The sequence below is a fragment of the Monodelphis domestica genome, chromosome 5 (genome assembly GCF_027887165.1).
Source record: "Monodelphis domestica isolate mMonDom1 chromosome 5, mMonDom1.pri, whole genome shotgun sequence".
In the NCBI taxonomy this organism is placed as follows: Eukaryota; Metazoa; Chordata; class Mammalia; order Didelphimorphia; family Didelphidae; genus Monodelphis; species Monodelphis domestica.
The window spans coordinates 326957293-327024569 of NC_077231.1; the positions used below are offsets into that span (position 1 = coordinate 326957293).

Here is a 67277-nt window from a genome sequence, read left to right on the forward strand (position 1 = left end):
CACGTGCACCGACTCACCTGCATGAAGTTGCTGAGCTTTGGTCCATCCCATTTCTGCTCCACTTCTTCTCCATCATCCCCGCCTGGCTCCGGCTTTCATCAGCATCTTCTCAGGGACTTTCAGAAAAAAATCTTGGAGCATTCTCTGTCTCTGCATCTCTTCCTCTTTCCCTCTCCTTGTCTCTGTCTCTGTCTCTGTCTCTGTCTCTGTCTCTGCATCTCTTCCTCTTTCCCTCTCCTTGTCTCTGTCTCTGTCTCTGTCTCTGCATCTCTTCCTCTTTCCCTCTCCTTGTCTCTGTCTCTGTCTCTGTCTCTGTCTCTGCATCTCTTCCTCTTTCCCTCTCCTTGTCTCTGTCTCTGTCTCTGTCTCTGTCTCTGCATCTCTTCCTCTTTCCCTCTCCTTGTCTCTGTCTCTGTCTCTGTCTCTGCATCTCTTCCTCTTTCCCTCTCCTTGTCTCTGTCTCTGTCTCTGTCTCTGCATCTCTTCCTCTTTCCCTCTCCTTGTCTCTGTCTCTGTCTCTGTCTCTGCATCTCTTCCTCTTTCCCTCTCCTTGTCTCTGTCTCTGTCTCTGTCTCTGCATCTCTTCCTCTTTCCCTCTCCTTGTCTCTGTCTCTGTCTCTGTCTCTGTCTCTGTCTCTGCATCTCTTCCTCTTTCCCTCTCCTTGTCTCTGTCTCTGTCTCTGTCTCTGCATCTCTTCCTCTTTCCCTCTCCTTGTCTCTGTCTCTGTCTCTGTCTCTGCATCTCTTCCTCTTTCCCTCTCCTTGTCTCTGTCTCTGTCTCTGCATCTCTTCCTCTTTCCCTCTCCTTGTCTCTGTCTCTGTCTCTGTCTCTGCATCTCTTCCTCTTTCCCTCTCCTTGTCTCTGTCTCTGTCTCTGTCTCTGCATCTCTTCCTCTTTCCCTCTCCTTGTCTCTGTCTCTGTCTCTGTCTCTGTCTCTGCATCTCTTCCTCTTTCCCTCTCCTTGTCTCTGTCTCTGTCTCTGTCTCTGTCTCTGTCTCTGTCTCTGTCTCTGCATCTCTTCCTCTTTCCCTCTCCTTGTCTCTGTCTCTGTCTCTGTCTCTGTCTCTGTCTCTGTCTCTGTCTCTGCATCTCTTCCTCTTTCCCTCTCCTTGTCTCTGTCTCTGTCTCTGTCTCTGCATCTCTTCCTCTTTCCCTCTCCTTGTCTCTGTCTCTGTCTCTGTCTCTGCATCTCTTCCTCTTTCCCTCTCCTTGTCTCTGTCTCTGTCTCTGCATCTCTTCCTCTTTCCCTCTCCTTGTCTCTGTCTCTGTCTCTGTCTCTGCATCTCTTCCTCTTTCCCTCTCCTTGTCTCTGTCTCTGTCTCTGTCTCTGCATCTCTTCCTCTTTCCCTCTCCTTGTCTCTGTCTCTGTCTCTGTCTCTGTCTCTGCATCTCTTCCTCTTTCCCTCTCCCTGTCTCTGTCTCTGTCTCTGTCTCTGCATCTCTTCCTCTTTCCCTCTCCTTGTCTCTGTCTCTGTCTCTGCATCTCTTCCTCTTTCTCCTTGTCTCTGTCTCTGCATCTCTTCCTCTTTCCCTCTCCCTGTCTCTGTCTCTGTCTCTGTCTCTGCATCTCTTCCTCTTTCCCTCTCCTTGTCTCTGTCTCTGTCTCTGCATCTCTTCCTCTTTCTCCTTGTCTCTGTCTCTGCATCTCTTCCTCTTTCCCTCTCCTTGTCTCTGTCTCTGTCTCTGTCTCTGCATCTCTTCCTCTTTCTCTCTCCTTGTCTCTGTCCCTCCCTATCTCTCTCCAGTTACCTCGTTGTCCCTTTCCGTGGCTGCTGTCGTCTTCACCTTCTTGGATTTCTGTTCTCTGAAGACGTGAAGCAGCAGTTCGCCTGCTCAGGGCTGCTTATCTGCCCAGAGGGCCTCTACCAGCTTTCCCATTGCACAGCCATCTTTCTTCCCTCCTGGCAAGCTCAGGGCAGTGCAGGGTTCGCCTGTTGGCTGCATCGTGGCATTCGTGTCTGGGGGTGGGGTGGAGGCTGCGTTTACTGGGAGGGCTCTGTCCCTCGTGCTGGCCTCGCGCCACGTCTCCAGGACCCGAGGGAGACGGTGCCCTCTGAGAAGGTGGCTGCTTCTCGTTCTTTTCTTTCCCATTCACTGGCGCTCCGTGGCATCTCCATTCCCAACTCGTTGGTCTCCCTCTTGTTTCTTTGCTGAGATCCGTCTTTCCCCAGAAGCAGGGAAGCTGTTCCGTCGCCGGTGCGGGCTGCCCGTGGTCGGGTCTCGGCCCCTGCAAAAGGAAGGGACTGGAATCGACCCAACAGAAGGGTGGCCTTGCCTCGATTTCTCTACAAGTTCGGTAACGTATGACCAAAGCCGTGGCTGGCCGTCATCACAAAAGGGAGGCCGGAATCACTGAGAGCCGGGACGACGTCGGTGAGAGCAGGCCAGGCCGGGGTGGCCGTTTCCTTTCTCTGACAGGATAAAGGAAATGCCAGCGCACAGAAGGGCTGAGCTGAGGGGGCAGCTGGCCCAGGGCTGCCCCGAGGACTTGGCGAAGCGTGGCACACTATTCTTTTTTTTCCCTTCCTGGGGTTTATTTGAATGTTCACGCCCTCGGTTCAAACAGAGCCCAGCAAGGAAGGCCGGAGGGTCAGGGCGCTCAGGACGGCAAACGCTTTTTGTCTGCCTCCCGGACGTCAACCCCCTCAGGAGTTCTGGGTGAATGTGGTGAGGTGGTGCCCGCTCAGGGTCTTTGGCCCATCTTCGTTGGGGCTCCATCGAGCTCCTCGTGTGTGGATCTGTTGGATGAGGAAGTCTCGTGGCAGCGGCCGCCTTGGTATGTGCAATAGGGGTCACGTCTTTGTCGATGCAGAAGTGCGCCTCGGAGGCTGGCAGGAGCTCTCTGTCCAGGGCAGAGATGCCACTCGTCCACCGTGGCTGGACACAGAACTCCTGTTCAGTGAGGGCCAAGGAGCCAGGCAGCGGGGCCGCGGGCATGGCGGTACAGAGCGCGGGGCAGCGGGGCCGCGGGCATGGCGGTACAGAGCGGGGGGCAGCGGGGCCGCAGGCATGGCGGTACAGAGCGGGGGGCAGCGGGGCCATGGGCATGGCGGTACAGAGCGGGGGGCAGCGGGGCCGCGGGCATGGCGGTAGAGAGCGGGGGGCAGCGGGGCCGCGGGCATAGCGGTACAGAGTGGGGGGCAGCGGGGCCACGGGCATGGCGGTAGAGAGTGGGGGGCAGCGGGGCCTGCTGCTGGGCCTTGTCTGCAAACGCCTGCTCGTGGCAGCTGGGGTGCACGGTGTCGTAGTTGGGCACGACGGGCACAGGAACTTGGGGCGGGAGTAGCTGACGAGCTCCTCACATGCCTGGGCCCTTCTGCATGCGCAGCATCTTGTCCCCGCACTCCTCTCGGAGCTGCAGGTGGAGGCTCTCGTGGATGCGCGTGGCCACGTGGTCGGGGCAGTGGCCAGCAGGGCGAGCGCTTGCTCATTCTGCTTGTTGATCAGCCCATGTTTGCACGTTGTTCTCCGAGTGCAGAGCAGGATGTTGGCAAAGGCACGAATGGCGCCCTCGGGCAGGCAAACCCGGCACAGTAATGGGTGGTGACGCGGATACACACTCTTCTTGCTCAACTCCATGTTCTCCAGCACCGTGACAGCCTGCTGGTTAGGGAGCGGCGCCGGGCGGCCACGTCGGGGAGGGAGTGCCCGCCGTGCCCCCCAGCCACGCTCAGGGTCGCCTCCACCCATGGAGACCTCCAGCTGCCGGCTGATGGTGGATTTGCCCACAGGGGCATGAAGCACACTGAGGACGCCGCGGACACTCCAGACCTTGGGGATCTCCTCATCCGACTGTGGCCATATTGGCTGAATGACTGAAACTGGTGGATGCGTTCATCCATGATGTCCCGCAGCCACTGGGTGGCAGCTCCGGGGGCAGGTCCGTCAGCCTTGAGGATGTTCTGCAAAGGCTGCAGTGGTGCTAATAGCCCTGGAGCCTCTGTTCCAAGGACGGCCCGCGCTGACTCCGGCAGAGACGTGGCTGATAAAGCCCCTCACACGGGATCACGCAGGCAGCGTCGGGGCCAGCTCGCGGGGCATTCTTGAGGAACCCTCTGGCCGGCTCGGGCCGGCTCTTCTCAGAGTCCTGCATCTCCCACACCTTCCAGTCTCTAACGTCGCTGGACGCCCGGCTTGCCTGGAGCTCATTCGCTTTCTGGTCGATGAGGTCGGAGACGGTTTTATGGAAATATTGGATGAAATCCTCAATGACTTCTGGAATTCCTTGATAGGTCTGCTGCTCCTGCTGTCGTTCATAGGCTGGGTCCTGCTTCGGGTCTCCTGTGTGCCTGTCATAGTCGCCAGGGTACGCACAGGGATCGTATGCAGCCTCGTTGTCGTGATCCTCAGATGGGTAGGACATGGTGGCGGGTTGGAGTCACGGCTCAAGAGAGCGAGTGAGCGAGCGAGCGAGCAATCAGGCAGCAAGCACCGTCCGGCTGACCAGCCATCCCCAAAAGGCAGTTCTTGATGGTTCAAGGGGCTCTTGGAGGGTGTCGAATGAAGCACCTCGGGGCTCCCTGGCAGGCCCCGTACTGTTCCATCTTTTCACCAGTGACTTGGCCAAGACATAGGGGCCGTGTGGATCAAATCCCCAGCCAGGCGAGACAGCTGAGCCAGAGGATGGACCGGGATAGAGAAGGATTTGGATCTCCCACCACCTTGACTGGATTCAAAGAAGGTGAACTGAAGAGGGCAAAGTGTAATGAAGGGTTCCGCTCTCGAAATATGGGACATCCCCTGTGCCAAGTTGGTGGGAGGTAACCAGGCAGGAGTTTGTTGGCGAGCCAGCAGCCCCTTATGAGTCATGGGCAATCCAGCCACAGGGTCAGCAGGATTGAAGGACGCCCCAACCCGGAGGGAAGAAGTGAGTCCCTCTGCCTTCTCACCTGGTCAGAGCACATTCCAAACATGGTGCTGAGGTCTGGACTCTGGAGCGGCAGAAGGACATGACTGAGTTAGAGGGGGCCCAAAGAAGGTAGCCTAGAGGGCGCAGGACACAAGGAGCTGCCCACGGGCACCTCGGAGAAGAGACGTGAAGGCTGCCTGAGGGCTGCCATGGGCAGGGCGGGCTACACTTGACCCCAGCAGACAGAACAGGGTTAGGCCCAGCAGGGTCAGACTTAGGCTGGACGTCAGGGGAAACTTCGTGACCAAGAGAGCTGCCCCGACATGAGAGGCTGCCCAGCCAGGTTGCAGGTTGTAAATGTTAAAAATGAATATTCAATACTCCGAGCATTAGATTTAATAGTATTTGTTAATATTTAACTTGAAGCAAAGGGAAAGTAAAAGGCTAGAGAAAACCGAGAGAGCTCGCCAGCCTCCCACGTGGAAAAGAGAACGAGGGATGAGTTAGCCACAGATTAAAACCATGCGGGAAACAGAAAGGAAAAGGGGGATTTGGGGACGAGGAAAGAATGCTGGGAGCTGAAGTCCAAAGGACACAATTTCCACTTATGCAGGCTTCTGCCTCCACATAAGGGTGGGTGGCTACTTGCCTCCTAGAGGAAGATGGCTTTGGGGGTGGGGCTAGACAGTCCCCTCCAACCCTTAAGCAGGTGGCTCCGTGACCTGCCCTTGGCCACAGCGCGCTGGCTGTTCTGCCTACATCCCTTTCTGGATGGTCGCTTGTCACTCCTTTGGTTCCACTCTTCTCCGAGGTGCCCAGACAATCATCTGGGGCCTTTGTGTGCCTTTATCCCTTTGCAGCACCCAGTCTGTCCATTGGCCTGTCCTTCACTCTTGCCATGCAATGGTCAGCCTTTAAGGGAATGGGAGAAGGACTCGCAGGCAGGCTAATCTATTCCAATCTAGCCAAGGCGGCAGCGAGGCGGCAGCGACTCAGTGGATTGGAATGGCGAGCCTGGAGTCAGGAAGGCCTGCCTACAAATTCACTCTCAGACATCGATTATTAGCTTTGTGACCCTGGGCAAGTCATTTAGCTTCTTCACCTGCAAATGGAGATGATGATAGCATTTTCCAACTAGAGCTGCTGAGAGTCTTGTCTTGTCTGGAAAGTACTTGGCACAGAGAAGGCCCAGAATAAATGTGACTTCTTTTCCCTGTTCTGCAGGGATTTATGTGGGAAGAAATGGGAAGAGTTGGAGCCAGACTGGGGCAGTCCTTGAATGCCAAGCCAAGGGATCCGGCTCTACCTCGTGGCAGGGGGGAGCTGGGGTTCTCATCAGGACATCAGCCCTAAAATGGAGGAGGGGCCGGCGCAGTGAGCCTGCCTCCGCCTGGGGAATCCTTGGCTTCACCCAGCAGAGAAGACAGCTGAAAAGCCAGTGATGGCAACATCAGGAGTCAGGAGGAGTCCAGGGACCCAGAGACCAGACAGCCGCCAGGTGGCGCCTCGAGCCTTGTTTGATTTGTGGGATGAGGGAGCCTCCCTGAGGTCATGTCTTAGAACTGCAGCAAATCCCCAATTCCAAAGAGCCTTAAGTAATGCAGCAAAGACATCCTGAAGGATGCCTGAGACTAGGAAGCAGGGAGGGAGGGAGGGAGGGCAGGGAGGGAGGGAGGGAGGGAGGGAGGGAGGGAGGGAGGGACGGAGGAAGGAAGGAAGGAAGGAAGGAAGGAAGGAAGGAAGGAAGGAAGGAAGGAAGGAAGGAAGGAAGGAAGGAAGGAAGGAAGGAAGGAAGGAAGGAAGGAAGGAAGGAAGGAAGGAGGGAGGGAGGGAGGGAGGGAGGAAGGGAGGAAGGGAGGAAGGGAGGAAGGGAGGAAGGGAGGAAGGGAGGAAGGAAGGGAGGAAGGAAGGGAGGGAGGGAGAGAGGGAGGGAGGGAGGGAGGAAGGGAGGAAGGAAGGAAGGGAGGAAGGAAGGAAGGGAGGGAGGGAGGCCGGCCCAGAGCCAGGAGGAGAGCCAGGCAATGCGGGGTCAGCATGGCGGAGGACGAGAGGCCCAGCTTTCCTCTTTCAGAAGAACAAACGAGCTCACGATCCACGGCCCGAGCGAGCGTTTGTGGGAGGGAGCTCTCACGTGGCCTCCGTCTGACGGATCTGAGTCGAGATCCAGTGACAGAAGCCGACGGGTCCGGGATGAAGAAGTCGGGGCTCGGCATGGCCACTGCTTAGGGGAGGCCCCTCCAAAGAGCCTTGTGATTCCATCCCCCGGACGGCCCTGGCTAAATCCTAGAAGGGAAGAAGGCGAACGAGGACACGCACGCTGGCGGTGGCGCCGTGGCCGGGGTCCACACTCGTGCCGGCAGTCGTAAAGCCGCGTGGAGCCAGCAATCCAAGCCTGTGGACTCAGGCTGCCGGGAAGAGGGAAAAGACACCCCTCCCCCGCCCCCACCACCCAGGAGTCTTTCTCGCAGCACCCTATGGTGGCGAGCAAGCTGGGAAGGGAGGGGACGCCCGGCAGGGGGAGGGGGGCCTGGACAGGAGCTGGGGAGAAGTTCTGGAAGGAAGCCTGGGGGCCGCGTGAGATCCTGGACAGGGAGACTTCCTGGCCGACTGGGAAAGCCGCACGCCTGCACGTCCCTCTTCGGCCTCCCAGGGCCCGCACACATCCGGAGTCCTGCAGTCCCATCCCTCTGCCCTCCTTCCCTTGGCTCTGAGCATTCCCTCGGGCAAAGCTCAGCCTGTCTGCTGCCTTCCCTGCCTCCCTGAGGGCTCCGCTGACGCCCCTCCCGAGGCCCCACTCCTGGGTGTTTCTCCGTGGCCGTCACTGCACTCGCGCCGGCCGCTTCCCTCCTTTGCGGAGGAGCTCCTTGTGAGCAGGGACTGTCCCTCTGAGACGCTCTTAGCGCAGTGCCTGGCACGTAGGGCCTGTTTCAGAGCACCTCTTGACCGGCGTTATCGTGGCAGAGAAGTCATCGAGGCCACAGGGAGCGTCCCACGGAGAAGATGCCACGTTCCTTTGTGGCAGGTCTCACTAACGTGGTCACAAGCATATTGTCCCCATTTCACAGATGAGGGAATGGAGACGTGCTCAAGGTCCCATGCCTGGGAATCATGTGAAGCAGGATTCGAACATAGGTCTTCAGGGCCAGACTTCTGTAGCCTCTGTGTCTGAGAAGCAGAAGGAACCTCCCTGACCACTCCTTCGGTGCCCACCACACAAAAGGCCCCCCCAAGTGAAAGACTGGCTGGCGTCCTCCTCTGCTCGTGGTGAGCACGGCCTCCATCAGTCTCTGCAGTGACCTGCACCTCCTATTCGATTTGGGATTTCCTGTTTCTCCCCCCAGGGTGCCAAGAGAAGTGCTGGTGCTTAATGGGGAGCTTTTATTTCAGAGGAGCAAAGGCCAGCTGTGTCCTTGCTGCTGTAGCGGCACCCACAGGAGATGCATGTTCAGGCTTCCGAGCTCCAAGAGCTCAGGAAGGAGATGGCCAAAGGCCCCGCGCACCCCCCGGGGGGTGCCTGCCCTCTCCGCCCTCCTGCTGCAGAGGAAGGACCTGGGAGGCGCCTCCTACGGAAGACGCTCCAACTCCCTCCTCCGAGCCTCTGCCCCCAGCCACCATATTGGCAAAGAGGAAAGGACGCCCCCCTTCGGAGACTGTCTGCCTTAGTTTCCCCATTTTACAAGTGGGGGCAAAAATGGCCCCATCTGGGGTTGTTGTCGAGGTCCCAGGGAATCCCGCATGGAGCCTTCCGCACGCCTACAGCCGAACTCGCCGACACCAGCCATCGCCGTCCTCGGCACTGTGTCGTCCGTACTGCCATCTTCTCGAGCCTCGTGTGGCCGGCCTCACGCGTGGGGAAGCTGCACCTCACTGGCCCCTTTGGCCTTTCCTGCTGACAAGACGCTTTCGTGAGAACTCTTGGCCTCTGGAGAAAGCTGGAGCCCCTTTGAGCCTCTCGTGAACCTGCCACGGAGGTGCTGGTTTCATCCTCCTGCTACAGGTGAGGAAAATGAGGCGCCCCAGCTGGTAAATGTCTGAGGCTGGATTTGAACCCTGGGCTTCTGACTCCGAGCCTGGCATTCTACCTGCTATTTCTCTTTGCATTTTCCCCAGCAAGCAGAACACTCCCAGTGCCTCCAGCCAGCCAGTCAGGCCCTCTCCCTGCCTGCCAAGCGCCTCGGTGGCAGAGAGATGCTGCAGCCCCCAAACACGGAGACGGAATCCATCCTGATCCCCCAGAGTGGTGATGGCCGGGGGGCACCCAGGACTTGAACAGCCATCACATGAGTTGCTCTTTGGTCTTGGTGGTGCCACCTTTGTCTCCTCTGCAGTGCCTCATGCTTCCCCTCGCGCTCCCCAGGCAGTGACAGAGGCTCTCGTTGGAGCCTCATTTAGGCTGACTGGTTAACCGATCGTCATCTGCTGCTCAGAAAACACAGAGCGAGCTCGACCGGCCCAGCCGAGGCCCCTCAGAAGATCCCCAGCATGGCTTTGGTGGGAAGGGCAGGGAGCCTGGGTGCTTGTTCCCCTCTGCCAGCCTGGGATGAGTGCGGGCTGAAGAGCTGGCCTTGGGCTCAGCTCTCAGTCTTCCCAAAGTATTCTAGTGAGACCATTCCTGGGGCCTCCTGCTCAGAGTTGTGCCCAGCAGCTGAGTTCTGGCCCCAAGGGGCTCTGTGGTGTTAAGGTAAAATTAGGGTTGTTGACTGAATCAGTGGTCACCAGGGATCTAAATTCAATCCCAATAAAACACTCAAGTCAGTTTGGGATTTTTATGGTGGTTTAATTACAAGAGAAGGAAGAAATTAAGAAGAGAAAGAGAGAGAGAAAAGGGTATAAGATCTCTCCAGCCCAGCCTAAGCCAAGGGAAGTTCAGAGGCTTCAGCCAGGGGGCCTTCCCAGAAGATTAAATCTAGCTCAGCTTCCAGCCACAAGGCCTCCTCCAAGATGAGGGGCTTCCTCGGAGCATAGTGCTATAGAAGGTCGGGGAAAGGGGGAGTCAGCCCTAACCACTCACCAAGGCCGCTCAGAGAAGACGCCTCACCTAAGCCACGCTGCAGAGCCAAACACTGCCCAGAGCTCTCAACACAGCAGAGAGAGAGCGCGTGCGAGCTCACAGGAAGTGGCACGAAATATATAGCCGGTTTTACATCACTTCCCTGCGTCTCACATGTACCAATGGTGGCTTAAGCTTGGCTTAGGACAGCCCAGGGGTGAGTCAGTTGTTTCTGATGTGTCACTTGCTAGCACATGCTCGTCATGGGCCACCCTCCTCACACTTAATCCTTAGGTGGGGGTGTAGACATTCCTGGTTGCTAGAATTCTCAAGACCAAACAGGGAGAGTCCATCTAAAATTCACAGCGGAGAGCCCAGGGGCTGTACCCAAAGGGCCACGGGTCACCCACGCTGCTGGGCCCCATCGGTTTGGGCTGTGATTGGGCAGGAATGGGCTCAGAATGCTGCTGGTGGAGCGGCAAGAAGCCTGGAGCAGCAGGTGGCGGGTCCTCACTGGTCCTGGCCTCACTCCCTGACACAATCCTGGCTGCCATCAGCCTGATGCTTTCAGAGAAACGGAAGCACCTTTGTGGGGGGACAACTGGGCCCAGATTCAGAGAGCTGCTCTCGCCCTCGGGTCCCCCCCTCCATCTCAGACTGCACTCGTCTCCTCTTCCACTGACGCCCAATTGTCTTTGGGCTCATGGGCCGAGAACCTCCCTGGGCCACCCCTTCATCTGACGATGGGGAAGCTGAGTCGGAGGAGGTGAAAGAACCGGCCTGGGCTGCTTTGGTAAGGCCATCAGAGGTGGGATTCGAATGCAGGCCTTGAACTCTAGAGCCAGTGTTTTTCCTACTGCCCTAGGCTATGCCCCTTCCTAGAAGCAGATCAGCGTCTTCCTCTCAGAACTCACGTCTCCCGGAGCACCCTGGCCTCTGCTAACCGTATCACCGCCCCGTCCGGGTACCCTGGACTCCCCTCTCTCCCTCAGCCTTCTGGGAAGTACCCAAGGCACGACTTGAACTCAGCCCTGTTCCTCCTTTCTGTCTTGCACACCTCACTGTCTATAACGAATGAGGGGGCAGCTCTAGAACGGGAGCTCTTGACAGTCTGAGATGGTTTTTGTTTGTCTGACCCCCGAGGACCGGCCTCAGGGTGCTTGGTTTCCTTTGCCCTCCAACATACCCCTTTTGCCCATTAGACCCCCATCCCCAGGCTTCACCAGGGCCCCTCCGGCTCCGGGACCCCTGTGGCTCCCTCTCGCGCTCTGGTCACGGCAGGCTTCGGGGAGGGGCGGACTGGACAAGCCGCCCCCCACCCCGTCCCTCTGGCCCTCCGGCTCAGGCCCGATTCCATCCCCCTGCATCCAGGGAAAAGAAGGGTCCCGGAGCGGAGTCGCCCAGGCAGAAGCTCTGAAGCCCTTTTAGGGTGATGCCTCTGCCCGGGAGGCCCAGCGCCAGGCCCTGCTTGGCTGAGCCGGCCTCGTGGGCTTCTGGAAGCTGGCCTGGAGGGAGAGGGAGGAGGTTACCGAGGAAACGGGCCCAGGGAAGCGGGAGGTGGGGGCCGCCTCTGGCCAGAAGCCCTCCCAGCCATCTGTTGGCAGATGTTCTGGGCTCGTTCAGGGCTCAGTGGCGGCCGGCAGTCACTTTGCTGCTCCGCTGCAGCGGCTGCCACTTCGGCCTCTGCCCGGAGCTTCGGGGGCTCCCTGGCCACCCTGGTACCTGTCTGCCGTGGGCCGGCTCAGCCCATCGCACTCCTCAGACAGGGGGGCTCTCACCATGGTGGGGCCTCTGGCGTCTGGAAGCCTGTGCGGAGCGTGCCCGCCCTCTGGGGGCTCAGCCAGCCAGCCAGGAATGGAGGCAGACAGGGGGAGCCCGGCTGCGGCTGAGCTCGAGAGCCTCCAACGCTGCCGCTGGGCGAGGCCCTGGCCATTCTCACTGCCACACCGAGGCTTCGCCATGGCTGCTGCTGGCCGAGCGCCTTCCTCTTCCCCCTCCCAAGGGTGCTGAGGGCTCAGGGTGGGGGCCCAGGGAGCCAGACAGAGCAGGAGGAGGGCTCAGGGAGCGGCCCACAGATGGATCCTGGGGTGTCTGTGCAGCATGGCTGAAGTCGGTCAGCGCTCCATCAGGAATGACTGAGCCGGACGGAGACGCATCTGACCGGGGGTCTCAGCCTCTTTCCTTGGCGCCCTGGAGTGAGGGGGGCTGCATTCTGCCCCTGCCCAGCCACCACGCCTCCGGGAGCCCAGGGCGTCTCTGTCTGTCTGTCTGTTCTTTCCTGGTGCTCCGCAAGGAGGGCATGTCGAAGCATGAACCCGAGAGAAGGATCCAGGGGTTCCCATGGCAACTGGGGGCAGGAGCAGAGCTCCTGGGCTGGAAGGAAACCAAGCAGCAATGACCTTGCTTTGAGCTCATTTGGGCAGCCACCGGGCCTGGCCCCAGAGTGGGAACGGGTGCTTACGATCTGGCAGATTCCCCTCACTGGCTTCTAGACCGAAGGAGGCTACAGCGCACTGGCATTAGGAAAGTAGACCAGCACAAGGGTGACCCTCCTGAGCTGCCCCCCCTTCGTTTGTAATGAATTCCACCCAAAGGGAATGTCATGAGGGCTCATGACCAAAGAAGACTACTTCTCGGCCCAGGACCAGGAGAGCCCTTCTGACCCCCTCCAAGCCTCCGACATAGGATTGCTTCTCGAACTGCCTAACTGAGCGCTGAGCCCAACAGAATCCCTGGGCGTGCAAAAGGAGAGGCGCTCTTGTTCTAACCTCAGCCACGGGTTCACTGATAATAGGGAACACCGCCTGGGAGGGCCAGTAGGGTCCCCAGTAGTCGGGTGCATAAGCCTTCAGGTATCCCTAGAAGCTTGAGGGGCAGCAGTCAGGGCCCTCTGGAGGTCTGGGCGCTCGGAGGACTGTCGAAGAGGGAGCGCTGCGTTCCTGTTCTATTTCTGAGATCCTACCTGGCTTACTTGAACACAATTCATCAACGGGAAATTGGGAGAAAAGCCCTCTGCTTCCTAGATCCCGGGGAAGGGCTCAGGAGCACAGGCAGAAATCACTGACTTAGCCTGCCCCTTCCCACCCCAGGAATGTTCTCCCCTGCCTCCTGGCGCTCTGCCCATTGGGAAACCCAGTCATTTTCATGATTCTGCTCTATTGCTGGGGGAGGGGGCTCTTCTTCTCTCCTCTTTGCAGGTACAGCCCATCCTCCAGGCTTGATACAACCTGGGCTCCATCCTGAGCCCTCTCGTCTCTTCCTGCATTCACTCGGCGGTCCCTTCAGTGTCAATAGGCTCAGCAGCTCCTCACACGGCTGCCCCATCAGCCTTCATTCCTCCTGCGTGTTGAACCTGCCCCTGTCACTGCTCCACATCTCCATGTGGACATCCCATTGCAACAAACAGAACACGTTCCCCCCATGAAGCCCCCCTCCTATTTCTACTGAGAATCCTGCCAATTCTCACTCTCGCCCCGATTCCGTCATCAGCCACCAGGATGGGACGCCTGGGAGTCATCACGAACTTCCCACCTGCCTTCCTCCATGTCCAACTGGTGGCCAAGCCCAAGAGATCCCACCTGGCCCACATCAAGTCCACTCACACCCCCATCTCCGTCTCCTCACCTCTTGCCTCGATGCTCCTCTCCATCCATCCTCTACCCGGTGGCCAAATGAATGTCCCACAGCTTGTCAGGTCTGACCATGTTGGAGCTTCTCTCTCCATCTCTCCCTCTCTGTCTCTGTATCTCTCCTGTCTCTCTCCATCCCTGTCTCTGTCTCTCTGTCTCTCTGTGTGTCTCTCTCTGTCTCTTCTCTCTCTGTCTCCGTCTCTCTCTGTCTCTCTGTCTCTGTCTCTCTCTGTCTCTCTCTCTCCCTCACTCTCTGTCTCTCCCTCTGCCTCTGCCTCTCTCTCTTTCTGTCTCTCTCTCTGTCTCTCTGTCTCTGTCTCTGTCTCTGTCTCTCCCTCTCTCTCCCTCCCTCTCTCTCTGTCTCTCTACTCTGTCTTTGTGTCTCTCCTCTATCTCTCTCCTCTGTCTCCTTTTCTGTCTCTCTCATCAATTAACCCTGGAGGTCCCCAGGGGCTATATTGCCCTCCCCCCCAGGGTGCTCCTTTGCTCTTAGATTCTCTGCAGAGGCTCCTCTAGTGCAGCTAGAATGGTGGTCTGGTTGATCTGTTGAGTCAGAGGCCTCAGTTCGAATCCTGCCTCTGCTGCTCCCTGTGTGGCCCTGGGATGGTGACTTTCCCTGCTGAGCCTCCTTCTTCTCTGCAGGCTCCCCTTCAGGCCCAGCTATAGGCCGGGGCTTGGCTGGTTCTTGTGCTCATCTCCTCCTCAGGGCCTTCTTTGCCTCCTGGGCCGCTGGCCGCCCCAAGCACCCGCCCAGGGTCTTCCTCCCAGCTGGCTGAGGTGGAGCTGCCCGTCCTTGATCCCGAGGATGCTGCTGCCAGTTCGGAGCTTGGAGGAGGCTCCCTGCGGAAGGCCGAAGGCTCCGAGGCCGGAGCAGGGGCTGGCCTCGGGAGGGGCAACCTTTCTGGGCAGGGAGACCCCCCTCTGCACCCTTGGACAGCCCTGGGTCTGAGAGACATTTAAGGAGCCACTGAGGAGCGAGTGCCCTCTGTGCCCCTCTGGAGGCCCACTGGGGCTCCTTCCCAGCCTCACGGGACTACAGAGAGGCCACTAGAGGCTGCACAGGTGGCAGTCAGTCCTGGGGAGGTGGCCGGAGGCTGGGCAGGGGAAAGGCCTGAAGGAAGCCCTCCAGTCCCAGCCCTCTGCCAATGGCACACTGCCCTGGCCCAGCAGCCTCCCCGTGGCCCGTATCCACGCTGCCCTGGCCCAGTGGTCTCTGCCACGGCTTGGGGCATCAGCGGCCTCCCCGTGGCCCGTATCCACACTGCCCTGGCCCAGCGGCCTCCCCGTGGCCCGTATCCACACTGCCCTGGCCCAGTGGACTCTGCCATGGCTTGGGGCATCAGCGGCCTCCCCGTGGCCCGTATCCACGCTGCCCTGGCCCAGTGGACTCTGCCATGGCTTGGGGCATCAGTGGCCTCCCCGTGGCCCGTATCCACACTGCCCTGGCCCAGTGGCCTCCCTGTGGCCCATATCCATGCTGCCCTGGCCCAGTGGTCTCTGCCATGGCTTGGGGCATCAGTGGCCTCCCCGTGGCCCGTATCCACGCTGCCTTTGCAGCTCTCGTCTGGGCAGCGGGAGGCCGCTCCGGCGCCGTCTGTCGGGGGGCATCTGGGCCCTCAGTGGGGCCCACTGACGGACGGACTGGCCGAGTCACTCGTCTCTGCTCCAGGGCTTCTGGCTCTTCTGGGGCCTGCAAAAGGCCATCCTGGCCCTTCCTCGGCGTCCAGGGAAGGTGCAGCTGCCTCCTCTCGGCTCAGAGGCCAGCCGCCTGCCCCTCCCACCACATCTAGGCCCCTCCTCCTGGCCCCCTCCCCATTCGCCCCGGCCTGGAGCCACCTTCCTTGGCTTTGCTCTCCCCACCTGAGGCTGCTCTATCCTGTCTCCCAGCCCTGAAAGAAGGCTCAGAGATCCGGGCTGTGCAGGCGGGGCATCCGGAGGTTCCTCTGAGGCCAGCTGGTCAGAGCCTCTCATTGGACAGAGGAGGCAACCGAGGCCCAAGAGTAAAGTGACTTACCCAGGGCCACACAACTAGGAAAGAGCAGAGGCAGGACTTGAACTCGGGTCCTCAGACCCCAAGTCCAGTCCTTTCCTCACTGAATCTCCCTGTCCCCCAGAAAGTCCTGGCCTTGAAGCCCCCTTATTGCCAGTGTGACCAGAGAGAGTTCCTTCCTCTTGATGAGCCTTAGTTTACTCCTCTGGCAAATGGGGATGAGCGTTCTTGCAGATCCAGGGCATTGTAAGCCCCCCCAAGGGTGTGTATGGTCCTGGGGGTCTAAGGCAAGCTCCCTATTTCCTTCCCCTCCTAGACCCCAGGGCCACAGAAGAACCACGAAAGGCGCTGCCCCAACAGGGCCTCGGGTGCCCCCGAACAGAGGAGGTTCCTGGGCTCTGGGCTCTGGCCTCCCTCTCCTGCCTGGCCTGGGCATGACCCACCCCCAGCTCTGCTCTGGGGCCTCAGGAAATCCCCCAAAGAAAAGGAAGTCGCTGACTCACAGGGCACCCAAGGGAGACAGACCCCTGCCCGGCGACCGTGGCCTGACTGCTCTCCCTCTGGCCTGGCAGCTACCAGGAGCCCAGGAGAACCACGTACGAGGACTCCCAAAATAGCCCACAAACTATCTCATGACTCCGTGTGCTGCCAAGGCCCAGCCTGAGCCCAGGGACCAAGGAAAGGAGGCCAAATGGACTCGCTGCCCTTGTGTGGTCAAGCCCCGGAGCATCCTGCATTCAGGGCCCAAAGCAGTCCGTTCAGGGCCAGGAAGAACCGGGTTCAGGTCCTCCCTTTGACACCACGTAGCCGAGCAGCTGTGGACCCGCCACGTCACCTCTCAGAGTGACAGCATCGTTCTCTGGGAAATGGGGGCAGGGTCTTGCCTCAGGGACCCCCCCATCCAGCCCCCCATGAAACAAGCCCCCCCGATGAATCTCCGTCCAGCCCCCGGAAAGGAGGGAACGTAATGCCCTGAGCGTTTGCCTAGACCTCTGGGAGGCTGCCTCCTGGTGCCTGCTGGGAAGGCTTTGGGGGTGCCGGCTGGTGGCAGTGCTCTGTTGGTGAAGGGAGGGCACGTGTGCCCCAAACTCGGACCCCTGAAGGCCGGGGGGCCCAGAGGGTGCAGCCTCTGCCCTCAGACAGTGTCCCAAAGCCACAGTGCAGGGGTGCAAAGGCCCCTCCGAACCCCTCACTGGGCTCCTCTGCAGCAGCGCACATCTATGTAGCCCAGGCACCCCGGGCAGCAGGGGGAGAGCCCGGGAACCCTGGGCAGCCAGGGGGAGAGCCCAGGTGCCCCAGGCAGCCGGGGGAGAGCCCAGGCTCTGGGATCCCGAGGGGCCTCCGGGGGCTGCTCCCCACACAGCCGGGGGCCTGGGCAGATCCGCTGCCAGCCCTGCCCTGGGCTCCTGGGCTCAAGGAGGGGCGCACACTGGTTGACTGTACGTTGTGTCCTGGCCCTCTGGCTGCGGCCTGTGCCGAGTCTCCAGTTGAGCCTTTGGGCCTTATCTCCTCCCAGGGCCCAGGCCCGGCCCGGCCCCCTTGAGGCCCGCTGCCTGGTGCCAGGCGGCGGAGGGAAAGCCCCAGGCCAAGAGCTCCTGGGCCGGCTGGGCGCATCTGGCCCCTCCGAGTCGAACCCTGGGCTCTCTGGCAGGCCCAATGCCCGGGAACCCAGGGAGCCAAGCCCTTGGGCCCTGAGAGCTCTTTGTGTACACTCCAAGAGGAGGCTCCGGCCCCGCCGGCCTCCCTCCCGGGTCTCCCTGAAGAGAGGGGCCACGCGAAGCCGCTCCGGGCCACCGTATCCGGGCAGGAACATGGCCTCATCTTCCCAAATGGCCTTCGGGGAGCGCTTCCAGGGTGCCCGCTGGTGGGGGCATCTGGTCTGCCCAGGGCAGCCCCGGATCCTGGACACAGAGGATGGATTCGGAGGCCGAGCTGGGCCGACACTGGCCCCAATGAGGCCCTTTGGGAGTCAGGGGCGGGGGGTGATGGTGGTGGAACAGGAAACCCTGAGCAGGCCCTGATGGAGACGGCCAGAGCAGCGACTTCCCAGGACATTCTGCCCACCAGAGCCGGGTGGGGGCAGCCACCGCATACGGAGAGGAGACGCCGCCGGGAGCCGGGGCACCTATATGGGGAGAGAGAAGACCCCCAAGTGCAGGAGCTGGAGAAGGAGGAGAGTGTCGAGAATTGAGTGAAGGAGAGCAAAGGGACTGCCTGGACCCGTGGGCACCCAGGGGAGAAGAGAGGAGCTGGGCTTCCAGAGGCGCAGCAGGGGGCGGGGGCGGGGCCCATGAAAGGGGGAGCACAGAGGGGCGGCCCTTGGACTGTTTGGTTTGGAAGTGAGAGGCCCCCCCCCCCGGGGCCCTTGGCCAGCACTTGCTCATCTCTAGGCCAGGCTTCCATCTGTCCCCTCTCCCACCCTCCCTCTCTCCCAAGGGCCCAGTTCTTCCCAGGGCCAGCCCAGACCCAAGCAGGTCTAGGCCTTTAGAGGGAAGGGGGCCTCACCACTGAAGGGTGCTGCCTTCTTCTGGCCAAACCTGGACCAGGGGCCTCCCTGGGGTGCTGCAGGGAGCTGTAGCCATACGGGGCCCCTTTGACGAGCCAGCCTAACCTGGACAGGTAAGCAGGGTGAGCCTCCCCTGGCCCAGGGGAGAGTCTGTAGAGACTGGGGTGGCCACCTGAAGAAGCTCCCCATCCGTGAGATGGAGAGTCAGGGGACGCCCTCAGAGAAGCCTGGGGGAGGGGGGTGCCCTGGGTGTTGGGGGGGCAGAGGGTTTGCCCTCTAGGAAGAGTGCCAGGCTGAAGTGCTGCTGAATCTGCTCACCTTGAGGGGGAAGAGCCCAGGGGGGCTGGATGGTGAGAAGCCAGAAGGGTTGGCCTGGGGGTCAGTTAGCTCTCTCTGCCTTGAGAGGCCTGGGAGGGAGGTCCTGGGGAGAGACCCACCTTTCCCTCTCCTGGTCACAGGCCATCCCCCCCCCCCATTCCCAACTGGAGGGCCAGCTGAAGCGGATGGCTGACTCCCAGGGGGCCCAGGCTGCCAAGCCCCCCCCGCCTTTGTTTATAGTAAGTGTTGTCTTTCCCAGAGTGACCCAGGGGGAGAGGAAGCCCAGGAGGCTCTAGGAGTGCAGAAAGTCTAAGCCACACTGACTGAGGAGTGAAGGCCCCTCTCCTGGGCCCTGCTTTGAGGGGGAGCGCTCCATCCCTGCCTGCTCCATCCCTGCCTGCTCCATCCCTGCCTGCTCCATCCCTGCCTGCTCCATCCCTGCCTGCTCCATCCCTGCCTGCTCCATCCCTGCCTGCTCCATCCCTGCCTGCTCCATCCCTGCCTGCCCCATCCCTGCTCCATCCCTCCTCCATCCCTGCCTGCTCCATCCCTCCTCCATCCCTGCCTGCTCCATCCCTCCTCCATCCCTCCTCCATCCCTGCCTGCTCCACCCTCCTCCATCCCTCCTCCATCCCTTTGCCACCCACTGAGTCCTCCATTCCAGCTCCTGTTCTTGGCCCAGTGTCTGTAGAGGCCAGCTACCCTCTCGGTAAACTGAGGCCCGCCGCTGGGGCCCAAGACCCAGAGACCCTGAAACGGGGCTGAAATCCCAGGGGACGCGGGGGGGGGGGGGGGGGGGGGAGGGGGGAGGGGCACCCCCCCACCCCCAGACTGCGGCTGAGTCAGCGGCCCATCGCCGGGGCGGGCCACAGAGCGCCGGAGCTCCCCCTCCCAGCCGGCCCATCAGCCTTTTTTCCACTGGCGCGGCCAAGCCGGGCGGGGCGGGGCGGAGCGTGCCGGAGTGTGCCCTTTCCCCTACTGAGCGCCGTGCCCAGCCGGAGCGGCCTCCAGGAAAGTCCTTAAGGAGCGGCCGTGCCCCTTCCCCCACTGCCCTCTCACCCACTTCCCCGCACGGGCCGCCTGCCCAGAACCTTCCTTCCGTGCCGGCTCCCGAGGCCCATCCCGAGGCCCATCCCGAGGCCCATCCCGGTCCCCGCTGCAGGACTTCGCTCTGCCTCAGTTTCCTCCTCAGGAAGAAGGGCGGGGCCTCGGAGAGGGGCGGGGCCAACGCTGTTCCCTCCTTAGAGCGGACTGCGAGGAGCCTGAGCGAGACAGCAGTGGCTCCCCCTCCCCCCCCAGCCAAAGCACCCCGCTCCTGCACTGGGGGACGGGGCCAAGGAGACCTTTGGGTGCCCAGGGGACGCTGGCCGGGGGAGCTGTCCTCGCGCCTGACAGACCCAGAAGTGCGGGAGCACCGCGGGCTCGCCCTATAGGTCTCGCTCCCCTCCCAGGCGCTCTCAGGCTGGCCCAGGGAGACCCGCGGCGGTGCGAGGCAGACACCGCCGGGGGATCCATGGGCCAGGCTGTATCGCCGCCAGCTGAGGGGCAGTAGGACCCTGGCCAAGTCACTTCCCCGTTTGCCTCAGTTCCCAGCTGCCTAGTGAGTCCGAGAAGGGAATGGGTGAGAGGAACCCCAGCGGGCAGCCTGCGCCCGGCCCTGGGGGTGCTCTCTGACCTGCGGAGAGTCCTGGGGGAGCCCAGCCAGAAGGCCAGGCTGCGGTTAGCAGGCACCCCAGGAGCCCTTGTGGCCCCTCCGCCCCTCCCAGACCGTCTACACAGTAACACTGGGGTGTCTCGTGCCCACCGTCGGTGGAACTGGCTGTTCTCTGTGCTTGGCGCATCCATCAGGCTTCCCTACTGCTTCCTTTGCAAGCCACTCCACTGGCTGGCCCCGTCTGGGATTTCCGGTAAAGATACTGGAGTGCTCGGCCATTTTCTTTTCCAGTTGGGGACAGATGGGGAAACTGAGTCAAGCAGGGTTAAGTGACTCGCCCTGGCTCCCACTGCAGGTGTCTGAGCTGGGATTTGAATTCGGGAAAATGAATCTTCTGGACTCCAGAACTCCGCCAAATGGGGGAGAGGCTGGCAGGGCCCCTGATCTCATCCAGGGGAGGGGAACAAGTCACCTGGGGGTGGGGGTGATGCTGGGAGAGCGGGTGGCCGAGCTGGCCACTGTGGAGCATTAGAGCAGCCCTGCGCAATCCCGTGGGCTTGGAGCCTGCCAGCCTCGTCGGGCACTTCTCTGAGCGCCATCTGTGCTCTCTGATCGGTTTCCTTCCCTCCATTTCTGACTCTTGGGAGGCCTCTCAGCCCCGGCATCATCCATCCTCCTGGGGAACAAGTGGCAAATGAGTGGGTGCTCCCAGCTAATTCCTGAGCCTCTGACTCACTATCCCTGCGTGGCAGTCCCAAGCCAGGCTGGGCCACCTTTGCCTCGTTATCCTGTCACTCACTGACCGTGGCACACAGCAGGCACGTAAGAAAGGAACTCTCTGACTGCCCACAGGAGTCAAATTGCTCGCGGTGTTAGGAGAGGATTTGGGGTACGGGGAGCCCAAGAGGGGAAACAAATCTGCTGCGAAAGGAGTGAGGGCTCCGGACTCACTTACCCTCATTTTTATTTAAAAGGGACTAACTAACTATGCTAAGTAGACTACTAAACTAGAAGAGCTTAACCAAATGCCCAGATATCACAGCAGGGGCCCAACCCAGTCAGAGCCAGGATCTGTTGTTGTTAGATGTCCAAGCAAGTCCCGATGCTGCCAGCAGCCAGATACAGGAACATTCCTCACGTCAACACAGGGAAATCCTCTTCAGACCTTCCGCTTGGCTTCCTGGGGAGGCCAGAAGAAAAGTCCGTTGGGGCAAGATGGAGTCTTCCCCATCCACCCCTCAGGCTCCCATGTGACCTTTGGTCACATGACCCTGTCCATCATCCCTAGGTTGGCACTTTTCAGGTTTTGCAGTTTTGCAAATTGCAAACTTTTCCATCCTTTATCACAATGGATAGTGTGGAAGAGGCAGGCATGCAAAGGACAGAAGCTGGAGATGGGTCAGCTGTCAGTCAAATGAAGATTCTGTTTGGAATGTTACCAGGAAAAGCAGTTTGGAGCCAAGCCAATGGTGACTGATTTCCTGGGACTTTGGGCTGAGGGCTTTGGGCTTTCTGGCTGACTGAAGGAAGAAGCTGGGTTTATCTCTGGGACTTGGATAGTCAAGCTGGAGGTGGCCTGGCTGATCTGAAGGCAGAAGAAGGACAAGAGTCCACACATCTCTCTGACTGGCAGTTTCATGCTAGTGACTGAATTGCCACTTCTCTCCATCTCCTCCAACCTAACACTCACTGTAGAGAATAGGGAAACCCCATCCCTCTTACCTTATCCTCCATCTTTCCTGTTTTCCCCAATAAACCCTGACTTGAGATAAAGAAGAGAAAAGAGTATTTCCTCTGACACATCACAGCTCACCCTGAGTGACTTAGAAGGGGCTGAAGAAGAAGGGGGAGGGGAAACTGAAGGGAAGAAGAGACAGGAGGGGAGATTGGAAGAGGGAGGAGGGGAGGCAAAAGAAAGCTAGCTGCCTGGTTCATTAGTTATCTAGTATCCATCACATATACCCTCCAATATCATCTATTACAATAGGCAGAGCCAATATAATGAAGATGAAGCTCTTCTGAAGTGGATCCATTTCCTGAGCTCTGATCAAACCGCCAAACGTATTTCATGAAGCTCGAAAAACACTCACAACGTGTCAGGACTATTGAGGGAACTCATGGAGGGGTGTGGAAGAAGGCGGCTTGCCAATGCCAGGCCTCAAATTGTGGACAAAGCAGCAGGCGTCCAAAAGACCTGGTGCTGCTTCAGCAATGGAGCGGGGCTCAGGGGAAGGGACCCGAGGCACAGCAATCCGTTACTTTAGGGGCTTAGTGTTCCACCAACCAGAGCCAGCCTTGGGCACAAGAAAAAAGGTTGGGGAAACCGGAACGTGGCATGGGAGAGGCTGGGCGGAGATGGACGGGGCATGCTACCTGCCAAGATACGGCTAAAAGGGGAGCCGGATTGGGACATAAAGGGCGATAGCATGAGCATGAGAGGGGAGCAGGGAATGCTTCACCTGTCCGATCTGTGGAGAAGGGCAGACTTTAGGAGCAAACAACAGGGGGAGAGGGCGGAGGGAGAGAGGGAGAAAATAAGAGACAGAAAGAGAAAGAGAGGGAAGAGAGAGAGGAAGGGGGAGAGACAGGGAGAGAGGGAGAGACAGAGACAGAGAGAGACAGAGAGAGAGAGAGAGAGAGAGACAGAGAGAGACACAGAGAGAGACACAGAGAGAGAGAGAGAGAGAGAGAGAGAGAGAGAGAGAGAGAGAGAGAGGGAGGGAGAGAGAGAGAGGGAGAGAGGGAGGGAGAGAGAGAGAGGGAGAGAGAGGGAGAGAGAGAGAGAGAGAGAGAGAGAGAGAGAGACAGAGACAGAGACAGAGAGAGAGACAGAGAGACAGAGAGAGACACACACAGAGAGAGAGAGAGAGAGAGAGAGAGAGAGAGAGAGAGAGAGAGAGAGAGAGATGGAGGGAGAGACAGAGACACAGAGAGAGAGAGAGAGAGAGAGAGAGAGAGAGAGAGAGAGAGACAGAGAGACACAGAGAGAGACAGAGACACAGAGAGACAGAGAGAGAGAGAGAGAGAGAGGGAGCCGAGTCAAATCGAGAGGAATCCAAGCCATTCCCCAACCACCAAATGGTCAAAGGATATGAACAGGCAGTTTGCAGATGAAGAAATCAAAGCTCCAAATGATCCATCATATGAAGAAAGGCTCTAAATCCCTCCTGACTAGAGAAACTAACCTGCCTGAGGTGTCACCTCACTCCTAGGGGGCAGGAAATGCGCATTACAGATGCTGGGGGCAGCCTGACACCCTGTTGCTGGAGTTGGGAACTGACCCGTCATTGTGGAGGGCCCTGAAACTCGGCCCACCCTGGCATGGAGCAGTCCGAACCCTCCACCCAAACCAAAGACTGACTTGTACAAAAATCTGCTGAGCTGCTTTTGTGAGGTGGCAAAGCACTGGGAACGGAGGGTGTCCCTCAGCTGGGGGTGGCGGGACGTGATGGGGATGGAGCAGCTTCACTCTATGCAAGATGGCAGACAGGGTGAATAACAGCTATTCTCAGCACTACAACAATCCCAGACAATCCTAAAGGCCTGTAAAGAAAAACACCACCTGCCTTAGGAGAAAGAACTGGTGGAATCTGAATACAGAACAGCGCATTCTATTTTTGTCTGTCTGTCTCTCTCTTTCCTTTTTTCTTCAACTTTTCTTCCACAAAATTACTAATATGGAAATGTCTTACACGATTGCACACATATAATCTATCTCACATTGTTTGCCATCTCAGGGGAGGTGAGGAGGGGATTTGGAACTCAACTTTTTTTTTTAACAATATTTTATTTGGTCATTTCCAAACATTATTCATTGGAAACAATGATCATTTTCTATTCTTCCCTCCCCTCCCTCCCACCACCTCTCCCATAGCCGACACACAATTCCACTGGGTATCACATGTGTTCTTGATCCGAACCCATTTCCATGTTGTTAGTATTTGCATTAGAGTGTTCATTTAGAGTCTCTCCTCAGTCGTATCCCCTCCACCCCTGTAGTCAAGCAGTTGCTTTTCCTCGGTGTTTTTACTCCCACAGTTTATCCTCTGCTTGTGGGTAGTATATTTTTTTTTTAGATCCCTGCAGATTGTTCAGGGAAATTGCATTGATACTAATGGAGAAGTCCATCACCTTCGATTGTACCACAGTGTATCAGTCTCTGTGTACAGTGTTTTCCTGGTTCTGCTCCTCTCGCTCTGCATCACTTCCTGGAGGTTGTTCCAGTCTCCATGGAATTCCTCCACTTTATTATTTCTTTTAGCACAATAGTATTCCATCACCAACATATACCACAATGTGTTCAGTCATTCCCCAATTGAAGGGCATCCCCTCATTTTCCAGTTTTTGGCCACCACAAAGCACACAGCTATGAATGTTCTTGTACAAGTCTTTTTCCTTATGATCTCTTTTGGGGTACAAACCCAGCAGTGCTATGGCTGGATCAAAGGGCAGACAGTGTTTTAGTGCCCTTTGGGCATAGGAACTCAACTTTTTAAAAACCAAATATTAAGTTGCTTTTACATGTAATGGAGATGGGGTGGGAATGAAACATTTTAAAAAAGAAATGCTCCTTTAACAAAAGGATGTACTCAGTCCCATTGTTGGGATGACTTTGAGAGCAGGCAAACAAACACCTCAGAGAAATGGTGGTATGTAGAGTCCATGTCTTAGTTTTTATCCATTTCCCCTCAAATAGAATGATTGGAAATGGTTGCAATTCAACATTCTCCTTCTTTAACAGGAGCCCAGCTTTACTCTCCCAGCACACATGCACACAAACAGGATGGATCCCTGGAGCATGGCTGGCCACATCATTCCCCTCTGGGCTCCAGGGTTCCTCCAGGGCAGCAGGGTTCTTCTGCTGTCATGGGCTGAAGCCCCTACTCACACTCCCCCAATATCACTGCCAGCAATTCTTTTGGTCCTCAGTGTCTCCTCCATATCTTCGGTAACCAATTAATTCGCTTTTTACCAAAGGCTGTTAACTGAGGAGGCCAGTCTAGCCGCTGGGGCTCTGTCTCCAGCTCTCCTTTCCTCTCTTCCCAGGGAGTGGACTATGGGCAAATCCCTTCTCTGTTTGCTGGCCAGAGCTCCTGCTCCTTCGGGCACTGACCCCTTCTTGAGTTGGGCCACAGCAGTTCTGGCTCTCGGGGGCTCTTTTGGCTCTTGGGAAGCCCCCCAAGGGTGCAGCCAGCTCCATTCTGTCTCAGATATGCATTTGTCTAATGAACGGCCACCTGGTGTCATTGAGCCATGTGGAAAAGGCTTTGGGCTCCTTCAGAGGCACCTTTTCTCAGCCACTTTCTTGGTCATCAAGTAAGCCTGGGGAAATGGCTGGAGTCCCTCTATTTGGTGCCCCCATTTGCTTCCGGGGCCCCTTGATGGGCTGGAAGCTCCAGGCAGTGGCTTCAGCCATCCACAAGGGAGGAACCAGTCACTTCCTGCACCACTCCACACCTCCCCTTCTCAGCACCCTTGCTTTGCTCCAGCCCCTCCCTTTAGAGCGGGCCCCTTTGAAACCTTCTAAGGTGGTGTTCCGAGTTCGAGTTCCATGCTGGCTCCGCCCCTCCATCTTCTGTGGGGAGTCACTGAAGGAGCTGTCCAGGCTGGCTGCTCCAGGCCAAACTGTGGGTGGTGCATGCAGATGAGTCCAGTTTGGGGTCTCTGCCTGCCAGGTGTGGCTGAGCTCTTCCTGGCCCTGAGGTCTCTGTGCCTCCCACGCTGCCGGAGCACAGCCCATCTCTGCTGTGGGCACACCAGGCTGGCAGGGCTCGTGGGGGTCTCTGGTGCCTCACAAGCAATGGCAGAGCTCGTCAGAGAGACCCTGAGAGGGTCTTTGTGCCTCCTCCTGACCTCTGTGGCAGGGTGTGCCCGCTTCCAGGGAGTTTTCTAGAAAGTCACTTGGCCTGGCAGCTGCATTGTCCTGCCTAGAGCCTGCTGGTTGGGCAGCTCAGCCTCAGGCTCCTGGGCCTCATCTTGCCTGGAGGTCTTCCTAATGACAATGACATCAGCCCCACAGCTCGGGGCCCTTCGTTGGGCACCTTCTCTTCTCTCCCCCCTTCCTTCAGAGCCTCCCAAACAGAGAGGGAGCCTGGCAGTGCCTGCGCCAGCTTTGCTCTCTGTGTGGCAGGGCAGTGACTTGATCCCAAACCTTCCAAACTTCTACCAAGGGGCCCACATATGGAGGGGGGAGACCTCGCTTTTCTGGGTGCTGTCAGGCCCACGTTAGCATGGCTGGGGGACAGTGGGTGGTCTCAGGGGCGGCACCGAGTGCAAATCACATGATCTTGGAAAAAGCCATAACAAAGTTCATTTGGAAGAGCAAAGTCACACAATCAAAGTCCAGCAGTGCTGCCCCTCCACTTGAGTTGTGGCCCCTATCAAAGGCCTTGGCCAGATCGCTGGGCGTCGCCCACACCTCCATTCTGCTTCTGCCATTTGTCCAGACCGTGTGGGCTGTTCCTTGGCCAGTTCTGAAGCCACCCTGGATCTTGGCGAGGTGAAGAAGCAGCCGATTAAGGAGGACTCAGGCAAGAATCTTGCTTCCACTGACAAAGAGAGGGACCCTCTGAGACCCTCCCAGGACAACCTCTTTCTTTATCCTTTACAGAGGTGAACAGTGCAGGCATCCTTGATCTCCGGGGGGGGGGGGGGGGGGCGGATAACTGCTCTTGCCTTATTATGGAAGAACCTAGGACAACTTAGACCCACTGAGGAAAGCAGCTGTAAAAGACATGCTTGTACGTCTGCCTGGGATTTCTGGCAAAGTCCAGATTTCCCATCTGCAAACTGTTGTTTGGCAGAGCTCTCTCGAAGGCTTCCTCCCCAAATGGTCATAATAAAACCTTGAGCGAGTCCTTATTTTGAGGAGCAAAGAAGCCTTTGTAATGCCATGATCCGATGGCCCAGACTTTCCTCTCCCCGAGTTACTCCAAAGAGATTATGTGTCACTTTCTCAGTCTGCTCAGGTTGGCAGAGGAACCCTAGAAATGCTTTGGGTAAAGCTATTTCACGGGGGAGCAAAACCTCTTAAAATGATGGACTGCTCAGCACTGTCCTTTCTACACACCGCTTTGTTGTAATGAACAGAGGCCCGCATCACTTCGTCTGGCCCGCTCTGGATCTTTCCCCCTCTCCCTGTCTCTCTCCATCTCTCCTTTGTTTCTCAATGATGGAACCCTGATTCAACATACCCTGGAAGGCTTTTAGGAGCTTCCGAAGGGCAGTCTCTGCTGGGATGTGTGAATTTTAGATTTACTCCACCCTGCTTAGTCTATAGAATTCTAGCAACCAGGAATGTCTACACCCCCACTTAAGGATTAAGTGTGGGGAGGATGGTCTGTGACCTTCCTGTGTAGCAAGTGACACATCAGAAACAACTGACTCACCCCTGGGCTGTCCTGAGCCAAGCTTAAGCCACCATTGGTACATGTGAGACACAGGAAGTTATGTAAAGAACTGCCTTTCTATTTTCTGTCACGTCTTGTGAGGGGCTTTGGTGGCTTGTGGGTTTGGCAGACTTTGGTGGTGGAATTTGACTTGGAGGAGCTCTGAAGCATTGTCTAGGTGAGACGGCTTCCTTGAAAGGCCACGTGGGGAGTGATAAAGCTGACTCCCCTTTCGTTTGACCTTTCTGAAGGCACCAGCCTCCAAGGATGCCCCTCATCTTGGAGAAGTAGCTAGAAGCCAAGATAGATTTAATCTTCTGGGAAGTCCTCTTAGCTGAGGCCTCTGAACTCCCCCTGGCTCAGGCCAGGCCAGAGCAGATCTACCCCTTCCCTCTTTCTCCATCATTCTTAATTTTCTTCCTTCTATTGTAAATAAACCACCATAAAATTCTATTCTGACTTGAGTATTTCATTGGGATTTAGAATTTAAATCCCTAGCAACCACTAATATATTTAGTCTCAACCCTAAAATTTACCCTTAACAGATGGGACTGGGGTGCTTCGCCCATGAGAGGAGCTGAATGTGCTCCCAAAGCTCTTCTTCAATTGGAAGTTCAGCCCTGGAGGGATTGGCTGGGCCTGTGGCTTCAGCACTGCTTGATGGTGGTCTGTTGAGAACCAACACTGTGGAAGGGTTTTGCTAGCTCGCCAGCACTGTGCTCTAATCCCTGAGCAGGAGGCTCCGTCAGCACCAGGTGGCTGAGCTCTGTCATAGGTCTCTGACACATTGAAGGCTTTCAGAACATCAAAGAGGCATTTTGATTTGTTACTTTCAGTATCAAACTTCATTCCTTGTACAACCTCTCACAGGGCCAGGAATCCTGCATCTCTCCAAGTTTGGCGCTTTGCTTCTTGCTTGATCTTTCCTTTGCCCCAGTTATATGTCAAAACCAATCGAGTTCCAAATCCCCCCCCCTTCTCTCCCCCAGTACCTCGGCCCCTCCCAACCCCCCTCACCCCCCCAGCTGGTGGCAATCTGAAATGGCCAGAGACCACCAGGCACCCGTTGACCAGTCCCTGGAACTCTGCTCTCTTGTCCATGGCTTTCATTGACTCCATGGGATGTTTGGGGCATTCGGTCCCAGAGGTGAACATTCGGGGCTGTGAACAAACCCCAGGCTCCGCTTCCCTGCATGTGGGAAATAAGTGGTTCTCAGGTGGGCCAGCCACACTCTGCAATGCGGATAGCGTCTCCTCGAAGTTGTCTGGCCTTGCTTTGGCCCAGGGAGAGGAGGAGCCCTGCCTGGATTTCCCCATTCTCGCACCCCCCAGCCTGCCTTTGTTTCCAGGCCATGTGGGCCCATGGAAGCTGATGTGAGGGCCGGGATGCCCCCCTATCCCGTCTCCTCTGCCCTCCTGGCTCGCTGGCGAGGTCCCTTGGGGGCAGCACCCAGGCCTCTAGCAGCCTCCCAGAGCTGCCCCCACAGTAGCCACTCTAAGGCGAGCCTCGCTCTCTTGGAGCTGCTGTTTGGGCCAGTGCCAAAGTCTGGGTGCCTTTTGGGTCATCGGGCCAGGGGGAGGGGGGGACGTGACTCAGAGGCCCAGAGTCCGCATTGGGAGGACTCTGCAGGCCCCACTCAGCCTGGGCCTCCCGGGGTTCCAGCTCCAGTTCTCTGCTACCCATCTAGAACTTGGGAGCCTCCGAAAGGTGCCTGGAGGATCCCACGGGGTCTTGGGGCCTCAAGCCCAGACCGGGCTGCAGGACATCCCGAAGGCTGGCCAGCTAGTTCGGGGCAGCCCCAGCTCCCAGCGCCGCTGCCACGCCCTTCCTGTCCCCGCTGGTCGGTAAACAGCCCTCCTTCCCCTCTGCCCCACTTGGGCAGAGTCCAGGCCACAGCGTGCCTCCCTCCTCCTGCTCTGGCCCTTTCCCAGCAAGTGCCTGCGCAGTGACCGGGAGCCCCCAGCGGCCGCCGCAGACGTGGATCCAGGGGGGGCCCCCCAACTTCCTGGGGGCAGAAACTTTCGGACAAAGCCAGGGGGCGGGGTCTTCCCAGGGCAAGGCTAGACGCTGCCCTCCTGCCCCTGGGAAGGCTCCGCAGCAGGACACCCGGGCCTCAGTCTCCCCCCTTTGTCAAGAGGCTGGGCAGCTGGGCTGGGGGCCTACTGCTGGCCTGTCCCTCCCTCCAGCACAGGTTTGCCCTAAATGCGCGGTTTGCTGCAGAGGCCGTTTTCTGAATGAAGAAGCGGAGACCGAGGCAGGTTCTCTCAGTCACCGGCTTCTGAGACGGAACTTGAACCCAGACCTTTGGGATTCCTGCTCCCCGCCCATCATCTGGGGGGCTTCAGCCGAAACAAAGGGAGGAAGGGGGAGACAGAGGGTGCTGCGCACCAGAGGAGCTTCCCAGACTTGGGTCGGGCTCAGGCTGGCAAAGGGAAAGGGCGGGGGGCCCTCCAAGGCCTCGCGTCCCGGCCGGGGAGCGCGGCAGCAGCAATCGGCAGCCACGCAAGGGCTGCGGGCGAACCGAACACGATCGGCCCCCCGTGGCCAAAGCGGCCGGCCTCCGGAGGGGGAGACTGGGCGGCCCGACCCCACGTGCGATTTCTGGCCAGCCACCGGGCTTCTCGGGTGGGGCTGTTTACCCCCACCAGGAATCTCCTCCAATTGGCCGCTGTCAAAGGCCGCCCCTGCACAGACCAATGAGCGCGCGCGATCCTCTCGGCCCGGTTCCCTCGGGGCGCCCCTCCCGCCCCGGAAAGGAGCTTCTGGAGCTGATTGGTGAGGGGGCGTTGCAGGCCCTCCTCTCGGTGGGCCGGCCCGAGGCTCCGGCACCGCACAAAAGCTCCGGACCCTCCGGGACTGCCAGAGGCAGGCGGAGCACCCCTGGGCTCTGGCTGGCGACAACTTGAACTCAGCGCCCCTCCGAGCGGAGCTTAAACTGCAGCAGCTGCGGGAAGCGGGAGCCTGACCCGCCACCTTCCCCCTCTCAGGTCTACCGAGGCGGCCCCGTCCGCGCGGGTCGGAGCCAGCTGCCCACGACCCCGGAGTCCCGCCCTGACAATGCGCGCCGCGCGCATCGTGCTCCGAGGAGCCTCCGGCTCCTCAGCCGCCGCGGCTCCGGCCCCGCGCGCCGTGGAGCGCTTCTCGCGCTACAGCCCGTCCCCTCTGTCCATGAAGCAGCTGCTGGATTTCGGTGAGCGGGGACCGAGGGTGGGCTGCAGCCCCGGCCCGGCGCAGCCTCTCCTAGAGAGCCCGGGGCCCTCCGTTCGGAGCCGCGGGTCTGCTGGAGGCGAAGGGGCGGGGAGGGGCCGAGAGCGAGCTCCCTCCCTGGCTGCGTGAAGGGCCGCGGCCAGAGGAAGGAGCAAAGTCCCGCCGCCCTGGCTCCGAGCCCCAGCCCGTGCGGCCCGGGAGTAACCGGGCGCTCCCTCTCCAGGCTCCGAGAACGCTTGCGAGCGGACCTCCTTCGCCTTCCTGCGACAGGAGCTGCCGGTGCGGCTGGCCAACATCCTGAAGGAAATCGACATCCTCCCGGATCGGCTGGTGAAGACGGCCTCGGTGCAGCTCGTGAAGAGCTGGTGAGCGGCCGGGAGGGGAGGGAGGGCGCCCGCCTGCCCCGCCGTCCTGCCTCCAGGGGAAACGGAGTCTGGAAGAGCCCCGCCAGGCGGCCGGCCCGGGTTGGCACCAGTGACGGGCTTGAGGAGCTGTTGTCTGAGCAGTCGCCCCCCAGAGGAGGGTGCGGGGAGCTGAGAAGCCCCCCCCCTTCCCGGGGGCTCTCGGGTTCCCCCTAAACAATCCCCGGTGTGGAGCCGCTCCGGAGCGCGGACGGAGAAAGTATCTCCAAGGCGGCTGCCATTGCCCCTCCCCGCGTGTGCAGGGGCCTCTTGGGGCTCCTGCTGGCACTTGGCGGGCTCAGTGGGCGGCGCTTCCTCCCCAGGTACATCCAGAGCCTCATGGATTTGGTGGAATTCCACGAGAAGAGCCCCGACGACCACAAGGCTCTGTCCGAGTAAGGGAGCAGCCCGTGTGCGGAGGCAGGGAGGGACGGGCTCGCGGGGCGAGAGGGCGCATGCGAAGCTTCTCAGCGGGAGGGGTGGACTGCCGGGTCCCCCGGAGCTCGGCGGTCACTACAGCCCGCCGTGCCGTCCTCAGCTTCGTAGACGCGCTGATCAAGGTCCGGAACCGCCACCACGACGTGGTCCCCACCATGGCCCAGGGCATCCTGGAGTACAAGGACTCGGGCGCGGCGGACGCCGGGAGCAGCCAGAACCTCCAGTACTTCCTGGACAGGTTCTACATGAACCGCATCTCCACGCGGATGCTCATGAACCAGCACAGTGAGCCGCGGGCCGGCCCGGCGGGGGGGGGGGGGGGGGGGGGCGGGGCCGGGGCGGCTCCGAGGTTCACGGCGCGCCGCTGCTTTCTCCGCAGTTCTCATCTTCGGGGAGTCCAAGAGCGGCAACCCGAGCCACATCGGCAGCATCGATCCCCACTGCGATGTGGTCGCCGTGGTCCAAGGTAGCCTGCGGCCCCCGGGCCAGTCCTCCCCCCTGCCCCGCCCCGCCCGCCCGCCCTCCCCTCATTGAAAGTAACGCGGCCGAACTGCGCCTTGCAGATGCCTACGAGAGCGCCCGCCTGCTGTGCGACCAGTATTACCTGGTGTCCCCCGAGCTGAAGCTGGCCCAGGTGAACGGTAAGCGCCCGCCCCCTCCGGAAGGCTGAGCCGGAGCCTCTGGGACGTTCCGAAGCCCGGAGGGCTGGCCCTTAGCTGGCCGGGATAGTGGCGCCTGGCTGGGTGGCCTCCGCCGGCCGGGCTGCATGTCCCCGTCTCTCTCCTTGCCAGGGAAGCTCCCCGGGCAGCCCATCCACATCGTCTACGTGCCCTCGCACCTTCACCACATGCTGTTCGAGCTCTTTAAGGTAAGGCTCCGCCGGGGGCTCCCCAGGGCCTTCAGCCGCCCTCCCATCATTCCCGGGTGGGCCCAGGCACGCCAGCCCCCGGCCTCCGCGCGCCGCTTTGGGGGCTCCCTTAGCTGGGGAAGGGCTGGGCAGTCCCGGAGGAAACAGGCCCGCCAGCCAGCGGGGTTCTGGAGGAAGAATGGTCCGCCGCAGCCCCGGCCTCCCACGTGCCCCGAGGCTGAAAAGTGAAGCGCGGCCCGCAGGGAGGGCCTGGGGCGGGGATCTCCTCCCCCTCCCCGCCAGGGGCCATAGGCGAACCCCTTGTTGTCCCCTAGAATGCCATGAGGGCCACAGTGGAGCACCAGGAGAGCCAGCCGGCCCTCACGCCCATTGACGTGACGGTCGTCCTGGGGAACGAAGACCTGACGATCAAGGCAAGCACCTTCTCCGGCGTGGGGGGAGGGGGCGGGGCTCTGGGCGGGGCCACTGACGCCCCGCCTCTTCTGCGAAGATTTCAGACCGAGGGGGCGGGGTTCCGCTGCGAATCATCGACCGCCTCTTCAGCTACACCTACAGCACGGCGCCGACGCCGGTGATGGACAATTCCAGGAACGCTCCCCTGGTAAGAAGCATCTCCCTGGGTTGGCCTCGGGGCACGTGCAGGCCGGGGAGAAGGGCTGCAAAAAGAACCAGGCCGCCCCGCCCTGGCGCACACGCAGCCCCTCTTTCCCGCTGCAGGCCGGATTCGGGTACGGCTTGCCAATTTCCCGGCTCTACGCCAAATACTTCCAAGGGGACCTGAATCTCTACTCGCTGTCCGGATACGGGACGGACGCCATCATCTACCTGAAGGTACGGGGCTTCCGGAGCTTGGCTGCCTGGCCAGGGACGCCGAATGCGGCTCTCCTTGGAGGCCCCTCCGGGGGGGCTCGGCCGTGCCTGGGGGCGGGGTGGGGGCTCCTCAGCGCGCAGTCGGAGCGCCTGCGGCATCGGGGGATGGGCCCGCGGGTGTAGACCGCCAGTGACAGGGAGGGCCTGCTCAGCGCCCTTGTGTCCCCGCTGCAGGCGCTGTCCTCCGAGTCGGTGGAGAAGCTCCCGGTGTTCAACAAGTCGGCCTTCAAACACTACCAAACGAGCCTGGCAGCGGACGACTGGTGTGCCCCGAGCAAAGAGCCCAGGAACCTCTCCAAGGAGAAGGCGGAGGCGGCGCCCTGAGGGGGCGGGGTGACAAGAACCGACCCCAAGGCAGAGGGGAGGGGGGTTTGTGTGTGTGCGCCTGCGCTCTCCAGCGAGTCTCCGGAGGAGGCCCTGCCAGCCCCTGCCAGCCCCAAGGAGAAGGGGGCCAGCCAAGGCCGGCCGGCCCGAGTACCCGTGTGGCCGAGGAGGCTCGGGCGGAGACTCCTCGTGGGCTTTGGAAAGAGACCGGAAGTGGGGGGCACGCGCGGACTGTTGTTGGGGCGTCGCGGTTGTCCGGTCCTGGAAGCTGGCTAGAAGGAGGAGTGGCCAGAGTTCTCGATGAGGGAGGCCCCTGCGGCCCGGGACAGACAGCGGGCCTAGCGGTGGCCTGAGGGCAGCAGTTTGGTGCCGAGTCTTTATGGCTGCAGAAGGGCCCGAAACCTGTTTCCCATCGAGCTGGCTTGTAGAGGCTCCCCTCAGGAAGGGTGCTAAGCTGGGGGGTCACTCAGGAGCTCCCCAGAGCAGGGGCTGAGGGTGGAGGCCCAGGCTGTGGTTGTGACCCCGCGGGAGCTCCGGAGGACAATATGGCGCCGGGGTAAAGCTGCTGCTGTGTGAAGCGACACTTTTGATAATAAAGGTTTTTACTGTGAGATGGCTCCTGCCTGGGCCACAGGGAAGCCCACGTCCCCACATCCTGCCTGCCCAGCCCTGCTGCCAAACCTCCCAACTCCCAGCATCATCCCAGAGAACCTCCTGGCCCCTTTGGGATCCCCAAATGGAGCTCCTGCTCCTCCCCAAACCCATCTTGGCTCTCCCTTCCCTCCCCACATCCAATTCGGTGCCCATCTTGTCTGCTCTGGCCCAGCTGTCCTCTGGAGCACAGGGAGCTCCAGGAGGCCAGAACCCTGGGCTGAACCTATTCAGCTGGAATTACCTAAGAATGAGCGCAAGCATGCAGACCAGCATCAGCACTTGTAGACATTTCCAACAGGACTCAGCAGCAGTTAGAAAGAGAAAGCCCATTCACCATAGCCTGCCTGCCAGGCAAACACAGGAACTACCTGAGCACAACTACAAAACTCTGCACAATGAAATCCAGATCCAAAGAACTGGGGAAACATTGATTGCTCCTGGGTGGGCCGAGTCAACATCACAAAAATGGCCACCCTGCCCAAATTAACCTAGGCCATACCCACGGAATGACCAAGAAACTGCTTCATAGGACTGGAAAACCTATAACAGTGGTCATCTGGAAGAACAAAAGAGCAAGAATATCAGGGGAAGAATGAAAGCCGTGAAGGGTGGAGGCCTGGCAGTACCAGATCTTACACGGTCCATAAAGCCACGACCAGCAAAACAATCTGGCACTGGCTAAGACAAAGAAGGGTACGATCAGTGGCCAGTGTTCGGTAAACCCAAAGAGCCCAGCTTTGGGGACAAGAACCCACTATGTAACAAAAGCTGCTGGGAAAATTGGAAGACAGTATGGGAGAGACTAAGCTTGGATCAACATCTCACGCCCTACACCAAGATAAACTCAGAGTGGGTGAATGACCTGAATATAAAGGAAACTATAAGTAAATCAGAAGGAACAAGGTATAGTACCTGTCAGATCTGTAGGAAAGGAAAGATTTTAACACCAAGCAAGAGTTAGGAAAAAAATCACAAAATCTAAAATAAATAGTTTTGACTATATTAAATTAAGAAGGTTTTGTACAAACAAAAATAATGCAACCAAAATTAGAATGGAAGCAACAAATTGGGGGGAAAATTTATAACAAAAATCTCCAACAAAGGTTTAATTTCAGAAATTTAAGAGGAACTAAGTCAAATGTACAAGAAATGAATTTCCTAGTTGACAAGTGGTCAAGGGATATGAACAGGCAGTTTTCTGATAAAGAAATCAAACAATCACATGGGAAAGTGTTTCAAATTCCTTCTGATTAAAGATGCAAATCAAAACAACTCTGATGTACCACCTCACACCCAGCAGATTGGCCAATATGATAGGAAAGAAAAATAATAAATGTGGGAGGGGATGTGGCAAAGTTGGAACACTAATACACTGCTGGTAGAGTTGTGAATTGATCCAACCATTCTGGAGGAACTATGCCCAAAGGGCACTAAAAGACTGCCATTGATCCAGCCAGAGCACTGCTGGGTTTGTACCCCAAAGAGATAATGAAAAAATATTTGTACAAAAATATTCATAGTCACACTCTGTGGTGGCAAAAAAACTGGAAAATGAGGGGGTGTCCCTCCATTGGGGAGTGGCTGGACACATTGTGGTATCTGCTGGTGATGGAATACTGTTGTGCTGAAAGGAATGATGAACTGGAGGGATTCCATGTGAACTGGGACGACCTCCAGGAACTGATGCAGTGAGAGAAGCAGAACCAGGAGAACACTGTACACAGGAAGTGAAACACTGTGGCCTGATCAAATGTGATAGACTTTGTTACTAGTAGCAATGCAATGATCCAGGGGGACTTAGGAGAAAGAATTGTGGGAGTTGTTATGAGTGGAGGAGGGAGAAGGGAATAAAGGGATTGGTGTGTGAGAGAGATGACCCATGATGAGTTCATCTCCATTTAGCTCTCCTCTCCCTAAGTGGGGTATCCCTGTGAAGTTTGAGCAGGGATGGGCAGAGACAAGAGGCTTCTGGGGGTTGAGGAATAGACTTTTTCCCAGGGCTCTGCTAGAGCCTGGGCCCCAAGCAAACCTCTGAACACTTTGGTCCTGCTGGGAAAGGCTGAATGGCTGTCAGCTCTGGATTTTGCCTTGACCAAAGCTTGGCAGACAGCCTCTCCCAATTCCCTCTTGGTTTCCTTGATCTGACTGCGATTTCCTCAGAAGGGGTGGCCCATTGATCAGGAAACGGGAGGGATTAGGAAACCCCAAAAGACACCCAGGCAGTTTGTGTCTGCTCTGCTCAGCTGAGCCCAACGGCTGTGGCTTCTGTGGCTTTTCTTCCTTCTCCTAGACTACACTAACGCAGGCCACTAGTGTCTGTCTTGGGAGGGCACAGATCGGGACAGCTCTTCGGGCAGCAGATGACGGCATTGCTGCTCCTTAGGTAGATGCTCGAATGGTTTCAGGAATCTTTCTGTTCTTTCAGAGCAAGGGGAAGTTGAGGCAAATCTCAGGTATCTCAGCTTGGGTCGCCGTCTCCCGCAAAGTCCAGAGAGCAAAGACGCCCTCCTTTGTTCTATTTCCCACAAGCCTCTTTGCTCCTTCCAACTGCCACTCCCGTCCCTGCTTCCAACATTCCAAAGGGTCCTTCTCTGTGCCAAGCTCATTCCTACAGAGTAGAAACAGAAGAAAAACAGAGCATCTGTCGCTCGTGTATCTGGGCAGAGGATGGGGGTTTGGGCACGGGAAGGCGGCCGCTGGCAATTGGGACCAGAAGCCCACAGGAAGAGGACGAAAGCCACTCAAGCGGAGCCAGCAGAAGGCGATGCCTCTCCCCTGGTCCCTCTGGAGCAGCCCAAGTTAGCTTCCCCACGGGGCGGGTGGGGTGGGCAGTGGGCACCTCAACAAGCCCCCCATCCGCAGCAGGGGGGTCTCCAGCCTCTGCTTGGAGCCCTCCAGGGAGGCAGAACCCGCTACTCCTCCCATCGCCTCGGATTCTCCGTCCCTGCCTGTCCTCCCAGTTCAACCTCGGAGCCCGTGTTCCCTCGACTTGGCACGCCACCAGGACCCCTGGACCAAGTCGGCCCCCCATTCTCCCCCTGCTCTTCCAGGGCTTCTCCTCCTTCCCCCAGCCTCACTCTCCCATTCAGGAGAAGGCAGAGTCCAACGACGGAGAACAGACTCCCTCCTCTGCCACAGAGGGGACCCTCCTCCCTGCCAAGGCCAGCGCCACCACGCCTGCTCCGGACCCCTCCAAGGGCTCTCCTCAGCCACATTCCCAGCCCCATCAGCGTGGCCAGGGCTCCCTTCTGCTTCCGCAGCCTTCCCTCGCACCTGCTCCCCTCCCCCCTCCAAGCCTTCGGCCCGGATCTCTTCTGTTCTGCGGCAAACCGCCCGGATGGGCCCCCGCCTCAAGCCTCCGCTTCGGACCCGACACTGCCCTGCCCGGGGATCTGGGAGCGTCTGGAGACGGTCCACGGAACCACTTCACGGAACTCCCAGACCGCCACGGTTTCTGCGGACTCAGGCCATGAGGAGGTCCCGACACGGCGCCATGCACGACCTGGCAGCCCTCGTGTGAGGTGGCAGCCGGGGTTGGGGCCGCCCCCTTCCCCCTCTGATGAACTCCAGAGCCGCTGACCGTTGGAATGGGAGGTGGGGTCACTCTGGGATCGGGCCTGGCACCTCTGAGGGGGCCCCTGAGCAGGCAGCCAGGCCTGAAGAGGAGCTTCCCCTAAAGTGCCAGCTGGCCCTGGCTCAGGCCGTTGGGGGCTCCTCCTGCGCCCCGGCAGTGCCTGGCACCCAGCAGCGGGCATGAACCAGGATGTTCTTGGAAGTGGCGCCAGCCGAGCAAGGGGCACAGGGCCCTCTCCTCTGCCGCTCTGGCCTCCCGTGGCCCTGGAGCAAGGGCTGCTGCCTCTGAGAGACGGGGGAGGGACGACGGGCGCCCCGGCCTTTGGCCTTGTGCCACGGGAGCCCTGTTGGTGCCCGGAGCCTCGGGCACTTGTCATCACAAGGCCAGGGCGGGGGGAGGCCAGAGCCCGATCACCTGAGCTCCCTGGAAGCCGTCTTGGGGCGCAAAGGCCCCCCTCTCCCTCCCTCCCCGTCCGGGCGGCCCCATCCGCTGCCGGGCAGAGAGGGAAGGCCAGGGCTGGCCCCTCCCATCTTGGAACTGCTCTCTCTGGCAGCCTCCCAGAAAGGACGGCCTGTTCCCTGCCCAGTGGATCCGGGGCCGGCCGGCCTGCCTGGTAAACATGTTTATGAGCTCCGCCAGCCCAGCTGAGTCACCCGAGGACGTCACACGCTCCCCCGCTGCCCGGGCCCAGCTGCTGCCTCGGGCCGCCCTGGGCCCCAGGTTCGAATGGAGGCGCTTCCGAGCCGTGACCCCTCCCTAGAGAACAACCAGGCCAGGGAGGCCTCGGGGCCACGCGAGTGCCTCCGGCCGAGGCTTGCCCTCCTCGCAGGGCGGCCCTCGTGGCGCCGAGGGGCCCGGAGCCGGCCCTGGCACCGTCGCGAAGCCCAAAGAGCCACGCGGAGCGGGGCTGCCCTGTTCGGAGGGGGCTTCCTCCCAGCTCGGGCAGCCCCGGCCCTCCTGAACGTGGCAAAGTGGGCCGCTGCGACCCGGGGGCACAGCCCGGGCAGGGAGCGGGGAGCCCAGCCCCCGTGTCGGCAAAGCTTGCTCCAACCCCACGGCCCCTCCTCTCCCGGCCAAATGTTCTGGTTCTGCCCCTTCTCAAGGCTGGAGGCCTCGAGGCCTCCCGTGGTCCCGCGGGCCTCCCTGCTCTGGGTCCTCAAGCCGGCCTCTCTGCTCTCTTCCTGAGGCCCCGGGCCGTCCCGTCTGCCCCCTGACTCACCGGGGGGTCTCCACATCGCCAGGGACAAAGGCTGGACCCGGGGCCGCTGCGTCCTGCCCCGAAGAACCCTCAGCAGAGGGGAACACACCATCTTCCCACCCCCTCGATCTCACTGAGGGGAGCCAGGGGGAGCCAGGGGGAGCTGGGGGTGCCAGGGGGAGCTGGGGGTGCCAGAGGGGAGCCAGGGGGTGCTGGGGGTGCCAGGGGGTGCTGGGGGTGCCAGGGGGAGCTGGGGGTGCCAGAGGGTGCTGGGGGTGCCAGGGGGGAGCCAGGGGGAGCTGGGGAAGCCAGGGACCCTCACACCATGCTCTGTTCCCAAATCCCCCAAGTTAAGTTTTGAACTCCCGAGTTCAGGTTATTTATTCAAGCACAGCTGCCCAGAGCCAGAGCCCCGAATCCAGACAGGCACCCCAAGGCCAAGAACCAGGAGAAAGGGGAGCCTGCCGTGCCAGGCGTGGCCCCGGCCGGGCTCAATAGACGAGCCCCTCGGGCTCCAGAAGCAGGTAGCTCTTCAGGGGCGCGGGCACGGGCAGCAGCGGGACGGCCCTGTGGCAGCTGCCCAGCAGGCTCCTCCGGACGGCACATCGGGCCAGGTGCATGAGGGAGCGCGGCGTGTTGGTGCAGACGGAGAACAGGGAGCGGTAGAAGGCGCCGTGCCTCTGGGGGAGAAGCGGCTGCTCAGAGAAGGCCTGCCGCGGGCACCGCCCTGGCAGGGAGCCCAGGGAGGATGCCCGCCGGGCACGGCTCTAACCCGCCACGATTCTTCTGGGCTGCCCCTGTGGCACGACTGGCCTCTCTGGCCAGGCTGGAAAGGCTTCACCTGGGGGCTCTGTGGCACCGCCTGAGGCCCAGCCAGGGGCATGGAGGGTTTCTAGGGAGGGGGGAGGCCCTGGGAGGGGAGAGTCAGAGCCCCTGGCAAGGGGGACGCTGGGGGAGGCCAGGAGGACTCCCCGAGGCTGCCCACACCTCCCCTGTCCTCGCAGGCTCTCCAAGGGTCCTGCCCTGCCCTGCAGCAGCCCCTCACCTCCAGGCTGTCCTCTGGGATCGCCTTCTTCCACTTGGGGGTCCACACGATGTGCTCATAGGCATTGACGACCACCTCGACCGCTAGGGGGCAGGCGTGGCAAGACTCCAGCACCTGTTTGAGGCAGCCCTCAAGCATTTAGGAAGTCTGGCTATGCAGGGTGATTCCTCCTCCCTGGGGGGTCCAGGTCGGCCCAGCCCCCCCCCCCCCCCGCGCACTCCCTGGGGGTGGGGGTGGGGGGGCAGAGCCTGAGTTCTGGCAAGGTGCAGCTCCGCTTCCCGCCCGCCTCCAGGACTGGCCTCCAGGCCTCCCCCACAATCCTCGCCCAAGGGAGAGACCCCAGAAGCAGCTTGGCGGCTCCCCCCACAGCCCCGACCCTTCCCCGGCCGCAGCTGCTAGACCCCAGGATCAGGGAGCCGGGCACCCAAAGGCCCAGGTGCGGGCTGTCCATGGGGAGGAGCCAAGAGGATCCCTGCTGCCTGCCCAGGCTCCAGGCCCACCGTGGGGGCTCATCTCCCATTAGAGCTCGAGCTCCCTGCTGCCCAGCTTCTATCCAGCTCTGCACAACTTAGTGCGCCTAGATGTCCACCTTTCACTCCCTCCCTCCTTCCCTCCCTCCCTCCACCCCTCCCTTCCCCTCTTGATTCTGTCCCCTCCCCCTCTTCGTCCCCTCCCCTTCCCTCCCTCCCCCTCTTGATCCTGTCCCCTCCCCCTCTTCGTCCCCTCCCCTTCCCTCCCTTCCCCTCTTCTCCCCATCCCCTCCTTCCCTCCCCCTCCCTTCCTCACCTCCCTCCCCCTCTTCTCCCCATCCCCTCCCCCCCATCCATCCCAGCCTAGCCCAGGAGATGCCAGCAGCTGCCCCGGCATTCAGGAAGTGCCCGTTCCTAAGCGGCAGGTGTGTCTGAGCCCCCTTGCCAGCTCTCTCCGGGCACCCATGTGCTTGTTCACCCCTACTGGCTGCCCAAGGTTTGGGGGCCGTGGGGGGGCCGCCCTCACCTGGGCTCCCCAAATGGAAGCTGTCCCACGGGGCCTTCTTTGGGGGGGGCGCCCCACACAAACGGCAGCAGCAGGGATCTGGTCGGGGATCCCCTGGCTGGAAGCTCCCCGACCTCAGGCTTCTGGCTCTGGCTGCCCGGCTGGATGCTCCCACCCGACCCTCGGTGTGTCCCCGGCACGTCACTGACGCTCGAGGCCGGGATTCCACGGAAAGCCACAGATTCAAACTCCACCTGGGGCCCTTGGGGGGTGCCTCTTCTCAGCTCTTAAATGGGGGGCGGCTGGGCAGAGCCGGCCAGGGAGATCACCCAGGAGGGGCAGGCACCGGGGCTCGGGAAGGGGAGGTCCCGGGCCCTCCTGGAAGTCCCTCCAAGGGGCGGCTGGGCAGGACCCTGGGGGGGGGCAGACAGACCGGTGACGGGCACCCCTGGGAGGGCGGCCCTGCCTGCCCCAACTCTCCACTCCTCTGGGCTGGGCCCGAAGCAATAACGCGGGGACCCTCCAGAGAACCCTCTCAAGCCCCCCAGGCTGGAAGTTTGAGCTGGGGAGGGGAAATGACACGCACAGGCGGAAGAGGAAAAGGAGCGCCGGACGACGCCCAACAAGCGGCCACCCAACCTGAGCAAACAAGGCCATCCAGGAGTTCAGGGACAGCCCAGGGTGACCCGCACGTTTGGGAGGCTGGATTTGAACTCGGATCAAGGGCCCTGTCTGCCACACCCTGGTGCCCTCATAGTACAGAAGAACCTCAGACCTAGAGGGGAAGTGACCTATCCAAGGACACACCGCCAGGACCTGGCACTCGGGACTGGTGCTTTGGGGCTCCATGTCCAGAAGCAGCCACTGCAGACCATTAGGAGGCCTAAGCAGTGAGAGCCCGGCTCCTGATTGGCCACCGTCGGGGGCGGGGCCAGGGCTGCGACGCCCCGCCCCTCCACCACGCCCCGCCCCCTCACCTTGTGGAACTGCGGCGGGTAGATGCGCGCTGCGCCGTGGTTGAGCAGCAGCTGGTAGCAGCGGTGCGGGCAGGCGGCGGGCCGCACCGGCGTCACCTTGAGCACGTACTGGATGGCGGCGCAGCCGTTGACGTCGAGCAGGTTGGCCTCGGCGCCCGCCTCGAGCAGCAGCCGCATGGCCGCCTGGTCGCAGTTCCAGGCGGCCTTGTGCAGCGGCGCCTTGAAGTCGTCGTCGCGGGCGTTGACCTGCGCCTTGGCGGCCAGCAGCAGGCGGCACAGGCGGTGGTGCGGCGCGCTGTACTCCTGCTCCCGGAAGCGCAGCGCCCAGTAGGCGGCCAGCGCCAGCGGCGTCTCCAGGTGCGCGTTGACGCTGTCCACCAGGGCGCCGTGCTCCACGTAGAAGGCGGCCAGCTCGGGCAGGCCGCCGCGCGCCGCCGCGTGCAGGGGCGTCTCCTCGGCCGCGTTGTTGCTCTTCGCGTTCACGTTGGCGCCTGGGAAGAGGCCCGGCGAGTGGGGGAGGGGCGGGGCTGCCCGAGCGCGCCCCTCCCCCTCGCCTTTCCCACCGGTAATGAGGCCGTCGGGAAGCGCCCCTGAAATCCTTCGCTTGAGGCGAGGGGCCTCCCAAACCCCGCCCGACCCGCGGCCATCTCCCTCTGGCTGGCCTCCCCCAACAGGCCAAAGGTACAGACCACGGATAGGCGGGGCTCTCCAAGGGGTCACCCTCCCAGCGGCACCCACGGGCGCAGAGCCTGCTTTAGAACTGAAGGGGGGGCTCATCCCTAGCCCGACCACTAGGTGTTTGGACACCCCCTTGCCAAGGAGCTCCAGGGCGCACAGTAGGGGCTTTAGCAGGGCTTCTGGAAGTGAATCTTTGAATCTCTGTAATTCCGCGTGAGCGAGACAGACCTAAAGGGAGGAGCAGAGGGAGGTGGGCAGTGTTGTTGAGGAGGGAAGGGGTCAGGGGTAGGATTCGAACCCACCTCCTCTGGCTCTGAGTCAGAGCTCTTCCTACTACGCCACACTACCCCAGTCAGCCTTGCAGCACAGAGAGGCTTCACTATCTCACAGGGCACATTTTGCTCTTTAGTGAACCCCTGGAAGAACTAGGGCCGTTCAGGGGTCACCACTCCACTGGGCATCCTGGCCCTGCCTGGGCTTGAACCCCTGAACAAGGTGCCCTTTAAAGCTGGGCACACCCTCGGCTAGGATGAGAGGGAGGGTTGGGTTGGGGTGTGCCTTGCCGTGCTAGCTAACCAGCAATTTGGGGTGAAGGTTCCGCCTCCAGAGAAGGAAGGGGGGGCTAGAGTTCCCACTCTCTTCCTTCCCTCAGCCGTTCAAGTTCTCCACCAAATGGTGGGTGCAGAAAGATGTTGGCTCTGACTGCCGCCTGGGGAATTCGAAATCCTCAGCAAGTTAAAATCCACGTTTCCGTGTGAGTGAGGAAAAAAGAAAAAGAAGAAAGCTGCCCCTTCCAGGCTAACCTGGGCATGTTAGCATGGGGCGGCCACCAGCTCCTCCCAGGGCCTTCCTCTGCTGGCTCATGTACGGGGTAAGCCTTGGATTCCCACAGTGGGATGGATCAGGGGAAGGAGTTCTCTGGTTTCCCTCAGGAGGGCAGTCAGGGTTGCCTGGTTACCCCTTGGGTTTGATGCACAACGGTGGATGGTCCTCTGATACTCCTTGAGGCTGGTCAGGACTAATGTCTTGTGTGGGAGAAAGCCTGGAGGAGGATTCCGAGTGAGTGTGGCAGTTCCCTGATCTACCAGAGGGGGGCAGAAGAGGGCACCACTTGTGGGAAACCTGCTGGCAGTGATCCTGTGGGAGACTGGAGAGAGACCAGAAGGCTCAGTGTCTGAGAAGTAGTCTATTAGGAGTAGCTTAGCTTAGTTAGGTCGATATTAGACATTACAATTAGATTGAAGAGAGAAGTCCAAGAAGCAGCTCCTTGCGGGCAGCTTATTAGGTGGTGTTGATTAGATTTCGTAACGCCTGTCCTGGCTCGCCTTTACTTCCTGTATTCTAGCCTGGGCCTTTCTTGGTTACAATAAGTGGGGTTTGTGTAACCAGTCTCCAGCCATTTCCTCCAGCTGCCAGCAACGGAATCTCCTTAAACCTGGTAGCCCATCCACAGCTATTGATACAAATTAATCCCAGGGTTCCATTCCCCACTGCACTACTCCCTGGCACCCCCCTCCCATTCCTACAGCCCTTTCCTGCCTCCTTTGTGTTTGGTTTCCCCTCTCCCCTTGGATCACAAGTCTTGGAGAGCAGCGAGTGCCTTTGTTCTTTTTTCACTGTCCCCCACGTGTCTGGCACACTGCAGGTGCTTAATAAATGTCTATTAGATTGGGGAAAGTGAGTTGCCCTTTCAGTTCCATATTTCTTGCTGCCGTGACTGAATCTGGCTCAGCTGCCTCCTTCGTTGGCAGTGGGGAGTGCCCCCTCCCTGCCTGCGTTTTTTATGCCAGGGAGCTTGCTTTGGTTCATGCCCTTGCAAACATAAATGTCCAGGCAGGCTCTCGGCATGGACTTTGTCTCAACAGCTGACCACTAAGATGCTCTTCAGCTGGGAGAGGGGATGAGCTGACCCTCAGCAAGTGAGGCAAAGGAGGCATCTCTGATGGGCAGGCTGTCAAGAAGAGTTGTGACGGGAGATGGAAGCACCTCGTCGTCCCCAGTGACCTCGCAGCCTTAGACATTGGATGTTCTCTTCTCTCTTGACTGTAGGGACTCCTCCTCACTCTCACTCTTTTGGATTCCTTAACGTGGCTGTTCCCCAGGGCTCAGTCCTGGATCTTCTCCTCTCCTCTCTGTTCAGTCTTGTGAATCTCCTTCGCTCCCTTGGCTTCAGGGATCATCTCCGAGTGGAGAGGACTTCGGAACATCGGAGCACTCGTCTAGGTCCTTCCCTTCCCTGGATGGGCGAACTAACGCGCCATGCCATGGCTCAGGCTTGGCCTTCTCCATCTTGTGGCTTCATGCGGTCACCCAGATGACTGGTGCCCCTTCTGCCGCTCATTTCCAGAGCTGATGGATCCCGTTTCTGGCAGCATCTCTTCCTTCCTGACATCTCCTCTATCCCCACCGTGACCAGCCAGGGCTGGCCCTCCCTGCCGATCTCCCTGACCTTTCCTTCCTCTCCAGTCCCTCCTTTGGCTCTCCATCCTGTCAGGTGACACCTTCAGTAGTTCTCTGCTGGCCTCAAAGTCCATTTTTATCGCCTGTGCCTGGATTGAAGACCTTCCCCCAACTTTGAACCAGCCACCCAACCTGGCCCATTGTATAAGCAGGCCTTCTAGGCAGTCTGTGTTCCTGGCATCGCATCCCCCACTTCTACTTCTCCAGTTCCCCATTCTGGGTTCAGGTTCTGGGGGGTTCCCAACCACAGGGAGTGGTCCACTCCCTCCCCTCAGAGCTCATCTGCAGGCTCCCGTTTTTAAGCTGGAGTTCCCAGATCCCACTGGTGACTCAGTCATGGAACCCACCAGGAAGGAAAAAGGAGCCCAGGCCCAAGGTGTATCAGACATCCCAAGGAGGTGGCATAAAGAGCAGCCAGATTCCCTTGGTCCCAATCCACCTAGTTCCTGTTCTTCTAGAAACAGTACACGAGAACAAGGGGCACCCCCCGAGTCCACCGGCAGGGCTCCTATACCCAGGGTGCCGACTCCCCAGGGCCATCGCTCTGCTCTCTACCCTCGGGGCTAATTGTCTCTTGACTCCAGAGCTGGCCTCCTCTGCTGCCAGGACTCCGCTTCACCTCTGGCCCTGACGAGACCGATATCTCTCTCAGGGCAAATGTTCTGGTGCACAGCATTATGGCCAACGGGAAAGGGGAGGAGAGAGAACCTCTCCGGCCGCCCTCTGCTAGACCTGCAAGTCAAGTGGCAGAGAATGACCTCCCCCCAGCTGGGCACTTTCTCCGTCACTAGCTCCCCTCCCTTGGGGATGCCCTCGGACTCGGCGCAGCGGTCAGCTCTCTGAATTGTTCCTTGCTCGCTCTGCCACCTGCCGCCGCCTTCTGGCTTTGACCAGTCGGCGCAGGACAGCCCCAACCCTTCCACTGCCTAGATGAGGAACGAAGGGCGTGCTGCGCTTGCCTCGCCTCTGTCCCTTCTGGAGCGGCCTTCCCCATCTTCTGCTTTTCCGTCCTTCCTTTGCCTCGTTCTCCAAGTCGGCTCATGTCGCTGCCTTCCCTGCCCTGGAATGACCTTCCCTTTGGGTCCTCTCCAAGGGCCCGGACAGCCTGGCTTCCTTGAGGACAGGAACTTGGGCTCGCTTGGCTTCTTGTCCCCGCCCCACAGCCCCAGTGGGCCGCCGGAGGGAAGCCTCGAGGGGCGCAGGGATGCAGAGCAGAGGGCCCTTCCCAGCAGCTCGGCTGGCTCCGGGACTCTTCGACTCAGCGGAATCCTGGGAGGGTTCAAAGGGAGCCCAGGCCGGGGAGACATCGGCGTTTGGGCTGAGGGGCCTGGGAACAGCGTAAAGAGTCCCGGAGCGTGAGGAAAGCGGCCTGAAGAGCCGGAACAAAGGGCAGCAGACTGGACGTGCTGGGACCAACAGAGGGCCAGCCGCCAGCCCGTCCAGCTACCTAGCGGACAGCAGCCGGGCATGCTGGTGCCTCAGAGGGCAGGAGTGGAACACTCCCAGCATGCCCCGAAGACATCGCCGAGCACGTGCCAGTGCTGATGGTAGGCCAGAGGCGGGGGGCCGGCCATGCCTCCCTGCACGTGCCCCCTCCCAGGGATGGCTTGGAAACCTTCGGAGAGCGTGTCTGCTTGCGGCCCAACGAGGATCTTTCTCGTCCCTCGTCTCACGCTACTATTTCATCACATGGGCGAACGTGTGGAGGGGGCTGGCCTTGGAGGCGGGAGCAGCGGCTGCAGTGGGAGGCCCTTCCCTTGGGGCAGCCTCTCTCCGGTGCCTCTTGGCTTCCCAAAGGCTGAGCCAGCCAGCTGGTGCGGGCACACTGACACCCCACAGTCCGCCTGGCTCACCAAGGCCCTGAGGGTGAGACCTCAGACCGTGGTGACTAGGCACGAGGGATCTCGGTGGCCTGCGTGCCGTGCCCAGGGAAGCCAGAGGTCACCAACTTCTGTAAGATTGCCCTTCTCCCCCTGGCAATGCCAGGAGGCGGGTAGAAGCCCAGGGATCGCCAAGAGGAAGGGACTTACCTCTCCACACCAGCTGCTTGGCACAGACTATTGAGCTTTCCGTGGTGCACAGGTGCAAGGCTGTGAGGCCACTCAGGGAGTAGGCGTTGAGCTTGGCTCCGTGGTCACAGAGGATCTTGACACACTCAACGTTGGCCACCTCACAGGCCACGTGCAGCGGGGTCTTCCCATTGGGTCGACAGTTGATGGTAGCGTGATGGTCCAGCAGTACTAAGAGGCTCTCAGTGTGGCCAAACAGGACAGACAGATGCAGGCCCGTGGCCCAGGAGGACTTCAGCTTGTAGTTGGGCAGCCAGTACCCTGCAAAAGAGAGCCAAAGGGAGGGCCCTGCCAGGGCTGCCAGCCAGACCCAAAGACCCAGGGACAGTGCGGACTTTAGCCGGGGTGACACAGCCTGTCCGGCCTTGAGAGAGCTTGTGCGGTGCCGCCACAGTCCTAACAATTGGTGTCTTCCAGTCGTGGAGCCTGGCGCCCCCGGGCCACGGCATACGTGGCTGTGTATGTGTATCTGTGTGGGGATTACGCGGGCGGGCACGCATGTGCACCCAAACACACGAGAGCCCCGGGTTTCCAAAGAAAAGCTGCCGTGCGGGGTGAAGAAGGCCCTTCCAACAGCCTTTCACCTGCTCGTTGGATCAGCTCCTGCGGGTTCCGTGACCATCGCTAAGCAGATGACTCCAGGATCTGTCCTGAGCGCCTTTGCTACCCATTACCTGCTGACATGCTAGCTGGCACCGTGGAGCACTGAGCTTGGAAGACTCATCTTCATGAGTTCAAATCTAGCCTCACTTCCTAGCCGTGTGACCCTGAGCAAGTCACATCCCCCTGTTGGCCTCAGTTTCCTCACCTGAAAGATGAGCTGGAGAAGGAAATGGCAAACTATTGGGACACAACCAAACCGTAACGACAAGGAGCATACTGGCATCTCTTCTTGAATGTCCTCTTGGCATCTCAAATGCAATATGTCCACATGAGCAGCCATCAGACTTCCCCATGCTTCCCCATTTCCCTCTTTCTATTGAGGACCCCCCTCCATTCGGGAGGCCTATTCACCTCTCCCTCATCTTCCCAAGTGTCTCTGGCCCTTCCCCACATTCACAATCAAGCTCGTTGGATCCAGAAATGGCGGCTCCACCGCCATTCCCGACAGGAGCGGATCATCAGCCAATACCCAGCCTCTGGTGCTTGATGTCTTTCCAATTTCACCTACAGACAAGGCCTGAGGAATGATCTGATGATCTGACTAAGCTCAGTATCAAGCGAAGCTCTTCAGCTGGCCATCCACTGATGTGCCCAGGGTGGGGGGTGGGGTCATGTTTGTTGCCTGAAGCAATCGCATGTCCTTCCATTCATAAAAAGGTTGGGAAGTTCATCAACATTGCTTAAGTGCTTTCTGTGTTTTAGGCACTGTGCTAAGTTCTGGGGATACAAATACAGAAAAGAAAGACAGTCCCTGCCCTCAAGATGCTTCTAATCTAATGGGGGAAGACTACACGCAAAAGAAAGATGAAGCGGAGCTGGGACAGGGCTGTGTGCTAGAGGGTCTCCAGTGCAGGAACATCTGATGTTCATGGAGTCAAACCAAGCAGAGTAGCTGATGGGAAAGCCAGCAGATAGTGCTTTGGACCCCCTCCCCAAAAGTGACCAAGAAAGTATTAGTAACTGCCTCCTAATCACCAACCTGGTTGTCACTTCAAACAAAGAGACTCAGCCATTTTCAGATCCTTGGAAAAGACTTCCTGCCTCCCTGCAGTGGGTCATTCCAAGTCAGTCTACATCTAGACCAACTGTCCAGCCCCAGCCCTGGCCTTGGAACTTCTTGTTGCTCTTCAGTCTTTTTTGAGTCACATCTGGCTCTTTGTGACTCCATTTGAGGTATCCTTGGTAGAGATATTAGAAGGGTTTGCCATTTTCTTCTCCAGATCATTTTATAGATGAGGAAACTAAGGCAAAAAGGGTAAAGTCACAAAGCTAGCAAGTGTCTGAGGCCAGATTTGAACTTAGATGAGTTTTCCTGACTCCACGCCTGGCACTATCCACTGTACCACCTACCTGCCCCTCTGAACTAACTTTTCCCTAATCTCAGATCCCCACTTGTCCTCATGGTATCTCCACTGATATGTCCAGGATTTACTTTATACCCAACAGATCCCAAACGAAACTCATCACCTAACTATAAACATTGAGTCACCTCCCAAATTTTCCTAATTCTGTTGATGACACCATCACAAGGTCCAAAAGGTTACTGTCAACCTTCACTCTTCTTTCTCCTTCATATGTCATGCCTGCATCATCACTCCTTCTTGGCTCTTTCTTAAAAATTACCCTGGTCTAATTTCTCAAATATATAAGAACTAAGCCAAATTTATAAGAAACCAAGGCATTCTCCAATTGACAAATGGTCAAGGGATATAAATAGGCAATTTTCAGAGGAAGAAATCAAAGCCATCAATAATCTTATATATGTGAATGTTCTGCTGATACACTATGGCACAATCAAATGTAATAGACTTCTCTACTAGCAGCAATGCAGTGATCCAAGACAATCCTGAGGGACTGAGAAGAAAGAACACTATTCACATTCAGAGGAAATACTGTGAGAGCAGAAATGCAGAAGAAAAACAACTACTTGATCACATGGGTTGATGGGGATATGATTGGGGATGTAGACTCTAAATGATTACCCTAGTGCAAATATTAATGATATGGAAATAGGTCTTGATCAAGGACACATGTAAAACCCAGAGGAATTGCTTGTTGGCTATGGGAGAGGGGTGGGAGGAGGGGAGGGAAAGAACATGAATCATGTAACCATGGAAACTTTTTCTTAATTAAATAAAATCTAAAAAAAATAAAAATAAAAATCTCCTAAATACCTCTTGATGAGAGAAATGCAAATGAAGACAACTCTGAGGCACCACCTTACATCTAGCAGATCAGCCAATATGACGGTAAAGGAAAATAATAAATGTTGGAGGGGATGCAGCAGATTTGGGACACTAATGCATGCTGGTGGCATTGTGAACTGATCCAATCATTCTGGAGGACAATTTGGAATTATGCCCAAAGGGCTTTAAAAGACTGCCTTTTGATCCAGCCATACCACTACTTGGTTTGTACCCCCAAAGAGATAAAAATAACGGAAAAGGGCCTGTTTGTACAAAAAAAAATTTCTAGCTGTGCTTTTTGTGGTAGCAAAAAATTGGAAAATGAGGGTCCCTTGTTTGGGAAGTGGCTGAACAAGTTGTGGTATGTGACCGTGATGGAATACTATTGTGCTGTAAAGAATGATGAAGAAGATGAATTCAGAAAGAACTGGAAAGACCTTCTGTGAACTGATGTGGAGTGAAATGAACAGAAGCAGGAGAACATTGTACCCAGAAACTGATACATTGTAGCATAATCAAATGTAATTGACTTTGTTACTAGCAGCAATGAAATGATCCAGGACAATCCTGAGGGACCTGGGAGAAAGAATGTATCCACATCCAGAGAAAGAACTGTGGGAGTAGAAACAGAAGAAAACACAATTTATCACCTGTTTTTATGGATATAGGATTGGGGGTTTTGGTTTTAAAAGATTGCTCTATTACAAAAATGAATAATATGGAAATAGGATTTGAGTGATAATGTAAACTCGTGGAATTGCTTGTCAGCTCCAGGAGGCAGAAGGGAAGAGAGGAGGGCAACAACACAAACCATGCGACCATGGAAAACTTATATGTAAATGTGTTACTGGAATAAAATAAAGAAAAAAAATTTATTTTAAAAAATTATCTGGGAAGGGGCGCAGCTGGGTGGCTAAGTGGATTGAAAGTGAGGCCTAGAGACAAGAGGTCCTGGGTTCAAATGTAGCCTCAGACACTTCCCAGCTGCGTGACCCTAGGCAAGTCACTTAACCCCCCATTGCTTACCCCTTACCACTCTTCTGCCTTAGAACCAATACCCAGTATTGATTCTAAGATGGATGGTAAGGCTTATTAAAAAAAAAATAATAACCCTGGGAAGGGGTAAGCAACTTGATGGATTAAGAGCCAGGCCTAGAGGTATTTCAAATGTGATCTCAGATACTTCCTAGCTGTGTGACCCTAGACAAGTCACTTAATACCCATTGCCTAGCCCTTACCATTCTTCTGCTTTGGAACCAGTACAGAGTACTGAGTACTGAGTATAAGATGGACAATAAAGGTTAAAAAAATGATCTTCAGAAGGAAAATCAAATATGAAAAGGTGAAATCACAACAGACAAAAGAAGGATCAACAAACAATTCTATGTCAGCAAAACTAAGATTTGGAAAAAAAGAACAGATTATCTACAGAAATATAAACTGCCAAGTGAGATAATAAATAATCCAACTTCAGAAAACAGCCTTGGAATAGCTCTAGATAAACTATGAATGACAAAGGACTCTTATCTATCTGGATTTGTAAGAGAATTCTAAAAAATGTTTAAAGAACAATATTTACACTGCAAAAATGATTCTCAAAACGGAGGAAGATTTCATAAGATAAATGCAATACTAATGTCTAAAACAGGAAAGAACAAAGCCAAAGGAAAAAGGAAAAAGATACCTGGGGCCAAGATCATTCATGAATATTGATATGAAAGTTATTTTTAAAATCCTGTCCAAAAGACAATATTAAATTTGTTGTCCCCCCCCCCAAATAAATAAAAATAAATTTGTCCCCAAAGCCATTTGCTATGATAAAGTCAGATTTATACCAGGAATCCAAGAAAGGGTCAACATGATTAGAAAAATAAACATACTGAAAATTTTGTTGTTGTTCATCCTTCTTTTGGAAGAGGACCAGTGACACCACTCATGGCTGTCATCTTGACATTTGGGTACGTTGGAGAGTTGCACAAAGTCATCACTTCACCCAGAGTCATTGCGATAAGTCCAGTGACAAGACAAAATCAGGACAACTGGAACTGGCCAGGGATTGCAATGGATGACCTTGGCATCTTCAGTGTCTGACCAAGCTCCAAGCCCTGCATAGCCCTCATGTCAGCCACCTTTGTAGCCACTGGAATAAATTATTTTTATCCACCCTTCCACTGGGGAAAGTCTTCACCTGCTTGGAGTAGCCACTCCCTTACCTGGCCAATGGGTTTGAGGCCTGTCAGTTGTCCTCAACCTTGGTTAGCTCATCTGCTGAAATGATTTTACCCAGGCCACTGTACAGTGTGCCACTGTGCCTACCATAGCTTCTAGGAGTTGAAAGTGAGAACTCTGTGAGAAATGGACACCAAAGGTGGATGAGCAGCCACGAAGAGGGCTCTGCAAACCTCCACAGCAAAGGTACCAGTAACCCTCTCTAAATGCCCCACAGATTGAAAACAAAGCTCTCCCCCATCACATCCTTATGTCAACAGTCGCAGGAAAGTCCTCTGACAAAGGCCAGAGCTTTACAGAACCAACCCTTAGGAATGGAGGTGTAGAAGTGTCCTCTCAGTAAAGGAACAGATTTCTCGAAAATGAAAAATTGGCACCATCAACTTGGACTTCCCCGATAGCAAGTACAGGAGGAAAGCAAAGACAACCCCTCTTCCTGTGGCGGCACCAGACATAATTCTCATTTTCAATCAAGTTCATGAGAAATCAGTGCTGGGCTATGACATGGGGCCCTGGGCGAGGCAGCAATTGCTGCACCCATTTAGGGGTTGGTGAGATTCACATTGGCTAGAGGGTAGCCATGTCGGAGCAGCTGAAAGGCCTATGGTAATCTTGGGCTTCAAGAGGAGGAGCACAGCTTATGGGAAGAGAGAAGGATGGCTGCCTTGCTTGGTCCCCACAGAAGGCCTTAGGTGGTAGACTGCATTTCGTTCAGAGCACTGTGAATAAGCTGGGGAGCCTCAGAGGAGGGCAGCCAGCATAGTGAAGAGCTTTGACTCTGTCATGTGAGATTCTGTTACTGGTGCTTGACATGTTTAGCCTCGATGGGAGAAGACGTTGGGGTGGGAGGTGAGGGAGACACGATAGCTGTGCTCAGCTATGTTCTGTCTGCCTAAAGAACACTGAACCAGACAACAGCAACCAAAAACTCCACAAGAATACTAAGAAATCCTTTACAAGTATTATGCCATTTCTTACTCAGGTGCTCAGGGAGGAGTAATATCTTTGGTAGGGAGGGCTTGTCATGCTCTCCTAGGGCAGCTCTCCAGCCTCTGACCCCCACCTGACACCCAGCTCTCACTTGTGGCTCCCAGTAGCTGCTAGCATGTGGCAGCGGCCACACCCCGGGCAATGGCTTCGACAGGCCAGCCAAACCTTGTGAGGGTAGCCATCGGGTCGACATCGACCCCTGGTGAACCAGGGCTTTGCTCACCCAGCATGTGAAGACTGCTTCGACTGAACAGAAGGAAGAAACCAATAAGAAGGTTCAACGGCTGAGAGGGCGACGCAGCAAAGCACTGTGGAGTGCTCAGGGCGTGTTGGAGCACAAAGGACAACACAGCCATCCAATGCAGCTGAGGAAGTCTCCAGATGTAATGACTTTTCGTGCCACTGGATCCAGGCTTCCAACGCCGAGAGAGTAGGACTGTCTCTGTGCATTGACTCTTCCACTTAAATCTTCATGCACAAGTGTCTTTGTGCACAAAAACGCACTTGGTTACTGAGAGACTACTACTACTACTACTACTCTCACACCAACATGTGAAGGAAGTTCTATTATTAGCCACATTTTTTCAGATGAGGAAACTGAGACACAGAGGTGGAATAACTTGTCCAAAGTCAGCCAGCAAATGCCTGCAGCAGGACCTGAGCTCAGACATTCCTGACTCCAAGTCCCGTTCCACTGTGCCAGCAAGCTGCAGAGTTTAACCAGTAAAAACTTGTCACAATGAGTGGCCCCAAAGTGGAAAGGGCTGCTGCTGCCTTAGCAGAAGGTGGTGGGCTCCCACCTCTGCTGACGGCCTTCTGGAAGAGGCTGAGCACCTGCCACTTGTTAGGTGTGGTACAGAGGAGACTTCTGGGTATGGGCTGGACTAAGTGGCTTCTGATCCCTTCCAACTCTCCAATGTTGGGCATCTGTGCTAGAAGAGCTTACAATGGCAAGAAGGCAAGAAAAAAACAATGAAACTCATACATAGAGACAAAGGAGATGGAATGATTTGTTGTGCCATCATGACTTCCCTAGAAAACCCCCAAGAATCAACAAATAAACTGACTGACACAATGAATAGCTTCAGTAGAGGAGTAGGCTCCAAAAGAACACCCCTCCCCCTAAGCAACCACATTTCTACCCAGCAAGAACAAAGTCCTGAGGAGAACCTGAGAAAGGGAAGTCCCTTCCAGAATAACAACATTTGGCAAATGTCTGTGGTTTGATCTACCGACACCCATTGAGAGCCTGAAGAGATCGAATTCCAAGTTTCTCCTATGAAACATCAAGAACAATTCAGATGATTAAGAGTATTGAGCCTGAGTTAGGTCAATACAATAACATAATTAAAAATAAAACTAACGACCCTACTGAGTTCTCTACCCATCTGACTCCAAAGGGGAGACTTGATATGGGTCAGAAAGAATCACAAAATGTATTTGAAGGAACATATTATCATGAGAAGCCATGAAGGAGAAATAGCCTTCCAGGCCTCAAGCTATTTGATAAAGGAATTATAGTTCATTCATTTTCAATCACTTCAGACTCTTTGTGGCCCCATTTGGGTAGATACAAGAGGGTTTTACCTCTTCCTTCTCCTGCCCATTTTATAGATAAGGAAACTGAGGTAAAAAAAGGCTAAGTGACTTGCCACAGTCATACGACTAGTAAGTGTCTGAGGTCAGATTTGAACTTGGGAAGACGTCTTCTTGACTCCAGGCTGGTACTCTATCCATGATCCCCTGTGCCACATAGATGCCTCTCATAAAGGAATGAGTTGGTACGACTGATGAACAAGTTTGCTACCCGCCTCCTGAGACAAATAATGAAAGGCTGCAGATTAAAACACGCATGTTTTTGGACGTGACCAATGCAGGAATTTGTCTTGCTTGAATACTTGTCCAAAGAGTTTCCTTTCTCTTTCTTTCTTTTTCAGTTTTGGGATGGGAAAGTAGAATGTAGATAAAACTAAGATTTAATTTAAAAAAATAAAACAATTTGGTTGAGGCAGCTAGGTGGATACTTCCTAGCTGTGTGACCCTGTTCAAGTCACTTAACCCAATTGCCTAGCCTTTACTGCTTTTTTTTTTTAAACCCTTACCTTCTGTCTTGGAGTCAATATTGTGTATTGGCTCCAAGGCAGAAGAGTGGTAAGGGCTAGGCAATGGGAGTCAAGTGACTTGCCCAGGGTCACACAGCTAGGAAGTATTTGAGGCCAGATGTGAACCAAGGACCTCCCGTCTCTAGGCCTGGCTCTCAATCCACTGAGCTACCCAGCTGCCCCCTTTTATTGCTTTTCTGCCTTGGAACCAATACTTCATTTTGATTCTAAAACAGAAGGTAAGTGGTTTAAGAAAAAAAATCCAAAACTATTCCGGACTGCTTTAAAATAGAGTAGATCAATGGCACAGAATAGACAAAAAAAAAAGATTCAGAAATAGCTGAACTCAATAACCGAAGGTACACGAAACTCTAAAACATAAGTTCTCTAGAAATGAACATTGTACTCAATAAGAATTTCTGGAGGAACTGGAGGAAAGTCTGGCGGAAATTGAGTTGAGACTAACATCTTACACCATGTTCTACAATACTCTGAATGAATACTGACTCCTAAAGGGTACACTACACCATTCAAAGAATTTGAAGAGTAGCAAATCTCCCAAAGCCAAGGCCATTGATTCCCAAACAGGAGGCAGATGATTGGGAAATGAAACTGATTTTTCTGATTATATTTGCTCACAAAAAAAAAAAACAATGCAACTAGGGTAAGAAGGGAAGTAACTGCCTGGGGAAAATGTTTCTATCAAATATCCCCCAATGATCTTATCAGGAAGCAACTAACAGAAATATATAAGGCCCAGTGGTACTCCTTAGTGGAGAAATGGCCAGAGAATGTGAACAAACAGATCTCAAAAGAATTGCAAACTGCTCACAACATCAAGAATGCTCCAAATCACAAAGTCTAAGCAAGATGCAAATGCAAACAAGGGAGACTCTCACCTCACACTCCCCAGATTATAAAAGATGACGAATGGGAGCATTCAGTTCTAGAGGGGAGTGGAAGATGGGCTCACTACTGAGCTGTTGGCTTTGAAATGGTCCCAAATCCGGATGAATGTGATCAAAGCCCAAACGTGGGGAGACTTAGTAAGGAATGCAAATTATAGTGGTTAAATTGGGATTTTGACTAAATAAGAGAGTTATAAAAAGTGGTTGCCCATTATTATCCCTTAAGTCAAGAAAACTATTAGCAGCTTTTTAACAATTTTATTTAATTGGAATATTAATAAAAAGAGGGGAATGTGGAAGGGAAAGAGTTAAGGTGACTGCCTATCCTACCCTAAATGCTGATCTGGTGAAATGAAGCTCGCTCCCAGAATTCCAATCTCCACCTGGGAATCCTAGTCACTCACCAGTAAGCTGGGCAGGATCCAGGCAAAGTCCTGAAGCTGAATACTCTAGCCAAAAGGCCCAAAACTCCAGGTCAAAATCGAAGTTCTAAAACCCCAAGGCACCACCCTCCAAAGAAGAAAGTTTCATGGAGAAGCCCCCTGGACAGGAAGTTCAGGACTTTTATAGTCCTTTTCCCACGTCCCTTCCTGTCCCTTCCCCACTTTACAGGGACCAATTGCAGTCTTTCAACTTCAATTTCAAGGAGGGGGAGGGCAGTGGCCCCACTCTAGCAGGTGACTTGTGAACTCTCCTACTTGGTGACTGCTAAGGTACTAAGTAGGGGTACCTACTGTGTTTTAGATTGACTTAAAAGTTGCTGATTGATGGGCAAGTTTGATTCCCTCTTCACAAAAGGAAAGCGAGTGAGCTATAAGGGCTTCCACCTCTCATCCGGAAAGAAAGACAACAAAACCATTGGGAGAAGAGAGCAGAGAAGCCCCTCCCCTTTCCAGAGATGGAGAAGGAAGGGGGCAGAACACCCCAGACAAACTCTGGGCAGGCATCAGTTGTGCTGTTGAGCTCTGATGAACTGAGGGTTTTGGTTTGTCTGTTTTTCTTCTTTGCATTCTTATAAGAGGTGGGTTTGGGGGGGGGGACAAGGGAAATGGAGGGGATGGAAGAAGTTTGAAGACAAAGAGAATTTTTCAAGTGTCAATCCTCTAAGGTAGAGAGAAACAGCATCTCTCACCTTTAAATCCCTATTTTGGCACTTTGCTGAGATGAAGGAAGGCTTGAATGCCCCAGGAAGGCATAGCCCCTTCCAGCTCTGGGATTCTCTGACTCTCTTTGTCTGTCTGTCTGTCTGTCTGTCTGTGTGTCTCTCTCTCTCTCTGACTTTCTCTGTCTCCCTGTCTCTCTCTGGGCCTTCTCAACCTGCACCTCCACTCCAGAGATGCCCTTGTGACATTAAGAAAGACTTCACCCTTTCTTCTGTCCCTTTCCTCCATGGATGAGGAGTGTAATGGGTAAGAAAGATGCTGAGTTCTCCCTCTCCCCCCATCCCATCCTAGAAAATCACCATGCACAGATTATCACAATGAAGCCTCACAAAGCCCTATTTTACAAATGAGGAAAGTGAGGCATATGGAGATGAAGTGACTTATCCTGTGTTATCTGGGAAATTATTTGAATCCAGGTCTTCCTGACTCCAATTCCATTGATGTTATTGCCAAGATCATGATGGCCTCAGACCCTTCTCTGGGGAACTGGATCAGTACATCTGCCATAGCTCCCTTCAGATGGTCTAAGCAGATATTCAGGACAAATAGGAAGACACACAGTTACAGGCCCTCCCCTAGACCTTCTAGAAAAGAGAGAGGAAACACTGGTTGGTTCTGGGGTGTCTTGGGTCTCCTCTGTGGCAGCAGAGAATGAGTTGCAGCAGCTGAGATAAAGTTGGCCCAATCCCCTGCTAGGATCACACTGAGTAGCAGCCCCCATGCCCAGGACAAGGCCAAGGCAGAAGCTGTGTCTACAAGGACAAAGGATGGTACGTCTCAGAAGGGCTTGAGGGAAGACTTGAGGACCTGAGCCCATGCTTCTCTGACCAACATGGCTACTCAGTAGTGTCCAAAGCTTGCTGGATAGAGTCCTTATCCTAAGGGAAGAGAAATTAAGGATAGACAGACATGGCTGGACATGTGGACAGAGAGAGGGATGGACAGATGGTTGGATGGATGAATGGACAGATGAATGGATGGACAGACAAATGGATAGATGGATGAATGAATGGATGGATAGATGGATGGGTGGGTGGATGGATGGATAGATGAACAGATGGATGAATGGAGGAATGGGTAGATGGATGGATGGATGGTTAGATGGATAGATGGGTGGCTGGATGGTTGAATAGGTAGATGGATAGACAGATGGATGAATGGACAGATGGACAGAAAATGGATAGATGGACAGACGGATAAGTGAATGGATGGATAGATGAACAGACAGATGAATGGAGGAATGGGTAGATGGATGGATGGATGGATGGATGGTTAGATGGATAGATGGATGGCTGGATGGTTGAATAGGTGGATGGATAGACAGACAAACAAATCCTAGAGTGTCAGCTCCTGGAGACAGAGAAGAGATGGGGGTGGGGAGGCAGATGCTTCTTTTAGAAATAGCCATTGTGGAATTGGTCCCAGGCCATCTCAAGCCCCACCCCCCAAAGCTGGCCATGTCAAAGCCCAGGTAGACCAGTACACTGAGTCCTCTGCGTTTTTACCTTGTTTATAAGATGCCAAGACCATGTTCTCATCCTCTACCTCAAACACGGTATCCACATCGATTTTCCTTTGGACCAAAAGAGCCTTCAGCTTTCCAAAGTCATTGGCCTTCAGGGCCTCAAGAAAGGTTTTCTTGGTGCTTTTGGTGGACGCCCTGGCTGTGGACTCGGTGCCTTCCATGCTGCCTCTGCTCCTGAGGAGGGCCCCAAACAAGCCGGGGGGCTGGGAGGGCTGATTCTACAGCTAATTTTAGCCCCGAGCTATGCTGACCTGCGCTATTTATACTGAGGCCACCCGGAGCTTCCAAACACCCTTGTCAGCTGACCTGGCACCTCCGGGTCCTCTGGACTCCTGCATGTGACTGCAATTTTAAATCCACGGATGTATATCACTAAATGTGGACCCTCTTACTCGAGCGGACTGGCCCAGCCGCAAAGGCCCTGAGCTGGGCCCTCGGGGGTGATTTCCATCAGGACGTCCAGGGGCCCTGAGGGACAGAATTGGAAAAGAGAAGCGGTCGGGGCCACGTGTGTTCCCAGAAGAGGCCGCAGGGCTTTGCTCCACCTGGGTGCTAGCAGTGTCCCATGACCTCGTTGGGGCGGCTGCTCCAGGCACTCCCTTCCTGTCTGGGCTGGCCAGAGGCCTTGAGCGACCTCTCTTGCTCCCAAACTCTGGCATCCTGAGAGCTCCAGCTTATCAGAAGGACGTCCCGCGACAGGGGTCAGGTAGAGGCCAGAGAAGGCCCGGATAGTTAGGGCCCAGAGGCCTTGGCCTGGCTACTGCTGAGAGGGCCCATTCCAGTCAGAGCACCAGGACGTGGGCCCTCCACCACACAGCCACAGTATCGGGAAGCCACAGAGGAACACGAGCCCTGGGCTCAGTGCTGGGCTCCCCGTTTCTGGGCTGTGCCAGGAGGACAGGCCTCCTCCCAGCACCTGCACAGCCCCTACTCCCAGAGCACTGCCCCTGGGGGCTCCTCCCAGATGGCCAGCTCCCATCCTCTCAAGCACTTTGGGCCAAGCGAGGCTCTCCCAGGGCTGCCCTGCACCTGTTCTGGCCGCCGGGCTGGGTAGGCAGCGTCTGCCCCCTCCAGGCTTCCACTTCGCTTCTGGGTCAAACCAGGCTGGACTCAATGACTGCCCCAAGGGCTCTTCCCACTTGCCCAACGGTGCAGGCGCCCCATGAGAGCCCTGCAGGTTGCAAAGGGCAGTGAACCAGAGGACAGCAGGCCCTGTGGGGCCAGAAGGCTTTCTTCCTCCCTAGCCACTGCTTTACACAAGCCCACCATGAGAGCGCCTCCTCCCCAGCCTCAGTTTCCCCACCTCTAAAATAGGGAGGTTGGACTGGGGGGGGGGATCTCCAAGGGCCCTCCCAGATCTGGATCCAGGGACGTGGGTGGCATGAAAAGATGGCATCACTGCCAAGCAGGGCTTCTCTTGGGGCAGCTCTCAGTGATCTGACTGAGAAAAGCCCAGCAAGGAAGCCTCCCTGTGCTCTGGGGCCCCAGAGGACACCGAGCACACCGCTCACCCCCATTGCCCCCGAAGGCAGGGGCAGAAAGAGCCTGGCCAGAGCAGGTTGGTGGGCAGAGGCTCAGCACACACCAAGGCCTGCTTCAGCGGGCAGGCCCTTTCTTCCCCCGCCTGGGAGTCTCTAAGCTCTGCCCGGTGCCTAGTGTGGGAGCACCCTGCCCAATGAGGCCCTGGCCAGGGTCTGCACACCGTCACCAGGCATTTATTGAGCCCCAGCTGTATGCAGAGCGCTTCTCTTCCTCCCTGCCAAACAAGGCTCCATTGGCCTTCAGGGCCCATCTAGCTGGCACTGGGGGGGGGGACCCTGGCAGCGGGCCTTTCAAGGAGCAGGGACAGCCCAGAATCAGGGACTTGGGGAGCCAAGTTCAGGGAGAGCCACAGGACAGGGCAGGACCTCGGGGCTCTGGGGCTTTCTTCTGCATCTCCACCTGCTTCCTGAGCCCCGGCCTCTCCTTCACCCCCTGCCCCCCCACCCCCACCCATGCTCCATCCTGGCTACCTTCTCACGTTCTCTTCCAGATCTGGTTGTGCTCCAGGTGGAGATTCCCAGCTGCGTTTCCTTCCTACAGTGTGTCTAAAAGGGGACTCACTGGGGAGGGGAGAACATCAGGGGCAAAGGCCTGGAGGCCCCCCTCCCGGCCTCCAAAACTGCCTTTGTCTGGTCAGGGCACTGCCATTCTCCCAGGGTTCCAGCCTTGGAGGGGCCCTCATCATTGGTTTGTCTTTTATTAATTGATTTAGAATATTTTTCCCTGGTTACGTGATTCATGTTCTTCCCCCCTCCCCCCCCCCCCCCCCGTAGGCAACATGTAATTCCCCTGGATTTAACACTCGGCATTGATCCAGACCGATTTCCATATTAGATTCCTCCAAGTTGTTCATGATCACTGCATTGCCCCTAATGGAGAAGTCAGTTACATTCGATTGTGCCACAATGTATCAGTCTGTGTACAATGTTTTCCTGGTTCTGCTCCTTTCGCTCTGCACCAATTCTGGAGGTCGTCCCAGTTCACATGGAATCCCTCCAGTTCATCATTCCTTTGAGCACAATAGGATTCCATCCCTGTCAGATACCACAATTTGGTCAGCCATTCCCCAATTGATGGGCATCCCCTTGTTTTCCAACTTTTGGCCACCACAAAGAGTGCAGCTATGAATATTCTTGTACAAGTCTTTTTCCTTATTATCTCTTTGGGGTACAAATCCAGCAGTGCTATGGCTGGATCAAAGGGCAGAAAGTCTTTTATCGCCCTTTGGGCATAGTTCCTGATTGCCCTCCAGAATGGTTGGATCAATTCACAATTCCACCAGCAATGCATTAATGTCCGACTTTGCCACATCCCCTCCAGCATTCATTACTTTCCTTTGCTGTCATATTGGCCAATCTGCTAGGTGACCCTCATCATCCCACACCTCTAGGCTGGGTCCAGGGCAGCTGCCTTCTTCTGGCCACCCTGCCTGCCTGCCTGTGATCCATCCTAGACTGCCACCAAAGGGGCCACCATCTATATTTAGGGTCAGCCTGAACAAAGGACAAAGGGGTCCACAGATTTGATCATGTCACTCCCCTTCTCAATAAACTCCAGTTGCTCCCTATTAGCTCCAGGCCCAACTCTTCTGCTGGATGTTCAAAGCCCTTCCCAATTTGGACCTAACTTCCCTTTCCAGCCTTCTTCCATCTGCTTAGGCAACATGCCTCTATACACACTTATTGTCCTCTATACACAGTACTCCATCCCCAACCTCCGTGCCTTTGTCCAGGCTGACCCTAAATATAGATGGTGGCCGTCTCTCCCAGAATTGCTCATTTCCTCCAAGGTTCAACACAAGTCCCACCTTCAGCAGGAGGCCATCCCTGATCTCCTTCCCTCCTCCAACTGCTAAAGCTGCCCCCACCCCCACCCCCAGCTACACAGTATCTTTATCTACTTGTATAAGTACGTGGCATCTCCCCTTGTGGCTTTTGTGTCTGACTCCAGGATTCCATGGCCCAGAGCTGGAGTGGTTTGCCATTGCAATTCAGAGCATCCTTCTGGCAGGCAGCAGAGTCTGTTTAGTGACATGCCCAGGGTCACCCAGCCAGGGAGTGTCTGAGGCTCCAGCCACCCCAGAGCCAGCAGAACATCCAGGCTCAGGAGTGAGTGAGTGAGTGAGCCAGAAAGGTACCCTGAGAGGCAGCCAGTGAGGGAATGAGTGGCCAGGCAGCCTGAGGGAAGAAATAGGAGAGAGCCAGGCCAGGAGGTCATCAGGGAAACTGCAGTGACTTCAGAAAGGCTGAGGGGGGCAGCTGGGTAGCTCAGTGGATTGAGAACCAGGCCCAGAGACAGGAAGTGCTGGGTTCAAATCTGGCCTCAAGTCACTTGACCCCCACTGCCTAGCCCTGACCACTCTTCTGCTTTGGAACCAATCCCAGCATTGATTCCAAGATGGAAGGTGAGGGTTTAAAAAAAAGACTGAGGACTTGGAAAAAGCCATACCCACAAGCACCCCCACCACACCTACACCCACATTTAAACTCCTGAATTGACTCCGTAGCCATTATTCCATTCATTCAGGAGAAGCACCACCTGCCCCACAGCCAGCCCACTAATGAGGAACCCAAGTAGGACCCGGCTCTGGATGGAGAAGATTCACCTGTCCATCCTTTTCTGGTGTGGCCTGACCAGCAGGGCCGTGGCCATAGTGGCAGGCTTTGCTCTCTGAATGTGGTACCCAGGGAGCCCTGCCACAGCCCACCTCCCCACACATTCTCACTGAGGAACCCAGGCGATGGGGCCTGGTTGCCCCGGGGTTACAGCAGGGAACCACAGTAGCCAAAGGAGGCTCTGCTGCTGGGCAGAAGGAAGCAGGCCTGGGGACAGTCCTCCCTGCTTCCTAATGGGAGCCCACTGGAGCCACGTCTGGTCTGACGAGGCCATGAAGGAGCAGCCACGGCAGTGTTGGAGATTACTGAGCCACAGGGAGCAGAATGGCAGCCATGGTGGAAGAGTTGGGGCAGAGGGGAGGTTCTAAAGGAGGTGGCCAGGCACATTCCCTGTGAAGCGCTGGCATACCCGGGACAGGCGGTCCTCTTGTCCCTGCCGTATCTACGGGAGCCTACATAGCCATTCCTCCCTCTCAGCATGAAGCAGCTCCTCCAGCTGCTCCCAGCACCTCGGGGGCTCACAGAGTGCGGCCTCTCTTGGCCCCTAGGCCCCCCCTCTTTTTTAATGCCTCCCTCCCCTTCCATCTCAGGACCAATCCTGTGGATCGGATCCACGGCAGAAGAGGGTGAGGGCTAGACAATGGGAGTGAAGTGACTTGCCCAGGGTCACCCAGCTAGGACGGGTCTGAGGCCATATTAGAACCCAGGACCTCCTGGCTCCAGGCCTGGTCCTCTCTCCACTAAGCCACCCAGCTTCCCCCCTCAGAGCCCCTTCCAACAAAAACGCTGCTTCTAAGAGTCCCCAAAGTGAGCTGCTGCTCGGGGCTCCAGCAGACTTTGGGGAGAATCCTCGAACCATTGCCTCAAGTCCTCATTTGGTTCCTGGGCCGTGCAATGGGCTTGCTGGAAGAGGCTTGCCGGACAGCCGGGCTGCAAAACAAAGGCCTGGGTGTGCAGGAGCCCTCCGTGTCCCTGAGCGAGGACTGCCCTCTCTCTGGGATGGCACAGGCAGCCCGGCGTTCCTGGAGATGGGCTGGGGGCAGGAATGGCCATTCCAAGGTCCCCTGCAGTCACCGGTGGGCAATGACAGTGACTCAACCACCAGGGAGGGGCCCTGCCTGCCCCTTAGACAGAACTCCGCCGCTGGCACCTTCAGTCACATTTTGCTCCAGCGTGTTCCCCCTTCCCTGGCTCTGAGCACTCCTTCTTGGTCTCCTTTCCTGGATCTTCCTCCAGGCCGTGGCCCCGAGAGGGATGCTGCCCACGGCTCCGGCCTGGGCTGACTCTGCTCTCCCAGTGCTCTCATCAGCTCCTCTGGGCAGGACTCCCAGATTTCTCCATCTAACCTGATTCTGGTGCCACCTCAAAGGCTGCCTCGTGGCAGATGCCACGCCGGGCCACGTGGAGAAGCCCTTACTGGCTAGTGCCACCACCCACTCCATGGGAAGCATGCTGGAGACACAGAACCAAAGAGGGCTCCTTTACTCGGGGGGGGGGGGGCGCTTGGCAAGGAATGGACTTGGGGAAACCCTCCTAAGAGAAAGCGTCTCCCCGCAGCCCCACCTGCTGCCCAGTAGGCGGGACCTGGGGGCACCCTAACCCTTTGAGGGAAGCCCCGGGGGTCTTCCTCTTCAGAGAGAATCAGGCGCAGGGCTCGGGGCTGGTTTCCCCTTGAACCCTGAAGGGAGAGGTAGCCCTCTGCCTTCCAGGGCGGTAGGGTTTGCACTGGCTGCCCTCTGCAGATGCCGGCTTGGAAGGCCTGGTCATTGGCCACAGGGGAGGGAGTCTCCACACCGGGGCTCCCCGGAGCCCCAGAATCTGCTCCCCAGGACTCTGAGTCTGGCCTCACCTTTGGGAGAGAACATGTGGCGGCCGCCCCCTCCATTCCTCCCCCAGGCAGTCCATGCCAGGCCCGAGAGGGCACACGCGGGCGGGCCTCCTTGTTGTTAGGCCGCCGTTGGGGTTGAACTTCTAGTTCTTTTCTTTCCTTCGGGTGATCCTTTGGAGGCCGGAGAACTGGAGTCCTGGGGTTGTTGCTGTTGGCTTACCGGTCCCATTGGCCAGCCCCCGCGGGGCCCACCAGTGAGCAGCCAACACTGAGGCGCCCACAGATGGGGGGAACAAAGACTCCTCCGGCAGGCAGCCCGGGAGCAGGGAGGGGCCAGAAAGAAAGACGGCAGAAATTCGGGGCTCGGGGGAAACCAAGGCCCCCGTTAGGGTCTGAGCCATCAGCCTACGTGGAAAGCTTCAGGCAGAGCCCCTTCCTCTAAGGGGGCCGACGTCCCTCTCAAGCCCATCTTCTCTGGGGGCTCCTCCATGGGTCCAGCGGGCAAATGTTTGGAGTCGGGATCTCCCCGGCCATTCTGGGTCCCGCATGGACTCAATCCATATACACAACGGGGCAGAGGAGGTGCCCCGGGGGAGCCTCCAGCAGGATGAGTCCCATGATGCTCTGCAGCCCCAGCTGGGCGCCGGCGCAGAAGGGTGATGCCAGCGCTTCCATGGGGCCGCCTCCTCCTGTGTGCCAGGCTTTCCCCCACTGGCGGCCAGAGAGTCTGAGCCCCGCTTACAGGGCAGGTGCCCCCCCCCTCCCTGCAGAGCTGGTTTCTCCACCTTCACCCCCTCCGGCTCCAGGTGGAAGCACACGGCAGGCTCAGGTCCAGGCGAGCTGGCACAGAGGGCAGCCCGGCCTGCACAAGGGGCCCAGGGCGGTTCCCAAGCTCCCAGCCTCGGCCCAGCCTCAAGAGGCTTCTCCCCTCCAGCTCTGCAGCAGGGCTTCCTCCCTCCTCCCTTGTGGGGGTGGGCCACGGGGCCTCCTCACACCTGCGAGTTGTTTGTACTGAGAACAAAGGGGAGACTCTCCACTTGCCCCCGCTGGGCCCCTGTGCTAGGCTCCCAGACGTTCTGGATCCTTGGCCAGAAGGGCAACTGAGGGCCCTCTTTGGCCTTCCCAGCGTCCTGGGCTCCCATCCAGTCTCAGAGCCACTCTGACTCGGTTTCCTCATCTGTCAAATGGGTGTGGTGGGCCAAGCACTGGAAGGGCTCCCAGGGAGGAAGGATAAACATCTCCGGTGGGGGCCACAGCATTGGCCCTCTCTGTGGGCCTGAGCCAAGATGCCGCTGCAGAGGATCCCCAGCCGCCTCTGTCATGGCGCCCACAGCCGGCGGCCCCTCCCAGCCGCACCTTGTCCCGGGGATCCCAGGCCTCGTGGGTGCTCCCGGCCAAGTCTGGTGCCAGGGGGAGCTTCCACGGTGAATGTGGGCCTAGGGAGGGGGCTTCGTCCTCCCAGCACGACTGGAGCCTTCTCCACTGGCCACCTTTCCGGAGCCTCCCCAGCCACGGCCAGGACACGGGCTCACTTTCCGGCTTGGGGCCTCCGTGGCTCCCACCTGTGGGCAGGGAAGGCCGGCCTCTCCCTCTCCGACCTGGTGGGGGCCCCCAGGAATCACTTCCGGTCCCCAGGTTGTCTCTGGTCAGCTTCTGAAGCTCCCAGAATCGCCTCTTGGGCCCGTCCTGGGCTTGGCCCGGCTCTGCCATTGCCTCCTGCAGCGCATTTTACACACGAGGAAACCGAGGCAAGCGGGAGGCAGGGACTTGGCCAGAGCCTCCCGGCCAGACTGGAGCGCAGAAGCGGCGTGTGGCTGCCTCCAGGGCGCAGGTGGACGGAGAGGCCCAGCCTTAACGCAATTAGCCATCGCGCGGCGGACGGAGCCCACTACGTCGCTGTCCAGCCCGAGCGAGGCCGCAGAAGTCACGCGGAGGGGAAGCGCGCCCTCTAGCGGGGGCGAGGCCTAGCGCGGCTCCAAGCCGAGCAAGGGGAGAGGGAGAGTTCTAGCCGCCGCGACAGCCCGGACAGGAAGCCTTTTCCCCCTCCCCCTCCCGCGCCTCCACCAATCAGGGCAGCCGGGGAGGGAGGGGGAGAGAAGGGAAGTCCCGGCCTCTGAGCGGAGGACGGAGCACCACACCGGGAGGTGCCGAATTTGAACTCGGGTCTTCCTGCCTCCGGCCCAGTACTGGGGTCTCTAGTGAGAGCCCTCCGGGGAGCCCCACCCCCAAGTGGGGGCGAACGGGGGGGCTTCCCACCATTCCGCTTCCCTCCCGGCCAGGCTCCCCCCCCCCCCCCGCCCCTGGGGAGGGGAGGCGCTGCGGGGGGCGGGGCCAGGAGGCGGGCAGAGGGCGGGGCCCCGAGCTGGGCAGGAGCCGAGAGCCGCGAGCCGCCATGGCGAAGGTGCTGGCTCTCACCGCCCTGGGGCTGGCTCTGGCGCTGCTGGGCGAGAGGTTCGTGGCGC

At 57.4% G+C, this 67277-nt stretch overlaps 4 protein-coding genes and 1 pseudogene across 6 annotated transcripts in view; 3 read left to right on the forward strand and 2 right to left on the reverse strand.

Moving 5' to 3' along the window:
• Positions 1 to 2897: 2897 nt before the first annotated feature.
• LOC130454746 (eukaryotic translation initiation factor 3 subunit L-like) lies at positions 2898 to 4364 on the reverse strand (annotated as a pseudogene).
• Positions 4365 to 13337: 8973 nt separating this feature from the next.
• Positions 13338 to 17002, forward strand: LOC130454747 (cuticle collagen 34-like). The gene is made up of 3 exons (XM_056800686.1): positions 13338 to 13503; positions 14176 to 14325; positions 16668 to 17002. Exons 1-3 carry the CDS (start codon positions 13338 to 13340, stop codon positions 17000 to 17002), a joined length of 651 nt encoding a protein of 216 aa, XP_056656664.1.
• A 12390-nt stretch (positions 17003 to 29392) lies between these two features.
• Positions 29393 to 34045, forward strand: PDK4 (pyruvate dehydrogenase kinase 4). The gene is made up of 11 exons (XM_007505976.3): positions 29393 to 30516; positions 30757 to 30898; positions 31258 to 31329; positions 31473 to 31657; positions 31752 to 31838; positions 31936 to 32013; positions 32164 to 32240; positions 32555 to 32653; positions 32731 to 32841; positions 32958 to 33071; positions 33285 to 34045. The coding sequence occupies exons 1-11, from the start codon at positions 30384 to 30386 to the stop codon at positions 33432 to 33434; spliced, it is 1248 nt and encodes a 415-aa protein (XP_007506038.1). The 5' UTR covers positions 29393 to 30383; the 3' UTR covers positions 33435 to 34045.
• A 5165-nt stretch (positions 34046 to 39210) lies between these two features.
• On the reverse strand, positions 39211 to 59704 carry ASB4 (ankyrin repeat and SOCS box containing 4). 3 transcript variants are annotated; one of them, XR_008912595.1, is made up of 6 exons: positions 58811 to 59704; positions 47026 to 47325; positions 41858 to 42348; positions 40902 to 41293; positions 39906 to 40019; positions 39523 to 39540 (listed from the first exon to the last, which is right to left on the reverse strand). XR_008912595.1 is itself a non-coding variant. In XM_056800938.1 (5 exons), exons 1-5 carry the CDS (start codon positions 58989 to 58991, stop codon positions 39352 to 39354), a joined length of 1275 nt encoding a protein of 424 aa, XP_056656916.1. In that variant the 5' UTR covers positions 58992 to 59681; the 3' UTR covers positions 39211 to 39351. The 3 variants fall into 3 exon arrangements, 2 of the variants coding, with proteins under 2 accessions (XP_056656916.1, XP_056656917.1); XM_056800938.1 differs by lacking the exon at positions 40902 to 41293 and having other exon boundaries at positions 39211 to 39540; positions 58811 to 59681; XM_056800939.1 differs by lacking the exons at positions 40902 to 41293; positions 47026 to 47325 and having other exon boundaries at positions 39211 to 39538; positions 58811 to 59691.
• A 7439-nt stretch (positions 59705 to 67143) lies between these two features.
• Positions 67144 to 67277, forward strand: part of LOC100017970 (serum paraoxonase/arylesterase 2) — a 7385-nt gene continuing 7251 nt past the window's right edge. Inside the window, exon 1 of the mRNA XM_056800940.1 lies at positions 67144 to 67277. This exon is cut by the window's right edge and continues 4 nt beyond it. Coding sequence (XP_056656918.1) covers positions 67208 to 67277 — 70 coding nt within the window. The 5' untranslated portion in view covers positions 67144 to 67207.

Bases quoted from the DNA above. Each gene is read 5' to 3' on its own strand.
- LOC130454747 (XM_056800686.1), top strand. From the start codon at position 13,338: ATGGGACGCCTGGGAGTCATCACGAACTTCCCACCTGCCTTCCTCCAT. The intron at 13,504-14,175 runs GTGGCCAAATGA...TCTCCTCCTCAG, and splicing joins CTCCATCCATCCTCTACCCG to GGCCTTCTTTGCCTCCTGGG. The intron at 14,326-16,667 runs GCTCCGAGGCCG...GCTCCTCTGCAG, and splicing joins CTCCCTGCGGAAGGCCGAAG to CAGCGCACATCTATGTAGCC.
- PDK4 (XM_007505976.3), top strand. From the start codon at position 30,384: ATGCGCGCCGCGCGCATCGTGCTCCGAGGAGCCTCCGGCTCCTCAGCC. The intron at 30,899-31,257 runs GTGAGCGGCCGG...CTTCCTCCCCAG, and splicing joins GTGCAGCTCGTGAAGAGCTG to GTACATCCAGAGCCTCATGG. The intron at 33,072-33,284 runs GTACGGGGCTTC...TCCCCGCTGCAG, and splicing joins ACGCCATCATCTACCTGAAG to GCGCTGTCCTCCGAGTCGGT.
- ASB4 (XM_056800938.1), bottom strand. From the start codon at position 58,991: ATGGAAGGCACCGAGTCCACAGCCAGGGCGTCCACCAAAAGCACCAAG. The intron at 47,326-58,810 runs GTAAAAACGCAG...TCTCTTTTGCAG, and splicing joins CTTGGCATCTTATAAACAAG to GGTACTGGCTGCCCAACTAC. The intron at 42,349-47,025 runs GTAAGTCCCTTC...GCCTCTTCCCAG, and splicing joins CAAGCAGCTGGTGTGGAGAG to GCGCCAACGTGAACGCGAAG.